Here is a 71,298-nt window from a genome sequence, read left to right as displayed (position 1 = left end):
TTCCCTTCTGTGACTCCTATGATATGAATAGTATTGTGCTTTATGAAATCGCTGAGGACTTTCGGGAGAAGATGGCGGAAGAGTAGGGTCCCCAAGTCACCTGTCCCCACCAAATTACCTAGATAACCTTCAAATCATCCTGAAAATCTACGAATTCGGCCTGAGATTTAAAGAGGGAACAGCTGGAATGCTACAGTGAGAAGAGTTCGCGCTTCTATCAAGGTAGGAAGACGGGGGGAAAAAAGAAATAAAGAAACAAAAGGCCTCCAAGGGGGAGGGGCCCACGAGGGGCCGGGCTAAGGCCGGGGCGAGTGTCCCCAGAACAGCAAAGCCCCAACCCGGAGAAGTAGGAGCTTCACGAATCTTCCCGGACAGAAAGGTGTTCACAGGGAGTTAGAGCAGGACCCCAGGAGGACGAGGATGCCTTCAGGCTCTCTGGGACACTAACAGACACCTGAGCCCCAGGGAGAGTGCGCCGAGCTCCCTAAGGGCTGCAGCGCGCACACAGCTGGACCTGGGAGCAGCTCGGAGGGGCTCGGGCGGTGGCTCCGGAGGGGGGGCTGCCCGGCCGGGAGCATGAATCCAACAGCACAGGCCCGGGACCACTGGGCGCCGGGGACACAGCCCAGGATCCGGGCTTCCCCCAGGACAGGCAGAGGCTAGGAGGGCCCAGGACAGCAAGGACACTTCTGCCAAAGCTGAGCAGATCAGCGGCCCCGCCCCAGAGCATCCAGGCCCCTGCAGACTGAGAGCTCTGTAGTTACTGCGGGAGCTGAATCCAGAGCTCCAGAGCTGGCCGCCGGCACTGGGGTTGGTCCTCCTGGGGGCTCACGGGGTAAACAACCCCCACTGAGCCCTGCACCAGGCAGGGGGCAGAGCAGCTCCCCCAAGTGCTAACACCTGAAAATCAGCACAACAGGCCCCTCCCCAAGAAGACCAGCTAGACGGAGAAGTTCCAGAGGAAGTCAAGGGTCTTAAAGTATACAGAATCAGAAGATACTCCCCCGTGTTTTGTTTTTGTTTTTGTTTTTTATTTTTGATTTCTGTAACTCCCACAGAATTACAAAATTTGGATTACAATTCAATGTCAGAAAACCAATTCAGAAGCATTATTATAAAGCTACTGGTGGCTCTAGGAAAAAGCATAAACAACTCAAGAGACTTCATGACTGCAGAATTTAGATCTAATCAGGCAGAAATTAAAAATCAATTGAATGAGACGCAATCCAAACTAGAAGTTCTAACAACAAGGGTTAACGAGGTGGAAGAACGAGTGAGTGATAGAGAAGACAAGTTGATCACAAAGAGGGAAACTAAGGAAAAAAGAGAAAAAAATTAAACGACCATGAGGATAGATTAAGGGAAAGAAATGCCAGCCTGAGGAAGAAAAACCTATGTTTAATTGGGGTTCCCGAGGGCGCCAAAAGGGCCAGAGGGCCAGAATATGTATTTGAACAAATCATAGCTGAAAACTTTCCTAATCTGGGAAAGGAAACAGGCTTTCAGATCCAGGAAATAGAGAGATCCCCCCTAAAATCAATAAAACCCGTTCAACACCACGACATTTAATAGTGAAGCTTGCAAATTCCAAAGATAAAGAGAAGATCCTTAGAGCAGCAAGAGACAAGAAATCCCTGACTTATATGGGGAGAAATATCAGATTAACAGCAGACCTCTCCACAGAGACCTGGCAGGCCAGAAAGGGCTGGCAGGATATATTCAGGGTCCTAAATGAAAAGAACATGCAACCAAGAATACTTTATCCAGCAAGGCTCTCATTCAAAATGGAAGGAGAGATAAAGAGCTTCCAAGACAGGCAGGAACTGAAAGAATATGTGACCTCCAAACCATCTCTGCAAGAAATTTTAAGGGGGACTCTTAAAATTCCCCTTTAAGAAGAAGTTCAGTGGAACAATCCACAAAAACAAGGACTGAATAGATATCATGGTGACACTAAACTCATATCTCTCAATAGTAACTCTGAACGTGAACGGGCTTAATGACCCCATCAAAAGGCGCAGGGTTTCAGACTGGATAAAAAAGCAGGACCCATCTATTTGCTGTCTACAAGAGACTCATTTTAGACAGAAGGACACCTACAACCTGAAAATAAAAGGTTGGAGAACCATTTACCATTCAAATGGTCCTCAAAAGAAAGCAGGGGTAGCCATCCTTATATCAGATAAACTAAAATTTACCCCGAAGACTGTAGTGACAGATGAAGAGGGACACTATATCATACTTAAAGGATCTATCCAACAAGAGGACTTAACAATCCTAAATATATATGCCCCGAATGTGGGAGCTGCCAAATATATAAATCAATTAACAACCAAACAGAAGAAATACTTAGATAATAATACACTTATACTTGGTGACTTCAATCTAGCTCTTTCTACCCTCGATAGGTCTTCTAAGCACAACATCTCCAAAGAAACGAGAGCTTTAAATGATACACTGGAGCAGATGGATTTCACAGATCTACAGAACTTTACATCCAAACGCAACTGAATACACATTCTTCTCAAGTGCACATGGAACTTTTTTCAGAATAGACCACATATTGGGTCACAAATCGGGTCTGAACCAATACCAAAAGATTGAGATCGTCCCCTGCGTATTCTCAGACCATAATGCCTTGAAATTAGAACTAAATCACAATAAGAAGTTTGGAGGGACTTCAAACACGTGGAGGTTAAGGACCATCCTGCTAAAAGATGAAAGAGTCAATCAGGAAATTAAGGAAGTATTAAAAAGATTCATGGAAACTAATGAGAATGAAGACAAAAATCAAAATCTTTGCGATGCAGCAAAAGCAGTCTTGCGGGGGCAGTACACCGCAATACAAGCATCCGTTCAAAAACTGGAAAGATCCCAAATATAAAAGCTAACCTTACACCTAAAGGAGCTAGAGAAAAACAACAGCAAATAGATCCTACGCCCAGCAGAAGAAGAGAGTTATTAAAGATTAAAGCAGAACTCAAGGAAATTGAGACGACAAGAACTGTGGAACAGATCAACAAAACCAGGAGTTGGTTCTCTGAAAGAATTAATAAGATAGATAAACCATTAGCCAGCTTATTGAAGAGAGAGAAGACTCAAATTAATAAAATCGTGAATGAGAGAGATCACTACCAAAAGGAAATACAAACGATTTTAAAAAATATTATGAACAGCTCTACACCAATAAATTAGGCAATCTAGAAGAAATGGACGTATTTCTGGAAAGCCACACACTACCAAAACTGGAACAGGAAGTAATAGAAAACCTGAACAGGCCAATAACCAGGGAGGAAATTGAAGTCATCAAAAACCTCCCAAGACACAAAAGTCCAGGGCCAGAAGGCTTCCCAGGCGAATTCTATCATGTGTTTAAAGAAGAAACCATACCTATTCCACTAGGGCTGTTTGGAAAGATAGAAAGAGATGGAGTACTCCCAAATTCGTACTATGAGGCCAGCATCACCTTAATTCCAAAACCAGACAAAGACTCCACCAAAAAGGAGAATTATAGACCAATATCCCTGATGAACATGGATGCAAAAATTCTCAACAAGATACTAGCCAATAGGATCCAACAGTACATTAAGAAAATTATTCACCATGACCAAGTAGGATTTATTCCTGGGACACAAGGCTGGTTCAACACTCGTAAAACAATCAATGTGATTCATCATATCAACAAGAGAAAAACCAAGAAACATATGATCCTCTCATTAGATGCAGAGAAAGCATTTGACAAAATACAGCATCCATTCCTGATCAAAACTCTTCAGAGTGTAGGGATAGAGGGAACATTCCTCAACATCTTAAAAGCCATCAATGAAAAGCCCACAGCAAATATAATTCTCAATGGGGAAGCACTGGGAGCCTTTCCCCTAAGATGAGGAACAAGACAGGGATTCCACTCTCACCACTGCTATTCAACATAGTAGTGGACGTCCTAGCCTCAGCAATCAGACAACAAAAAGACATTAAAGGCATTCAAATTGGCAATGAAGAAGTCAAACTCTCCTTCTTCGCCAATTACATGATACTCTACATAGAAAACCCAAAAGCCTCCACCCCAAGATTGTTAGAACTCATACAGCAATTTGGCAGCGTGGCAGGATATAAAATCAATGCCCAGAAGTCAGTGGTATTTCTATACACTAACAATGAGACTGAAGAAAGAGAAATTAAGGAGTCAATCCCATTTACAATTGCACACAAAAGCATAAGATACCGAGGAATAAACCTAACCAAAGAGGTAAAGGATCTATACCCTAAAAACTATAGAACACTTCTGAAAGAAATTGAAGAAGACACAAAGAGATGGAGAAATATTCCATGCTCATAGATTGGCAGAATTAAGATTGTGAAAATGTCAATGTTACCCAGGGCTATTTACACATTTAATGCAATCCCTATCAAAATACCATGGACTTTCTTCAGAGAGTTAGAACAAATTATTTTAAGATTTGTGTGGAATCAGATAAGACCCCGAATAGCCAGGGGAATTTTAAAAAAGAAAACCATAGCTGGGGGCATCACAATGCCAGATTTCAGGTTGTACTACAAAGCTGTGGTCATCAAGATGGTGTAGTACTAGCACAAAAACAGACACATAGATCAATGGAACAGAACAGAGAATCCAGAAGTGGACCCTGAACTTTATGGTCAACTAATATTCGATAAAGAAGGAAAGACTATCCACTGGAAGAAAGACAGTCTCTTCATAAATGGTGCTGGGAAAATTGGACATCCACATGCAGAAGAATGAAACTAGACCACTCTCTTGCACCATACACAAAGATAAACTCAAAATGGATGAAAGATCTAAATGTGACACAAGATTCCATCAAAATCCTAGAGGAGAACACAGGCAACACCCTTTTTGAACTTGGCCACAGTAACTTCTTGCAAGATACATCCACGAAGGCAAAAGAAACAAAAGCAAAAATGAACTATTGGGACTTCATCAAGATAAGAAGCTTTTGCACAGCAAAGGATACAGTCAACAAAACTAAAAGACAACCTACAGAATGGGAGAAGATATTTGCAAATGACATATCAGATAAAGGGCTAGTTTCCAAAATCTATAAAGAACTTATTAAACTCAACACCAAAGAAACAAACAATCCAATCATGAAATGGGCAAAAGACATGAAGAGAAATCTCACAGAGGAAGACATGGACATGGCCAACATGCACATGAGAAAATGCTCTGCATCACTTGCCATCAGGGAAATACAAATCAAAACCACAATGAGATACCACCTCACACCAGTGAGAATGGGGAAAATTAACAAGGCAGGAAACAACAAATGTTGGAGAGGATGCGGAGAAAAGGGAAGCATCTTGCACTGTTGGTGGGAATGTGAACTGGTGCAGCCACTCTGGAAAACTGTGTGGAGGTTCCTCAAAGAGTTAAAAATAGACCTGCCCTACGACCCAGCAATTGCACTGTTGGGGATTTACCCCAAAGATTCAGATGCAATGAAACGTCGGGACACCTGCACCCCGATGTTTCTATCAGCAATGGCCACAATAGCCAAACTGTGGAAGGAGCCTCGGTGTCCATCGAAAGATGAATGGATAAAGAAGATGTGGTTTATGTATACAATGGAATATTACTCAGCAATTAGAAACGACAAATACCCACCATTTGCTTCAACGTGGATGGAACTGGAGGGTATTATGCTGAGTGAAATAAGTAAAAAGGAGGAGGACAAACATTAAAGGTTCTAATTCATTTGGGGAATATAAATAATAGTGAGACGGAATAGAAGCTAAGGGAGAAGAAATGGGTAGGAAATATTAGAAAGGGAGACAGAACATAAAAACTTCTAACTCTGGAAAATGAACTAGGGGTGGTGGAAGGGGAGGAGAGTGGGGGTGGGGGTATATGGGTAACGGGCACTGAGGGGGGCACTTGACGGGATGAGCACTGGGTGTTATTCTGTATGTTGGCAAATTGAACACCAATAAAAAATAAATTTATTATTCAAAAAAAATCGCTGAGTTCCATAAGTCTACTTTCATGATCTAATAATTTGCTCTCTTCTCTCCAGCTTCATTCTTTTCCATAATTTATCTTGTATATCACCCATTTGTTCCTCTCCTTCTTTCACTCTCATTTTTATTACATCCAGTCAGTTTTGCGTATCAGTTATAGTATTTTTAGATTTCATCCTGACTAGTATTTAGGTCCTCTATCTCTGCAGCAAGGGTTTCCCTGGCGTCTTCTATGCTTCTTTCAAGCCCAGATAGTATTCTCATGACTGTTACTCTAAATTCTTCTTCAGTTATATTTCTTCTAACTGTTTTGAGAAAATCCCTGGTTGCGATTTCTTCTTGACCTTTCCTTTGGGGGAGAATTCCTCTGCCTTGTCATTTGGCATGTTTTATGTTCCTGTGAGTAATGCTATATTAAGAAGGTGTCATACACTGTTCAGCACTTCAGGAAGTGTTTCTGCTGTATGCTACGTGCACTCTGCTGTTACATATTGGCTCCTCTTTCCCACAGGTCAGTCCTCTGCAGAGTGCCACCTTGTTTGCAGTGGGGAGTATTTGTACATTAACTAGATGTGCTTTGATTTGTTTCTTATTTTTTTTAATTAATTTTTATTGGTGTTCAATTTACCAACATACAGAAAAACACCCAGTGCTCATCCCGTCAAGTGTCCACCTCAGTGCCCGTCACCCCTTCCCCTCCAACACCCGCCCTCCTCCCCTTCCACCACCCCTAGTTCGTTTCCCCGAGTTAGGAGTCTTTATGTTCTGTCTCCCTTCCTGATATTTCCCAACATTTCTTCTCCCTTCCTTTATATTCCCTTTCACCATTATTCATATTCCCCAAATGAATGAGAACATACACTGTTTGTCCCTCTCCGATTGACTTATTTCACTCAGCATAATACCCTCCAGTTCCATCCACGTTGAAGCAAATGGTGGGTATTTGTCATTTCTAATTGCTGAGTAATATTCCATTGTATACATAAACCACATCTTCTTTATCCATTCATCTTTCGATGGACACCGAGGCTCCTTCCACAGTTTGGCTATTGTGGACATTGCTGATAGAAACATCGGGGTGCAGGTGTCCCGACGTTTCATTGCATCTGAATCTTTGGGGTAAATCCCCAACAGTGCAATTGCTGGGTCGTAGGGCAGGTCAATTTTTAACTCTTTGAGGAACCTCCACACAGTTTTCCAGAGTGGCTGCACCGGTTCACATTCCCACCAACAGTGTAAGAGGGTTCCCTTTTCTCCGCATCCTCTCCAACATTTGTGGTTTCCTGCCTTGTTAATTTTCCCCATTCTCACTGGTGTGAGGTGGTATCTCATTGTGGTTTTGATTTGTATTTCCCTGATGGCAAGTGATGCAGAGCATTTTCTCATGTGCATGTTGGCCATGTCCATGTCTTCCTTTGTGAGATTTCTCTTCATGTCTTTTGCCCATTTCATGATTGGATTGTTTGTTTCTTTGGTGTTGAGTTTAATAAGTTCTTTATAGATTTTGGAAACTAGCCCTTTATCTGATATGTCATTTGCAAATATCTTCTCCGATTCTGTAGGTTGTCTTTTAGTTTTGTTGACTGTATCCTTTGCTGTGCAAAAGCTTCTTATCTTGATGAAGTCCCAATAGTTCATTTTTGCTTTTGTTTCTTTTGCCTTTGTGGATGTATCTTGCAAGAAGTTACTGTGGCCAAGTTCAAAAAGGGTGTTGCCTGTGTTCTCCTCTAGGATTTTGATGGAATCTTGTCTCACATTTAGATCTTTCATCCATTTTGAGTTTATCTTTGTGTATGGTGAAAGAGAGTGGTCCAGTTTCATTCTTCTGCATGTGGATGTCCAATTTTCCCAGCACCATTTATTGAAGAGACTGTCTTTCTTCCAATGGATAGTCTTTCCTCCTTTATCGAATATTAGATGACCGTACATTTCAGGGTCCACTTCTGGGTTCTCTATTCTGTTCCATTGATCTATGTGTCTGTTTTTGTGCCAGTACCACACTGTCTTGATGACCACAGCTTTGTAGTACAACCTGAAATCTGGCATTGTGATGCCCCCAGATATGGTTTTCTTTTTTAAAATTCCCCTGGCTATTCGGGGTCTTTTCTGATTCCACACAAATCTTAAAATAATTTGTTCTAACTCTCTGAAGAAAGTCCATGGTATTTTGATAGGGATTGCATTAAACGTATAAATTGCCCTGGGTAACATTGACATTTTCACAATATTAATTCTGCCAATCCATGAGCATGGAATATTTTTCCATCTCTTTGTGTCTTCCTCAATTTCTTTCAGAAGTGTTCTATAGTTTTTATGGTATAGATCTTTTACCTCTTTGGTTAGGTTTATTCCTAGGTATCTTATGCTTTTGGGTGCAATTGTAAATGGGATTGACTCCTTAATTTCTCTTTCTTCAGTCTCATTGTTAGTGTATAGAAATGCCATTGATTTCTGGGCATTGATTTTGTATCCTGCCACGCTACCAAATTGCTGTATGAGTTCTAGCAATCTTGGGGTGGAGGCTTTTGGGTTTTCTATGTAGAGTATCATGTCATCGGCGAAGAGGGAGAGTTTGACTTCTTCTTTGCCAATTTGAATGCCTTTAATGTCTTTTTGTTGTCTGATTGCTGAGGCGAGGACTTCCAGAACGATGTTGAACAGCAGTGGTGAGAGTGGACATCCCTGTCTTGTTCCTGATCTTAGGGGAAAGGCTCCCAGTGCTTCCCCATTGAGAATGATATTTGCTGTGGGCTTTTCGTAAATGGCTTTTAAGATGTCGAGGAAAGTTCCCTCTATCCCAACACTCTGAAGGGTTTTGATCAGGAATGGATGCTGTATTTTGTCAAATGCTTTCTCTGCATCTAATGAGAGTATCATATGGTTCTTGGTTTTTCTCTTGCTGATATGATGAATCACATTGATGGTTTTACGAGTGTTGAACCAGCCTTGTGTCCCAGGGATAAATCCTACTTGGTCATGGTGAATAATTTTCTTAATGTGTTGTTGGATCCTATTGGCTAGTATCTTGTTGAGAATTTTTGCATCCATGTTCATCAGGGATATTGGTCTGTAATTCTCCTTTTTGGTGGGGTCTTTGTCTGGTTTCGGAATTAAGGTGATGCTGGCCTCATAGAACGAATTTGGAAGTACTCCATCTCTTTCTATCTTTCCAAACAGCTTTAGTAGAATAGGTATGATTTCTTCTTTAAACGTTTGATAGAATTCCCCTGGGAAGCCATCTGGCCCTGGACTCTTGTGTCTTGGGAGGTTTTTGATGACTGCTTCAATTTCCTCCCTGGTTATTGGCCTGTTCAGGTTTTCTATTTCTTCCTGCTCCAGTTTTGGTAGTTTGTGGCTTTCCAGGAATGCGTCCATTTCTTCTAGATTGCCTAATTTATTGGCGTACAGCTGTTCATAATATGTTTTTAAAATCGTTTGTATTTCCTTGGTGTTGGTAGTGATCTCTCCTTTCTCATTCATGATTTTATTAATTTGAGTCTTCTCTCTCTTCTTTTTAATAAGGTTGGCTAATGGTTTATCTATCTTATTAATTCTTTCAAAGAACCAACTTCTGGTTCTGTTGATCTGTTCCACAGTTCTTTTGGTCTCGATATCATTGAGTTCTGCTCGAATTTTAATTAACTCTCTTCTTCTGCTGGGGGTGGGGTCTATTTGTTGCTTTTTCTCTAGTTCCTTTATGTGTAAGGTGAGCTTTTGAATTTGAGATCTTTCCAGTTTTTGAATGGATGCTTGTATTGCGATGTATTTCCCCCTCAGGACTGCTTTTGCTGCATCCCAAAGATTTTGAACGGTTGTATCTTCATTCTCATTAGTTTCCATGAATCTTTTTTTTTTTAATTTTTATTTATTTATGATAGTCACACAGAGAGAGAGAGAGGCAGAGACACAGGAAGAGGGAGAAGCAGGCTCCATGCACCGGGAGCCCGACGTGGGATTCGATCCCGGGTCTCCAGGATCGCGCCCTGGGCCAAAGGCAGGCGCCAAACCGCTGCGCCACCCAGGGATCCCTCCATGAATCTTTTTAATTCTTCCTTAATTTCCTGGTTGACCTTTTCATCTTTTAGCAGGATGGTCCTTAACCTCCATGTGTTTGTGGTCCTTCCATACTTCTTGTTGTGATTAAGTTCTAATTTCAAGGCATTGTGGTCTGAGAATATACAAGGGACTATCCCGATCTTTTGGTATCGGTTCAGACCCGATTTGTGACCCAGTATGTGGTCTATTCTGGAGAAAGTTCCATGTGCACTTGAGAAGAATGTGTATTCAGTTGAGTTTGGATGTAAAGTTCTGTAGATATCTGTGAAATCCATCTGGTCCAGTGTATCATTTAAAGCTCTCGTTTCTTTGGAGATGTTGTGCTTAGAAGACCTATCCAGGGTAGAAAGAGCTAGATTGAAGTCACCAAGTATAAGTGTATTATTATCAAGGTATTTCTTGAGTTTGGTTATTAATTGGTTTAAATATTTGGCAGCTCCCACATTCGGGGCATATATATTGAGGATTGTTAAGTCCTCTTGTTGGATAGATCCTTTGAGTATGAGATAGTGTCCCTCTTCATCTCTCACTATAGTCTTTGGGGTAAATTTTAATTTATCTGATATAAGGATGGCAACCCCTGCTTTCTTTTGAGGACCATTTGAATGGTAAATGGTTCTCCAACCTTTTATTTTCAGGTTGTAGGTGTCCTTCTGTCTAAAATGTCTAAAATTTGCTCTTGTAGACAGCAAATAGATGGGTCCTGCTTTTTTATCCAATCTGAAACCCTGCGCCTTTTGATGGGGTCATTAAGCCGGTTCACGTTCAGAGTTACTATTGAGAGATATGAGTTTAGTGTCATCATATCTATTCAGTCCTTGTTTTTGTGGATTGTTCCACTGAACTTCTTCTTAAAGGGGAATTTTAAGAGTCCCCCTTAAAATTTCTTGCAGAGCTGGTTTGGAGGTTACAAATTCTTTCAGTTCCTGCCTGTCTTGGAAGCTCTTTATCTCTCCTTCCATTTTGAATGAAAGCCTTGCTGGGTAAAGTATTCTTGGTTGCATGTTCTTTTCATTTAGGACCCTGAATATATCCTGCCAGCCCTTTCTGGCCTGCCAGGTCTCTGTGGAGAGGTCTGCTGTTACCCTAATATTCCTCCCCATAAACGTCAGGGACTTTTTTTCTCTTGCTGCTTTAAGGATCTTCTCCTTATCTTTGGAATTTGCAAGCTTCACTATTAAATGTCGAGGTGTCGAACGGTTTTTGTTGATTTTAGGGCGGGATCTCTCTATTTCCTGGATCTGAATGCCTGTTTCCCTTCCCAGATTAGGAAAGTTTTCAGCTAGGATTTGTTCAAATACATATTCTGGCCCTCTGTCCCTTTCGGCGCCCTCAGGAACCCCAATTAAACGTAGGTTTTTCTTCCTCAGGCTGTCATTTATTTCCCTTAATCTATCCTCATGATCTTTTAATTGCTTGTCTCTTTTTTCCTCAGTTTCCCTCTTTGCCATCAACTTGTCTTCTATGTCACTCACTCGTTCTTCCACCTCGTTAACCCTCGTCGTTAGGGCTTCTAGCTTGGATTGCATCTCATTTAATTGATTTTTAATTTCTGCCTGATTGGATCTAAATTCTGCAGTCATGAAGTCTCTTGAGTCCTTTATGGTTTTTTCTAGAGCCACCAGTAGCTGTATAATAGTGCTTCTGAATTGGCTTTCTGACATTGAATTGTAATCCAGATTTTGTAACTCTGTGGGAGAGTGGGCTGTTTCTGATTCTTTTTTTTGAGGTGAGGTTTTCCTTCTAGTCATTTTGCTCAGTGCAGAGTGGCCAAAAACAAGTTGTATTGGGAAAAGGAGAAAAAGAGAGAGAAGGAAAGAAAAGAGAAAAAGAAAAAAGAGAAAGAAGAAAAAAAGGGGGGGAAGAGAAGAAAAAGAAAGAAAGGAGAAAAAAGAAAAAAAAAGGGTGGGGTGGGGTGGGGGAAGCAATCAGAAATCAAGAAGAAAGAAAGAAAAAAAAGCACAAAAAAAAAAAAAAAACACGGGGGAGTATCTTCCGATTCTGTGTACTTTAAGTCCCTTGACTTCCCTTGGAACTGGTCCGTGTCGCTGGTCTTCTGGGGGAGGGGCCTGCTGTGCTGATTCTCAGGTGTTAGCACTTGGGGGAGCTGCTCTGCCCCTGCCTGGTGCAGGGCTCAGTGGGGTTGTTCACCCCGTGAGGCCCCGGGAGGAAGCCCCAGTTGCGGGGGCAGCTCTGGGACCCTCGAGTCAGCTCCCGCAGTAGCTCCGGGGCTCTCCGTCTGCAGGGCCTGGAGGCTCCGGGGCGGGGCCGCTGATCTGCTCAATTCCAGGCAGGAGCGTCCTTGCTGTCCTGGGCCCTCCCGGCCTCTGCCTGTCCCGGGGGAGGCCGGATCCTGGGCTGTGTCCCGGCGCCCTGTGCTCCGGGGCCTGCGCTGTTGGATTCGCGCTCCCGGCCGCAGCCCCCTCCGCGGAGCCGCCGCCCGAGCCCCTCCGAGCTGTTCCCGGAGCCGCGCCGCCCCCTCCGCGGAGCTTCTTCCTCCACCCGAGCCGCCGCCTCTGAGCTGTTCCCGGAACCCCGCAGCCCCCTCCGCGGAGCCGCCGCCCGAGCCCCTCCGAGCTGCTCCGGGTCCCGCCGAGCGCTGCAGCCCTTAGGGAGCTCCACGCATCTCCCAGGGCGCAGTTCCTCTGTTACTGTCCCCGGGAGCCCGAGGGCATCCCCGCCTTTCTGGGGATCCTGCTCCAATTCCCCGGGAGGCCTTTCCGCGGGGAAGGTCGGTGCAGCTCCTGCTCCTCCGGGACGGGGCTCTCCTGTCCTGGGGACACTCGCCCCGGCCTCAGCCCGGCTCCTCGGGGCCCCTCCCCCTTGGAGGCCTTTTGTTTCTTTATTTCTTTTTTCCCGTCTTCCTACCTTGATAGAAGCGCGAACTCTTCTCACTGGAGCGTTCCAGCTGGTCTCTCTTTAAATCTCAGGCCGAATTCGTAGATTTTCAGGATGATTGGATGGTTTTCTAGGTAATTTGTTGAGGACAGGTGACTTGGGGACCCTACTCTGCCGCCATCTTGCCTGTTTCTTCGATTTGTTTCTTAAAATAAGCCTGAAAAAAGAAACGGCAAAAAGCCTGATCCACAAAAAAAAAAAAAAAAAAGAGAGAGAGAGAGAGAGAGAGAGAAAGGAGAAAGAATGAAAACAAACAAAACACTGTAATCCCAATTCCAAAGGAAACTACAACAAAAAAGATGAAAGAAAAAGAAAAGAAAGAAAACCTGATCCTATTTACACCAGAACTGAAGTTGATACTTTGGAGCCCTCTATGGTCAGTAGACATGTCACTTGCAGGGGGCCTATGTTGGTCTTCTGAGGGAGAGGCCCACTGTGCAGGCTCACAGTCACCTGCCCTAGGTAACACCACCCTTCAAGGTCCAGGAGGCAGTGTTGGGCTCAAGCGCCTCTGCCTCCATTGGAGGCACGGTATTTCTCTCTGAAGTCTGACCACGTTGGTGGGATGGGGGGTGGGGAGTTGAGGTGGGGAGGAGGGCAATAGTGATGTCATCCCACTCTCTCAGTTGGAGGAGGTGATATTGCACTCACCGCTGTTCTAGAAGCCCTCACAGGAAGCAAATAATCTCCCCTCCTGTGTCCCAGGTCTATATCAGATCCTTGCCCTCACTCCATCTGTGCTCAGGCTGTGGACACACCTGGTGCCAGAGCTGTCCATTTTATGTCAGACCCATGGCCAGAATTCAAATTTCCACATCATGAATGACCTGAAACACCCTGGACCTACTCCCTTCCCAAAGAGGGGAGCCTCACCACCTTGAGAATTAAGATTTTTTTAAAAATCTGTTCTTAGGGTTAGTGTAGGAGAAAACATAGGGAGTTCCTTGCTCACTGTATAGAATATGATAACTGCTCACTAAATACCAGTTATGACCAGCATTATTTACTCATGGAGGAAAACATGGAGTGACACTCAGAATTGAAACTGAGAGGGTCCCACGTCCAACCTCTCTCCACAACTGCCCCCCCATGTGCTACATACAGAGCTGGTGCTGGGCCATGTAAGGGAAAGAGGATCCAGAGTCTCTGGTCTGAGGCCAGAGAGGGTGGGAAAGTATCCACGGAACTCAGAAAGTTGAGAGGCATAGGTAAAGTGCTTACGTGTCCTGGGGTTTGGAGAAGAGCCAAGGATTAAGGGGGAAAAGGGGAAGAAATCTGACCACACAGGTTGTGTAATGCATCTCCTGTTGCAAGGTCAGCCACAGGAGGAGGGCATAGGAATAATAAGGTAGATAGTGAGAAACAGAGCAGAAGAGGGAGGCCCCTCAAATGCTGCCTTCCAAAGAACTCCTCATGAAAACATCTTGGTCTCCATTTTGAATTATGAGCTTGGAGTGGGTTTGGAGGGAGAAAATCAGGAACAAAGTAAGGGTGAGAAATTAAATTGTTCTCCTCAAAAAAGAATTGTCCTCCTTAGATGCATATTCACATGATCTCCATGAGCTATAGCCCCCACCCATCTCCCAAGCACTCTTCACCTGGTGAACTCCTACTCACCCTTCAGGGTCCTATTCTTGTTTGTAGTTATCTCCTTCCCTGGATGGGCCCAGTCCACTATTCACTCTTTCAGTACAGGCCTTACCAAGTTTTCCTGTACTTCCTTAGTTTTCTACTTTACCTCCCATACTGTGAGCTCAGGAAACATTTGTTGAGTGCATCAGTGACTGACTGAATGAGCATTCCTGGGAGGAATTCCCAGGAATTCCTTGGCAAAGGAAACTTTACCCCCCTTATAGAAGGAGAATCTGAGGCACAGAGAGTGTGATTGCCTGGGTTCATATGTCCTGAGTGAGCCCTGAGGCTGGGCCTCCTGAGTGTGAGGCCAGTGTTCTGCCTGCCGGCACAGTCAGCCCAGGACACAAGTGAATGGTGGACTGGGACAAGTGTGGGGAACAGTGCAGAAGCAGCTTGGGCAGACAGTATGGAGGCCCCCTGATTCTAATCTCATTTGGCCTTTCAAAGGCGATTTTCCTCTGGCCACATCACTTTAGCTCCCTGTAAGTGTTCTTTTCTCAGAAATGGGATAATCATTAACCCAAGCACACCCCCTGAACATTTGGTAAACAAGGCTGTAAATTTTTTGCAGTCACGGTTCATGTCTGTTTTGCTGGCCTCTGTGGTCAGGCACGTAGCTCACTGCCAGGCACAAAATAGGTGCCCCTGAAATATTGATGAATAACGAGGAGAAGGGCAAGTAGGAAAGTACCTGGGCATTATCACTGTCTGCTGAGAAAGCTTTCTTCTTAATGATTCCTAAGATGGATCCTAAGATGGACTCAATGAACTCTGGAATCCCAGTCTAAGCTCTGCCCTCACCCTTTGCTCCCCCTCCAGGTGGGCAGGGCCATCCTCCCCTGATTGACTAGGCCAGGTGCTCAGGGGATTTCAGCAACACTCAGGGAGAGTCAGCAAACCACCGGCCCCTGAACCATGAGTGTCTCTGTACTGAGCCTCACCAGACACCTGGGTACTGTGTCTGGGTTCCTGCAAGTCGCCTCCCTGCTAGGCCTGGCTCTGTTGCTGCTCAAGGCAGCACAATTCTACTGGCACAGGCAGTGGCTGCTCAAAGCTATTCAGCAGTTCCCGTCCCCTCCTTCCCACTGGTTCTTCGGGCACAGGCAAGAGGTAGGAAGGGGCTGGACTGGGAGAGGGAGGGCAGGGCGGGCTGGGGCTCTTGGAGCTTCATCCCAGTCAGTAGATCCATCCCACAGAGTCTTTGTGGGAGACCTGCACAGGGTTCAGGGAAACATCCAGCTTATCTGCCAGTTCTTGGCTCCTCACCCCAATTCCAGGAGCTCCCCAAACTTAAGGTAGCCTGTGCTGGAGCATTCAAGTCCATCTGATCCTCCTTGTTTAGGGAGATGTGCAGGCTGTGGGGTAGCCCTGAGCCTTGAGAAGAGTAGCTGTTCCTTCCTGAGTCTTCCCCCTCCAGGCTGAGCAGCCCCAGCTCTTCTCTCAGACACACTTCCTGATGCTTCCCTGCCCTAGCCATTGCATCCCATCCTCTCGTCCTGGTCCTGGCTGGCCTGGGAATACACAGCACTGCGGTCATGGCCAAGGGAGAACATAGACAATAATCAGGTGTCAGGTCACAGGAAAATAGGCTCACCTACTTGACAGGGGGTGATGTCAGTCAGGTGCAGGGACCAACTGATTTGGTATGCCCGAGATTATGGGATGTTCCATACTAGTGACTTCAAGGCTAAAACCCCAACAAGTTGTTGGAACACATGAGAGGAAGTTTCCAGGTTGGGGCAGGGAAAGAGTACTGACAGTGAGTTGCACCAGTAACCGAAATGGTTTCCCTCCCAGTTCCTACCCCAAACCCTGGTACTGTGAACTCCTTGGACTGTAGATGACACCCTCTTCCAGTACCACAGTGACAACCACAGGGATGGGATCAGGCTGTGCTGTGAAGAGGAAGAAGCAGCTAGTGGCTGCATTGGAGACAGTGCCTACTCTCTACCTTTGTCAAAACTGGTCCCGCAGAGGGGGCACCAACAAGGGGGGGAGAGCACGTGAGGAGGGAGGCTGTCTAGTGGTGTGTTGGAATGAAGTAGCCAGAGGTGTTGCAGAGGAGGAGGCCAAACAATTACAAAAAAAGTGAAGCCAAAGACAGAAACTTCATGTCAGCCACAGGGAGACAGCCAAAGGCCACTTTCTTACCAAAAACTGTTGCTTGAATGATTTCCAGAGTCTATGCCCATTTTGAGAAATTGTGAACTTTTGTCACAACTCTGAGCTAGGATTCAATTGAATAACCACTAAAATTTCCTCCACTGAATGAGTTCCCATTCAGTGGATGGTATGGAGTCAGTAAGCAGACAAGTTCACTTAGGTAACTCATGTTACTCCGCTTCGGCCAACTGAACACATAGTGCAGCCAAATTTTCTTGCTCTTGCAAATCTGAGACTTTCTGTACCTCTGTTATTGGCTAAGCCAGGAGTAGATTGCCACATGTAGTAGGTTAAAGCTAATCTTTCAAGCCAGGTGACAAGTGATAAGTGGGACAGGGAAGCATGTGGGCTCAGAGCCAAGGTACTTAGATTCTATCCCAGCTCTGCTACTTACTTCAAATGAACTTGCTCTGTGCCTCTGTTTCCTCATCTGCAAAATGGGGATCATGATGAGGAGTGTAGCCTCATGGGAGTTTTACTAATCTCTGAATGTTGCCTGGCACAGATAAAGATCAGAGTTACACTGTAATTTATAAAACTTGAAGGTCATAGTAATGCTCATGAAGGACAAACATGTTCGTAGGTTAGCAAACTTGCTGCAGTAACTAGGGCTGAAATCGGTCAGAATTATGAAAGAGGAGCACTTCCTTCACAGTGTGCAAAATCCATGACCCAACAGTCCTTTCTGACCCCGGGTCGTCCCTTCTGCCTCAGGCACAGCCTACAGCACAGCCTACAGCCCCTGACGATGGAGTGCCTGTGCCGCCCCTTTATTTCTGTCCACTGTTTCTCCTGGTTTCTCATTGGGACATTTTTAGGGTGGCAACACATCCAGAAGGAGCCAGGTGAGAACAGTTATAATGGAACATTGCCTGCATGAGTGGCCACAGCCTGAATAAAGTCCAGTGGACACCGGGTATTTGCCTACAGGGCTACCATGGGCACGTTGTCTACCAGAGTCTCACCGGGCCCTGGCCAGCCCCGTTCAGGCAGAGATGGAAGTCCCAAGAGGTTTTCTTGAGGGCCGTCAGACAGTGGGGGTCAGAATGACCCAGAAAGAGGAAGAGCCAAGCAGAGCACTGTTTAGCTCCATTGGGACCCCAGAGGAACTATTGACACTCCCCAGGAGCAGGAGTTTCTGGAAGCTTGAAGAGTAAACAATCAGAAAGAAGGCAGGCAACTCTGCTGAAACAGGATCCCCCGGAGGCCTCTGCTAAACAGGCTTGAGGGGATCCTGGAGGATGAGGTAACATAACTTTGACATAAGAGGCTTCCACTAGGGGCACCTGCTTGGCTCAGTGGTTGAGAGTCTACCTTTGACTCAGGTCATGATCCCCGGGGTCCTGGGATTCAGGCCCGCATCAGGCTGCCTGTAGGGACTGTCTCTCTCTGCCTGTGTCTCTGCCTCTCTCTCTGTGTTTGCTCAGTAATAAATGACTCTTTATATATAGGCTCCCACTAGGGAGTCCCTGCACTGCATCCAAGGAGAAGGGTGGTCCCAGTGATGGAAATGACCTGGAAGCACAGAGTAGCCTCCTCAAGTGACTGGAGGACAGTACTCAGTGTATGGGCCAAGGACGTCCCCCACCTCCACTCCCACTAGAACATAGGTTCCGTGAATCTGGATCCTTATCAGAGCTAGCTCATCAAACAGTTCCAAACTCCTAATCACTGCCAAAATGCAGAACTATCTCCATAGGGCCATCCTGCCTTCCATCACCACTCCAAGCTTGGGACCTAATGAGGAACCAAGGTTGTATTGGTTTGTCTTTCCTTTGGTACAGTTCCAAACGGGTCAGGAGCTGCAAGTGCTTCAGAAATGGACAGAGAAATACCCTTGCGCCAGTCCTCGTTGGCTATGGGGAAGCAGAGTTAGCCTCGTAGTCTATGACCCAGACTACATGAAGATGATCCTGGGGCGATCAGGTGAGAGCTAAACTTCTCTTTTAGTTGGAGAGGCCTTTCCCTCTTAGATGCATTCCTGGTGCACTGTGACTTTCCAGGAGGGACCGCTGCCTCAGTCCATCAATATTTGAACCTCTACCTGTGATCCTTCCAGCCTAAGAGCCAGCAGCGGGCCAAATAGTCAATTGGAATGCTCAAACATCTGCGAGAATTACCATACTCTTTCTCTCTCTTTTCTTTCTGTCATTCTTTCTTTTGCTTCTCCCCCTTAATCCTTCTTACCGTTTTCTCTCCTATGCCTCTATCTTTATTCACCACAGTGGTGTGATCCTAGACTGAAGCCAAATTCTTATCCATGATGCCTGGGGTGGAACTGCACACCCGAGCCATTGCCTCAGCTGGGATATAGGAACTGAACCATCATTTTTTAAAAATCACCATAATACTACCATTCTATTTGCACCGAGGACAGAAGATAACTTTCTGACAGATTCAAATTTCTGCTCCACATGGCTTTGCAATGGGACACTTAGTCTTCCATCGTGTGCCCAAAATGACTATCAGGAAAGAAAAAGAGTCCAGGTTGAGAGGCAAGAGGGAAGTGGCTTGACACAAGCTGCCAGCTGACAATCATCAACAAGGAATGGAGGCCAAAGATCTAGACCACAGCTGCCTTTGGGGCCAGCCTGAATTCCTTGGTCACCACCAGTTTGCTGTCATGTCCTTCTTAATTTTCAGACCCAAAATCTGATGGCTCCTACAGACTCATGGCTCCCTGGATAGGTAAGTGCGTTTAACCAGGATAATGGTCCACCATGTGCGTAGAATTGCCACCCACTATCCATTTGGCCCAGACTAACAAGAGGAGACCAGCACCACAGTAACTCCACTCAACTCTGAATTGAGCCCCATTCTCTCCTTATAAAACCCTCACCCCCTCCAAATGGTGGTGGAGCCCTCTGTAGCTCAGCTTTTCCCAGGCTGAGAGAAAATCAGCCGGACCTCTGACTGAAGACCTTGTACGATCCATCTCCCTGCTCTGTTTCAACCTCCATGTCACAGCTGTCATAACCACTTCCTGGCCTCAGGCTTTGGGAAGTCCCCTTCCTGACATGCACAGGCCTTTCCTGCTTTGCCAAGGATGCCCTTCTTCTGACACCCTGGGTTCCTCCCAAATTGTCCCTGGATAACTCGGGCAACGTCCCTTCCCACTCACCCCCCAAACACACTGTGGTCCAGGGTATGGTTTGCTCCTGCTGAATGGAGAGATATGGTTCCAGCACCGGCGGTTGCTGACCCCAGCCTTCCACTATGACATCCTGAAGCCCTACGTGAGACTCATGGCTGACTCTGTCCAAGTGATGCTGGTAAGTTGAACCCTACCTCACCTACACATTCACACCCACAGCACAGTTCCCAAAGTCCATTCTCAGACAGCTGTGTCCTTCAGAAATCCATTAGCGTGGCCCCTGGAATCACACACTTACGCCCTGCAGTGAGACACAGCCCCCGGAGGGCAGATGGGACAGGAAAGCACCCTGGCACCCACTTTCATCCACTCTTTGCTCCCTGCCCACAGGAGAGAGAAACACGGTGGAGGCAGGGTCCCTTCTCCTCCCACTTGCATGTCTTTGGCTTGGATAGGAAGAGTATTCAGTACCTCCAGAGAATAGGACAAGCCGCCCCTGGCTGGCCTGGGCAGTAGCAGCTTCAGTGGCAGCAGGGACATCCCAAGATGTCACTCAGGTGGTCTCCTGGGTGAGATTGAAGGCTTTTTTTTTAAAGATTTATTTATTTATTCTTGAGATACACAGACTGAGAGAGAGAGAGGCCGAGGCATAGGCAGAGGGAGAAGCAGGCTCATCACAGGGAGCACGATGTAGGATTCGATCCTGGATCCCAGGATCACAACCTGAGCTGAAGGCAGATGCTCAACCGCTGAGCCGCCAAGGCGTACCCTGGACTGATGGATTCTACATGGATTTTAGCTACTCCCTGGAGGGAAATGCAGACCAGGTCTCAACCCCCAGGGCTGGGTCCTGCCAGAACATCACCTCTGAGCATGACCCTATTGCTCATTCACTGTACTCAGCTGACTTTTCCTGAACAAGAGGAATTGTCATCCTTGATACTCCTCTCTTAGGAACCTGTACTGGCCCCTTAACCTTTCTCTTGCCTTGACACTTGTTCCCTAAATTTGGACCTTATCCATTTTTCTGTGTAGGTCAGTCCCAGGGCAGAAAACTTTCCCCTTTATCTCCTGAGAGACAATGTTTACAGTCTGCTAAAAGTGGTTATTGCCATAACTTATACTGAAGTCAGCCTCAAGAGATCATTCTTAATAAAATAACAACAGTTTCTGAGAAAATACTCAACATATCACAAATATTAAGCTCTATGGTTCTAAATAGATGAAACACAACTGCTTTAGAAAGTGAGGACATGTCATAAGAATATGTGGAGAAGCAGAGAGAGAGCCTAGCCTCGTCAGCATGGGCCTTCTAGAGCTGTAGATAAGGATCAATATGTCCCTCTATACAGGACAAGTTGGAGGAACTTTACAGCCAGAACTCACATCTGGAGATCTTTGAACATGCCTCCTTAATGACCTTGGACACCATTATGAAGTGCGCCTTCAGCTAGCAGGGCAACCACCAGGCAGACAGGTCAGTGAAATGCTTAGCGGCAGCGTCCTATTTCCTACAAACTGGTGTGGACTCATCTGGAGGCAATACGGGTAGTTGGGATGTTTACCAACCCAAAAAACCACATTCTGCAGATAGCCCCAGTCTGACACAGTCAAATTCAGCCCACGCCAAACCTGCATTAGGCACAGACTCTGATCCCCACCTTAGGGAGAAGCTTGGCTCCCCTAGTCCCTCATAAATGCCTTGGTCTCTGGGGCATAAGACAGAAATATCAGATGCCTAGGGTCACCTGCACCAATGACTGAGGAAACCTCCACCCACAGCCCCACTCCACTCCAGTTCAGATGCCTCCCTCCACCTCGACTCTTCTGCCTCATCCCCCTTCAGGAACTCCCAGGCCTACATTCAGGCCATTCGAGATCTGAACAACCTGGTGTTTGCACGGGTGAGGAATGTTTTCTACCAGAAAGACATCTTCTACTGGCTGACCTCTGAAGGCCGCAGGAACCACAAGGCCTGCCAGCTTGCCCATGAACACACAGGTTGGACACTGACCTCTGGCCACCTCTCTTCCTTCATCAAGCACATCCAAAAGGGATGGGCCCTGACGCCTCAGGCAGAGGCCTGTCCCTCACTGCCCCTCCAGAACCTGGGACAAACCCATTCTGGATTCCCACCTAGTGTACCTGTTAGGGTGCCAGGTGCAATGCAGGAAGCAATTGCATCACAACATGGGTGAAGGTTGAATGAGCCCCCCTGCCAGCCACATACAAGCAGAGTCTCCTTGGGCTGTACTATTGAGGTGAGCAGTGACATGCAAATATCTGGTGCTAGAGCTCTCACCCTGGCATGCACACCCATTGCTACACTCTTCCTGACCTCCCTGGCACCCTGACTAGGGCACAAGGGGCCGGTGGGCTACATGGCTGGCTATGTCTGGGCACCCAGAGCTCTCAACTCCACCTGGGAACACTGGGCAGACTGAGTGATCAAGCTGAGAAGGCTCACCTACAGGAGGAGGGAAAGCTGGAGAAGATCAGGAACAAGAGGCACTTGGACTTCCTGGACATCCTCCTCTTTGCCAAAGTGAGGCAGTGGGGGGAGCACTGGAATGGGAGTGGCAGGGGAGGCCTGAGCATTTGCCCACAGGTGCAGGACAAGGGTGCCATCTCAAAATCTGCCCTCTCTCTGGGTCTTTCCAGGTGGAGAATGGAAGGGGCTTGTCTGAAAAGGACGTCCAATCAGAAGTGGACACGTTCATGTTTGAGGGGTATGACACCACAGCCAGTGGTATCTCCTGGATCCTCTATGCTCTGGCCCACACCCCGAGCATCAGCAGAGGTGCCGGGAGGAGATCCAGAGCCTTCTGGGGGATGGTGCCTCCATCACCTGGTGAGTGCTCATGAGATAAAAGGCCCTGCCCCCCCCAACTAGGGAATACACTGGGTGCCAGGGCCTTACCTGCCCCTCAAGATAGCTTGGTTTAGGGAGCACCTGGACCAGATGCCCTACACCACCATGTGCATCAAGGAGGCACTGCGACTGTATCCACCAGTTCCAGGTGTTGGCAGAGAGCTCAGCAAGCCCATCACCTTCCCTGATGGACGCTCCTTGCCCAGAGGTATGGCCTCATAACTCTCACTCCATAAGCACTCCTGGGAGACTCATGGGCTGTCTGAAATCCACATGTCCTGGGGCAGTTCTGAAGCTCTGTGGCCCCTTTATTTTCCGCAGTAAGTGGGGACAAGTTTATAGTTGGGATGAGGTTGTAGAATACTTGACACAGAGTCGGGCCACATTCAAAGTTATAAAAGAAATAGTGAAAGGGATTATAGAAGATGGAAGGAAAATGAGAGTGAAGAATTAGAGAGGGAGACAAAACATAAGAGACTCGTAACTCTGGGAATGAAACAAGGGGTAGTGGAAGGGGAGGTGGGCAGGGAGATGGGGTGACTGGGTGAAGTGTACTGAGGAGGGCACTTGACAGGAGGAGCACTGGGTGTCATACTATATGTTGGCAAATCGAACTTCAAAGAAAAAGAACTAAAAAAATAAAATAAGTGAGAGTTCCCCTTCATTCCTAGAGAGAATATTCTCTATCTCTTCATTCTCCAAATAACATGAAAAATGTGTCTCGATTCTTAGATGTCGAAGGTTAGAATCCTAACTTTCTATCCTTCTTCACACAAACATTCAAGCCCCGAGAGTTCCATCATTTTATGACACTATATTGCTCCCATCGATGGTTACTGATATTTTGTGAGTTTAACCTATATATATCCTATTCCTGACTCCAGGAATTCAACTCCTGAAGGATTTCTGTCTTCATTGATACCCCTTTTGGATATCATACAGATTTGATGTAATAATAGGATAACTCCCTGATGACAACTGCAAAAAACTATATACCTGGCAGTTAAAATAATGACTCAGAGGCCCTGAGTGGCTCAGATGTTGTGTGTATGTCTTGGCTTAGGTCATGATCCTGGGATCCTGGGATGGGGCTCCCTGCTGAATGCAAGTCAGCTTTTACTTCTGACACTCCCCTGGTCATGCTCTCTCTACTCTTCATGTAAATACAGAAAAATTTTGTATAAAAATAATGATGACTCAGTACATTGCACCTTCTCTACAAGGAGATGTTGGCTTCAGGAAGGGGCTTCAGAAATAGCATACAATTCTAATTCTCATGATTTGAGCACCAGAGAGGGAAAGCACTGGGGCAGGGAGAGTTCTTCTTCCACTCTTAAGGAGTTGAGTGCATTAAACATATGAGGACACCCACTCTCATTCTTCAGATGGCCCATTCCCAGGGAGCTCTCAGGTTGATGGAGAGAGCAGCTGGTGACCACATCTGAGGTCCCTGCCATAGTCTAGTCTACCTTTTAGCTCACCTCTGCTCTGAATCCCAGCCCTGCCACATCCCAGCTGGGTGGTCATAGGCAAGTTGCTCAGCCTCTCTGAGGCTTAGGTGCTCAGGTGAACAATGGGCATTGGGCCTTCCTTGGAGGGTTGTGGTGAGACAGATTAGTCAATGCATATTTCCCTAGGGCTCATGGATGGTACTTGGTAAATGTGAGTTGTCCCTTGAGCTGCTCTCTAACATATGCCTCCAGTTCTTTCTGCTTCTCACCCTGGTCTGGATATCTACTAATCTGGGCACATGTGCTGTGCCATGTCTGCCCCACCTCTCCTGCTACACTATCATTCCCACCAGAGTGATGAGAAGTGACTCTCATACCAGCTGCCAAGGTGTGTGGGCAAGCAGCTGGCCCCGCAGGCAGGTATGACCATTCTTCTCTCTTCTGCCCCACAGGATTCTTAGTCTTGCTCTCCTTTTATGCCCTTCACCACAATCCGAATGTGTGGCCAAACCCAGAGGTACGATGGCCTTGGGAGGATGGGATGCGGGATCTCTGCACACCAATCCTTCCTCCCATTCCATTTCTGGGTGTGTCCTGAGGTTGAGAGGAAGAAGGAGCTGGCCCCACCAATCCTGATCTGGGGTTGCTGTACAGGTGTTTGACCCTTCCCGCTTTGCACCAGATGCCTCTCGACACAGCCATGCTTTCCTGCCCTTCTCAGGAGGATCAAGGTGAGGCACTTGTACTGGGATGGGAGGAGAGGGCTGTTTACTAGGAACATTTCTGTTGTTTGTCACTTCCTACATTTCCATGGGTGTTGCAGATATGCTCTGACATGTTGGTGTGCTGGGAAAGAGGTGTGTCTCTACGTATGAAAGAAAGTTGGTAATCACTGCATGCTATGGAAACTTTGACCCATTGCCACAATTCAGTCAGTGGCTATTCAATGGCTAGATGCATTTTTGTGATTTCTTCACTTTATGAGGATGACTTTACTGAATTGGACATTCTCACATGCAGTTTTCAAGTTTTGTCAATGTCTAGTCAGGATGGAATCAAAGATTATTTTGCACACATTCTGAAACCAGACCTTCTCCCCACTCAACCCCTACACTGCACCATTGCCTAGGTGCATGTGTTTCCATCCTCAGTTGCCTGCATGTCTGAAATATTTAAGCCTACAGAGGAAAATATCCTGCAATCTCTTAAGGGCCTCAGAAGTATTCAACTTGTAACTACAGTATTTTTGCATCTATTCAACAGAATTTTGGACTACACAGAAATGATAATGAACACTTGACAGTTTTCTCAGTTCTGAAATAATTACATATGATCTGGGCTCTACATACCTGAATTTTACACTTTGAGTCCAAAAGATGGGTAGAGAGTCTCAGGAGAGGGGTAGACACCTCATATCCTAGCTTAGAACTAATGGAGATTTTGTTTATTCCTTTCTGCTTTCCTATTCAATTCAGTAAACATCATTCAATATCTAAGACTAATCATTAAGCCTGACTCTGTGCCAAGCCTATGCTATGAGATGCGATACTGCCCTTGCCTCAGGGAATGCTCAGTCAAAAAATGAATGACTCTACTCAAAAAGTCATCATCTATTGATTCTTTCTTTCCCTCACTCATTTACTAATTGACCGCACAGTAGGAAGTTCCTCTTCTGGCACTCTCCTGGTCTGGAAAATGACATGTCCTTGAGTAAAATACCGTGTGATTCAGGGTCCACGAGTGAAGAGGCATAGCACACAGGGGTGGATGTGTGTGGGGGTTCATGAGGACATACTGGCCTTATCTTAGACTTGAGAATACAGCAGGCAGAAGTGGACGGAGAGCATTCTCCTGGATCTCCTCAGCAGGAGCTGAGCTGGGAGACAGCTGGACAAGTGACAGGTGACTGTGTGACCAACCCTGAGAGGGCTTTGATGCCAGGCTGAACCTTGTGAACATGCCTACCTGTGATAGAAGACGTGGGAGGCTAAGAGTATGGGAGGGTGGGGCATCAGGAGAGGGATAAGAGGCAGGAGATAGAAAAGTCCAGGTGAGGCGGGAGCTGAAGGATTCACTTCTGGAGTAGAAGTGGTTGACTGAGGGGCCAATGGGAAGGTAAGAGTCTGGACCCAAACTGGAAGGCAAATGGCACAGCAGCTTGAGCATCCCTAGTCTCTGCCCCTGCAGGAAGCTTCCCTGTTGACTTCCTTACCCAACTCCATCTTGTCATTTCTATGAGGATCTGGGTCCCTGTGTGGCCCCGGAGTATGGTTAGGACCTGAAGTGTGGCCCAGCCCACCCCCTCTGGTGTCGGGCCTGGCCTCCACATTGTGAAACCAGATATGGCTGGTGCAGAGAGCAAAGAACCCAATGATTAACTGTTGTAGTGATCACTTGACTTGGCTCTGAGGCTTAAAGTGTTGACCTTCCTGTAACAGGGTTTCAGGCCTGCTGAGAGCAGAGGTAAGAGGAGGAGCTGATCCTGGAAGAGTGTAGGCTATTGTCAGAGATCAAGGGGAGAGCATTAACAAAGCAAGGCTTGGGGTAGAGATGTGCATGTGTCCAGGTAAGGGGATCAGGGCTGGGCCCATGCAGGCTGGCCCTGAACGGACTGTTCCTGGCAGAGGCTTTGAGGCCACTCCTCGTTTTCTTTTCCCTCCCTGACCAGGAACTGCATCGGGAAGCACTTTGCCATGAACGAGTTGAAGGTGGCGGTGGCCCTGACCCTGCTCCACTTTGAGCTGGCACCAGATCCCTTCAGGATCCCCGTTCCAACTCCAAGAATTGTGTTGATGCCCAAGAATGGGATCCACCTGCATCTCAGGAAGCTCCTCTAACCCTTGTGTGGACAAGGATGAGTCCTGAGGGCCTCCTGCCTGCCATTCTGTCTTCCCATCAGTCTCTCCTCTCTGCTAGTTTCTGCTCACTTCTGCCTTCCTGTCTGACCACCTGCCAGCCTTCCTGCTCTCCTGCTCTTGCACATGAGATTGTCTGCACTTCTCTATCTCACCCTTTTCCAAGATTCCTTCTGTTAGTCTGTGACCATACTCCGCCGAGCTGTCGCTCTGACTGTCCACGTAAATTGGCATTAGCTACCTGCCCCTCAGGCTGTGTGCCCTCTCCCGGTCATTGTTTCTTGTTGCCTGCTTGTCTGTCCCTATAATGTTTTCTCTTGCTGCTTTACCATATTGCACAAACTTAGTTCCTTCAAAGAACACAAATTGATAATCTTGTGTTTTAGGAGATCAGATATCGGAAATGAGTCTCACTGGGTCGCAACAAAGGCATGTAGATGCTCTAAGGCATAATCTCTTCTCCTGCATTTTCCATCTTCTCAGAATCTACTCTTAAGGCTATTCAATGAGGGGACGAAGCATCCTCATTTATCATGGAAATACACTTTTCTTCAACTCAACTGAGCCAGATGTTAACGATACCTATCAAATTTTTACTGCAACAACTAGACTTTTGTTTAATTGAACAGAGGTATGCCAGCCAATCTAAGTGCACCCATAAAGCTAGACATGTCAGTCCACCTTTGGTCCACTTGGCATTCACACATTCCCTTACATCATACTTCGTCCCTAACTAAGTAAAATAAAGTCACGATTCTACCAACTCAGCTCCCTATGAGTGAAACTGTGTAGTCCCTTTTCCCCAACAACAAAGCCCAAGTATTTGGAGAGTCTTCTCTCTTCTCCCCAAATTGCTGTAACATAAATGCTATGATGCAAAGTTAACTGTTAGTATTTGTGTTACATTTGACATGCAGGTTATAAGACAAGGAAGGAAAACTCTGACCCACATACCTACACATGCATAATCATACTCGTAACAAATAAGGGGAAAATGCTAGAAACCACTACACTCCTTATTCTATAACCTGTGACATAGCCATCGTTAGCATTAAACACCCTTATTCCGTTAACCATTTCAGAGTTTATTTGCCCTCTGAAAGCACCTCAGCCAGCTTTGGTTTTGTTTTGTTTTTGTTTTTTTACTTTGTACAATGACCCAAACCTTCACTCTTGAAGGTTCAGGGTCATTCCCAATATAACCTCAACAGCCCTGTGACATTTTCCCCTTTAATGACAGGACATGATAGTTCTAAAAGATGCTCTATGTACTTCCTCCACTCCAAGTAACTCTTTTGTTTTTCTTGCCTTTGTTGCTTAGGAAACTGCCAATTTCCCCATTCGTAATCAGGATCAGTCTAGCATAGTAACTCCTAAAATCAGACCCATGAGGAGCCCAATGTGGCCAGCAAGTGTATTCATGTAGTCATTCTTGTGCCTCCTGGTGGAAGCACTTCTGCCTTTGAAAGTAAGACCACTAGGGCCATGGAGCATATGGCTGGAGTGAAAATTCCCTCAAGTTTTGCTAATCCGATCGCTAGGCATAATCATGAGTGGTGCCATTCCAATTTCCTTCCCAGAATCCTCGATGAGTGAAACCTGGCTATGGAAGAAACAGCACCATATATTGTACATTGATTTAAAGCATATACAGCATCCTGGAGAGCCTTCCTTCAACCCTGTAAGTTATTGCCACCTCGCTGCTGCTGTATACCCAAACCTACTCTGAGGTTATTTATCTGGTTCTGGAATGCAGAACAATAATGGATATACCATCCCCAACTGGCTAAAAAGACTCGGTAGCATAGAGGGGTTTGATGGCACCGGCTCCATGGGGATCTTCCCATACGTCCCTATTCCAATGGTCAGTCTCCCATTTCTCAGTGTCCTCATTGTAAAGGATGACAGACTGTAACTTATGGAATTCACTTTCCTTTTACTTCATACACACGCAGGCTGATCCCCGGGTTTTGATTCATAAATCTGAGCCCTACCTAAAACCTGTGGCTACATGTCAGGATGATCTTCAATGCAGACATAGAAGCTTGGATCAATAATCTTCTATATTCAGAGAATTGCTTTTTTTTTTCAAGATTTCATTTATTCATGAGCGACTCACAAAAAGACAGGCAGGGACATAGGCAGAGGGAGAACCAGGTTCTATGCAGGGAACCCATTGTGGGACTGGATCTTGGACTCTGGGATCATGCCCTGGGCCGAAGCCAGATACTTGGCCACCAAGTGGCCCTCGGTCTGAGAATTTTAGTCCTCCACATTACTCTTTCCTTTCCCCACTCTCTCCAGTACAACATGAATATCCAGTCACTCTTCTTATGCTCCTTAGTTTGACTACAATGTTCAAGTCATCAAATATATACTGACCAAACCTTCCCTTTAACAAGTCTGTGATTAGCAGTATCACTGGTGATGTCCTGTGTATTGCAACATCAGACCCTAGGCGACGAGTGTCCTCTTTACCTTTGGCAGTTAGAGTCATCAGTGTCTTTCCAACTAATCCTCTTGAAGCACCAATTCAAGAAATCCAGAGTCAATTCAGAGAAATCATTAGGATTCTGTTTCTCGTAGAACCATTCCTGGTACCAAAATTTACCTTAGTCCGAGTTCTACCAGAAAAAGAAAACCATTAGAAAAGAAGCTTCCAAAAAAAAAGAAAAGAAAAGAAAGAAAAGAAAAGAAAAGAAAAGAAAAGAAAAGAAAAGAAAAGAAAAGAAGCTTCCCCAGGGTCAGGGAAAAAAAAAGAAAGGAATAACCCGACAGACCCAGAAGTACAATGTATCTGAGGTCCAATTTCTGACCACCCAGTAGCTTTCTTATGTTCTCCCTGTGTTCTTACTGAGCAGCTTAAGTAAGAAAGGGGAGTAGGGGATGAGACAGTGTTCATTCCAAGTTGATGGGATGCCTGACTGAGTGAGGACACAGCAGGAAAGAAAAGGGCAGGGAATGGTCATGTTCAGGCAGCACCAATGGTCTGGGAAGTGTCGGGCAAGGAAGGTTGGTGCCCACTCAGCAATCCTCGGGAGGAAGAAATTAAACACACGTGGGGTCATGGGATTTGTAGAGGAAAGATTATCAGGTCATGCACAGCCTGGGAGGTTCCCAGAGGAAGCTGGCAGATACATAGAACATGACGGACCTCAGCTCCCCAAGCTCGAGATGCAGGCCCCAGGACTCCTTTCCACATGGTGCTTGAGCTCTTTCTCTCAGGAAGTCGTACCCTCTCCTGGAATGTTGACACCCTCAGCTATACCAAAATTTAGAGAAGTCAGGCTTCCAGATGTACAGGAAGCCAAGGAACAGTCCAAACCAGAATGGGTGGCATAAGGGACCTGGCGACCCAGGACACAATTTTGTCCAGGTTCCCTGTCTACTGCCTCAGAAATGGGAGAGAATGCCAGGCCCCTCCAGAGTCCACTGTACCAGCCAGGCCCTACGTCCCTGGGCCTGGGAGAGAAGGGGCTACCCAGGCAGATCCTTGGAAAGTCCTCCTGTCCTCTTCCAGCCCACCTTAGACATTCATGGTCTTAGTCCCCTCTCCAGTCCCAGAGCTACCACTCTAAGCCCAAGCCACCTTCTTCTTGCACCTACGTGAGCTTTATAACCTGCTTATACAGGTTCCTGTCATAAATGCTCCATCTATCCTGCTCTCACAGACAGATGTCTTTCTATCCTGTAAAGCTGTTGTCCTGAGAGAGAGAGAGAGAGAGAGAGAGAGAGAACATCAGCTTGCCGTGCAATGTAGAAATATGCTCAGTTGGGCCTCTGTTAAGTCGTTGGACTCAGTTTTGAGGACCTACTATGAGGAGGACATGGTCCAGATGTCTCAGGGCATGAGACAGACCTGCTTCTACCCTTTATTCTATGGGGCAGACAGATGCAACTAAACAATGAAGGACATGAACACACAGAGCAGGAAGTTCTAGGCAGGAAGCAAACATGGCGTCAGGAGAGAGACTTCAGGGGAGGCTGATTAGAGAGGGAGATGGAGGATGCCTTCTGGTGGGAGAGGACATTTGAGGTGAAAGATGGAGGCTGACAAGGAGCTGGCAGTGCAAAGAGCAAGGGAGAGCCTTATGGGTAGAGCAAACAGCAAGCCAAATCCTGGGGCAAGAAAAAGTGTAGAACATCCAGGAGCTGCCACTTGGTGGGATGGTGGCCTGAGAAGATGCTGGAGAGGCAATCCAGAGGATGGTGTGTGCTCTAAGGTAAGGTGCTTCAAAAATGTAGGTAGACAATATACGAAAGCATGGGCATCCCCATGTCAACACAAGTAACCATTCTACACAATAAATGATAGTCAGGCATGAGGAAAACTGAAGTAGAAACTTGAGGTCCTGGTCCTACCTGTGGCATTTTTACATTCTTTGTGACCTTGGGAACTTCAGCTAACTCCCTGGGCCTTAGTTTTCTTGTCTAGCAATTAAGGTTAATAAATTGTACAGTAGATATGAGTGTTCCCTTGCCAATCTTGAGGAGACATTTTTGAGGCGATACCATGCAGGGTACTCGGTCAGGAACCTCACTTTCTCAGAATCACTTATATTTCATTCCAAGTAGAGAGTTGTGCTATACAATGTGTCCATCCAAAACAAACAGGGTAGTTCTGTGCCTTCACTTGGATGGGAAAAGCAACCAAATATTTAAGAATCAGAAGCTGTTGCCTGGGATGTGCAAGAGGTGTAAAAGTCAACAAGATGTGATGCATTGCATCAGCGTCCAAGGCAATGTTATCAGTCCCAGAAACAGGTATGCCTGGTGTTCTCTACCTGCAGGAGTCATCTCTTCAAGCTTCCACTTTCGGGACTGACCGTGCCCACTCCTCTGCCTTCTTGTGGCCTGTTAATGGAACCAAGAAGCATCCAGGAATAAAAATACTCATTTCCCTTTAAAATGTGGCAACTCTATGAAGTCATCAAGCTAAAAGGATATACCAACTGGGCTATTGGATTAAGTGTGGCTGATCTCATTGAATCCATTTGAAAAATCTCTCAAGGATTCATCCAGTGTCAACAATGGTGAAGGGCATGTATGGTATTGAGAACGTCTTCCTGAGTCTTCCATGTATCCTGAACACTCGGGGCTTAACCAGTGTGATCAATCAGAAGCTGAAGGATGATGAGGTTGTCCAGCTCAAGAAAAGTGCAGATACCTTGTGGGACATCCAGAAAGACCTAAAAGATCTGTGAGCTTCTAGGCTGTAGAAATTTAAAACCATGATGTGATTAACTGTGAGCCTTTAGTTTTTCATCCATATACGTGGATCACAGTTTGCTTTTATCTTCCTAAATATGTCAATCTGCGCTCTCAGAACCAAAGCCCATGCTTGGTTTAATGCTTGCAATATGAGCCTTGAACAAATTAACTATTGTAGTGTGAAAAAAATAAAATGTGGCAACTCAAACTGAATCTAGTCTCTTTGAGACTGTGACCAATGGGTCCAATGTGATCCTATTTTCCTCTGTTTATTCGTCAATCAGTAAGACTTCACTGGGCATCACCACCAGGCACAGCCCAGTGACCCATTCTTTAGAAGCATAAGGACACAGATCGCTCTGTTACAATCTTCAAAGGCTCCTTTGTTGGTCTGTCTGGCTACCAGATAAATGGGAAAGATATTGACTGGTGAATCAATGTTGACCATGCCAGCACAACTTACTAAGACTGAAGCTCAGACTCTTAAATTGTCCTCCTCAGATGCATATTCACAGGATCTCCATGAGCTGTAGCCCCCACCCATCTCCTGGGGACTCTCTATCTGGTGAACTCTTACTCACCCTTCTCACCCTTCAGGGTCCCATTTTTGTTTGTAGTTTTCTCCTTCCCTGGATGGGCCCAGCCCACTATTCACTCTTTCAGTTCAGGCCTTACCAAGTTTCCCTGTACTGCCTTAGTTTTCTGCCTTGACCTCCCAGAGCGTGAGCTCAGGAAGCATTTGCTGAGTGCATCAGTGACTGAATGAATGAGCATTCCTGGGAGGAACTTGGGAAAGGAATGTTTACCCCCCGTTACAGAAGGAGAATCTGAGGCACAGAGAGTGTGATTGCCTGGCTTCGTATGTCCTGAGCAAGCCCTGAGGCTGAGCCTCCTGAGTGTGAGGCCAGTGCTCTGCCTGCCGGCACAGTCAGCCCAGAACACAAGTGAATGGTGGACTGGGATAAGTGTGGGGAACAGTGCAGAAGCAGCTGGGGCAGACAGTATGGAGGCCCCCTGATTCTAATCTCATTTGACCCTCTCAAAGGCGACTTTCCTCTGGCCACATCACGTTAGCTCCCCATAAGTGTTCTTTTCTCAGAAATGGGATAACCATTAACCCAAGCACACCTCCTGGACATTTGGTAAACTAGGCTGTACATTTTTTGCAGTCACGGTTCGTGTCTGTTTTGCTGGCCACTGTGGCCTGGCACGTAGCTCACCCCCAGGCACAAAGTAGGTGCTCCTGAAATAATTGATGAATAACAGGGAGAAGAGCTAAGGGGAATGTGCCATGGTTTTAAATTATCACTGTCTGTTCAGAAGGTTTCCTTCCTACCGATTCCTAAGGTGGATCCTCTCAGTTAATGAACTCTGGAATCCCAGTCTAAGCTCTGCCCTGGTGCTTCGCTCCCCCTCCAGGTGGGCAGGGCCATCCTCCCCTGATTGACTAGGCCGGGTGGTTAGAGGATTTGTGATCCTCAGGGAGAGTCAGTGACCCAGCAGACCCTGAACATGAGTGTCTCTGTACTGAGCCTCACCAGATCCCTGGACACTGTGTCTGGGCTCCTGCAGGTGGCCTTCCTGCTAGGCCTGGCTCTGCTGCTGCTCAAGGTAGCACAGCTCTACCAGCGCAGGCAGTGGCTGCTCAAAGCTGTCTAGCAGTTCCCGTCCCCTCCTTCCCACTGGCTCTTCGGGCACAAGCAGGAGGTAGGAAGGGGCTGTACTGGGGAGAGGGAGGGCTGGGCGGGCTGGTGAAGGCAGCAACTACCTACCCAACGTCTGTTTTGTGCCAGCACTAGCTGTGTGGGAGAGGTGCCCAGGGCAAGGAGAAGCCCACGTATAGAGGGGCTCAGCAATGGTTTATGGATTCAACAAGTAGTCCGAGTCAACTGGGGAGTTGTAGTCAACTGACTCAAGGAACCCAAGGACATCTTGGTAAATGATGATTTGATGGATGAACAAAGCATGAGAAAGGGCTTCTAATGTCCAGTTTGGGGTTCCCAAATCTTCCGCAGAGACTTGGGCTTCCCTCCATCAGAGCATTAGTATCCTCTACTGTCAGGGCCTCTTAAATCTGTCAGTTAGCAAAATAATATATATAATTTAAATTTTAAAATGTCATCCAGGGAGGGGTAAGATGGCAGAAGAGTAGGGTCCCCAAGTCACCTGTCCCCACCAGATTACCTAGATAACCTTCAAATCATCCTGAAAGTCTATGAATTCTGCCTGAGATTTAAAGAGAGAACAGCTGGAACGCTACAGTAAGAAGAGTCCGCACTTCTATCAGGTAGGAAGACGGGGAAAAAGAAATAAAGAAACAAAAGGCATCACAGGGGAGGTGCCCTGCGAGGAGCCGGGCTGAGACCGGGGCGAGTGTCCCCAGGACAGGAGAGCCCTGTCCCGGAGGAGCAGGAGCTGCACCGACCTTCCTGGGCGGAAAGGGGCTCGCAGGGAGTTAGAGCAGGACCCAGGAGGGCGGGGATGCCCTCGGGCTCCCTGGGACACTAACAGACACCTGAGCCCCGGGGAGAGTGCGCCGAGCTCCCTAAGGGCTGCAGCGCGCACACAGCTGGACCTGGGAGCAGCTCGGAGGGGCTCGGGCGGTGGCTCCGGAGAGGGGGCTGCCCGGCCGGGAGCATGAATCCAACAGCACAGGCCCGGGACCACTGGGCGCCGGGGACACAGCCCAGGATCCGGGCTTCCCCCAGGACAGGCAGAGGCTAGGAGGGCCCAGGACAGCAAGGACACTTCTGCCAAAGCTGAGCAGATCAGCGGCCCCGCCCCAGAGCATCCAGGCCCCTGCAGACTGAGAGCTCTGTAGTTACTGCGGGAGCTGAATCCAGAGCTCCAGAGCTGGCCGCCGGCACTGGGGTTGGTCCTCCTGGGGCCTCACGGGGTAAACAACCCCCACTGAGCCCTGCACCAGGCAGGGGGCAGAGCAGCTCCCCCAAGTGCTAACACCTGAAAATCAGCACAACAGGCCCCTCCCCCAGAAGACCAGCTAGACGGAGAAGTTCCAGAGGAAGTCAAGGGTCTTAAAGTATACAGAATCAGAAGATACTCCCCCGTGTTTTGTTTTTGTTTTTGTTTTTTATTTTTGATTTCTGTAACTCCCACAGAATTACAAAATTTGGATTACAATTCAATGTCAGAAAACCAATTCAGAAGCATTATTATAAAGCTACTGGTGGCTCTAGGAAAAAGCATAAACAACTCAAGAGACTTCATGACTGCAGAATTTAGATCTAATCAGGCAGAAATTAAAAATCAATTGAATGAGACGCAATCCAAACTAGAAGTTCTAACAACAAGGGTTAACGAGGTGGAAGAACGAGTGAGTGATAGAGAAGACAAGTTGATCACAAAGAGGGAAACTAAGGAAAAAAGAGAAAAACAATTAAACGACCATGAGGATAGATTAAGGGAAAGAAATGCCAGCCTGAGGAAGAAAAACCTATGTTTAATTGGGGTTCCCGAGGGCGCCAAAAGGGACAGAGGGCCAGAATATGTATTTGAACAAATCATAGCTGAAAACTTTCCTAATCTGGGAAAGGAAACAGGCTTTCAGATCCAGGAAATAGAGAGATCCCCCCTAAAATCAATAAAACCCGTTCAACACCACGACATTTAATAGTAAAGCTTGCAAATTCCAAAGATAAAGAGAAGATCCTTAGAGCAGCAAGAGACAAGAAATCCCTGACTTATATGGGGAGAAATATCAGATTAACAGCAGACCCCTCAACAGAGACCTGGCAGGCCAGAAAGGGCTGGCAGGATATATTCAGGGTCCTAAATGAGAAGAACATGCAACCAAGAATACTTTATCCAGCAAGGCTCTCATTCAAAATGGAGGGAGAGAGAAAGAGCTTCCAAGACAGGCAGGAACTGAAAGAATATGTGACCTCCAAACCAGCTCTGCAAGAAATTTTAAGGGGGACTCTTAAAATTCCCCTTTAAGAAGAAGTCCAATGGGACAATCCACAAAAACAGGGACTGAATAGATATCACGATGACACTAAACTCATATCTGTCAATAGTAACTCTGAACGTGAATGGGCTTAATGACCCCATCAAAAGGCGCAGTGTGTCAGACTGGATAAAAAAGCAGGACCCATCTATTTGCTGTCTGAAAGAGACTCATTTTAGACAGAAGGACACCTACAGCCTTTAAATAAAAGGTTGGAGAACCATTTACCATTCAAATGGTCCTCAAAAGAAAGCAGGGGTAGCCATCCTTATATCAGATAAACTAAAATTTACCCCGAAGACTGTAGTGAGAGATGAAGAGGGACACTATATCATACTTAAAGGATCTATCCAACAAGAGGACTTAACAATCCTCAATATATATGCCCCGAATGTGGGAGCTGCCAAATATATCAATCAATTAATAACCAAAGTTAAGACATACTTAGATAATAATACACTTACACTTGGTGACTTCAATCTAGTGCTTTCTACACTCAATAGGTATTCTAAGCACAACATCCCCCAAAGAAACACGAGCTTTAAATGGTACACTGGACCAGATGGATTTCACAGATATCTACAGACCTTTACGTGCAAACACTACTGAATACACATTCTTCTCAAGTGCACATGGAGCTTTCTCCTGAATAGACCACATACTGGGTCACAAACCAGGTCTTAACCGATACCAAAAGATTGGGATCATCCCCTACGTATTCTCAGACCATAATGCCTTGAAATTAGAACTAAATCACAACAAGAAGTATAGACGGACTTCAAAAACGTGGAGGTTAAGACCCATCCTGCTAAAAGATGAAAGGGTCAACCAGGAAATTAAGGAAGAATTTAAAAGATTCATGGAAACTAATAAGAATGAAGATAGAACCGTTCAAAATCTTTGGGATACAGCAAAAGCAGTCCTGAGGGGGAAATACATCGCAATACAAGCATCCATCCAAAAACCGGAAAGAACTCAAATACAACAGCTAACCTTACACCTAAAGGAGCTAGAGAAAAATCAGCAAATAGATCCTACACCCGGCAGAAGAAGAGACTTAATAAAGATTCGAGCAGAACTCAACGAAACCGAGACCACAAGAACTGTGGAACAGATTAACAAAACCAGGAGCTGGTTCTTTGAAAGAATTAATAAGATAGAAAAAACATTAGCCAGCCTTATTAAAAAGAAGAGAGAGAAGACTCAAATTAATAAAATCATGAATGACAAAGGAGAGATGACTACCAACACCAAGGAAAAACAAACAATTTTAAAAACATATTATGAACAGCTATACGCCAATAAATTAGGCAATCTAGAAGAAATGGATGAATTTCTGGGAAGCCACAAACTTCCAAAACTGGAACAGGAAGAAATCGAAAACCTGAAGAGGTCAATAACCAGGGTGGAAATTGAAGCAGTCATCCAAAACCTCCCAACACACAAAAATCCAGGGCCAGATGGCTTCCCTGGGGAATTGTGCAAACGTTTATGAAGAAACCATACCTAGTCTACTAAAGCTGTTTAGAAAGATAGAAAGAGATTGAGTACTTCCAAATTCCTTCTATGAGGCCAGCATCACCTTAATTCCAAAACCAGACAAAGACCCCACCAAAAAGGAGAATTATAGACCAATATCCCTGATGAACATGGATGCAAAAATTCTCAGCAAGATACTAGCCAATAGGATCCAGGAGTACATTAAGAAGATTATTCACAATGACCAAGTGGGATTTCTCCCCGGGACACAAGGCTGGTTCAACACTCATAAAACAATCAATGTGATCCATAATATCAGCAAGAGAAAAAAACCAAGAAACATATGATCCTCTCATTAGATGCAGAGAAATCATTTGACAAAATACAGCATCCATTCCTGATCAAAACTCTTCAGAGTGTAGGGATAGAGGGAACATTCCTCAACATCTTAAAAGCCATCTACGAAAAGCCCACAGCAAATATCAAGCTCAATGGGGAAGCACTGGGAGCCTTTCCCCTAAGATCAGGAAGAAGACAGAGATGGACACTCTCACCACTGTATTCAACATACTACTGGAAGCCCTAGCCTCAGCAATCAGACAACAAAAAAGACATAAAAGGCATTCAAATTGTCAAGGAAGAAGTCAAACTCTCCCTCTTCGCCAATGACATGATACTCTACATAGAAAACCAAAAGACATCACCCCAAGAATGCTAGAACTCATACAGCAATTTGGCAGTGTTTCAGGATACAAAATTAATGCCCAGAAGTTAGTGGCATTTCTATACACTGAGACTGAAGAAAGAGAAATTAAGGAGTCAATCCCATTTACAATTGCATCCAAAAGCATAAGATACTGAGGAATAAACCTAACCAAAGAGGTAAAGGATCTATACCCTAAAAACTATAGAACACTTCTGAAAGAAATTGAGGGAGACACAAAGAGATGGAAAGATATTCCATGCTCATGGATTGGCAGAATTAATATTGTGAAAATGTCAATGTTACCCAGGGCAATTTACACGTTTAATGCAATCCCGATCAAAATACCATGGACTTTCTTCAGAGAGTTAGAACAAATTATTTTAAGATTTGTGTGGAATCAGTAAAGACCCCGAATAGCCAGGGGAATTTTAAAAAAGAAAATTATAGCTGGGGGCATCACAATGCCAGATTTCAGGTTGTACCACATAGCTGTGGTCATCAAGACAATTTGGTACTGGCACAAAAACAAACACATAGATCAATGGAACAGAATAGAGAATCCAGAAATGGACCCTAAACTTTATGGTCAACTAATATTCGACAAAGGAGGAAAGACTATCCATTGGAAGAAAGACAGTCTCTTCAATAAATGGTGCTGGGAAAATTGGACATCCACATGCAGAAGAATGAAACTAGACCACTGTCTTGCACCATACACAAAGATAAACTCAAAATGGATGAAAGGTCTAAATGTGAGACAAGATTCCATCAAAATCCTAGAGGAGAACAATGCAAAACCCTTTTTGAACTCGGCCACAGTAACTTCTTGCAAGATACATCCACGAAGGCAAAAAAAAACAAAAGCAAAAATGAACTATTGGGACTTCATCAAGATAAGAAGCTTTTGCACAGCAAAGGATATAGTCAACAAAGCTAAAACCTACAGAATGGGAGAAGATATTTGCAAATGACGTATCAGATAAAGGGCTGTTTTCCACGATGTATAAAGAACTTATTAAACTCAACACCAAAGAAACAAACAATCCAATCATGAAATGGGCAAAAGACATGAACAGAAATCTCACAGAGGAAGACATAGACATGGCCAACATACACATGAGGAAATGCTCTGCATCACTTGCCATCAGGGAAATACAAATCAAAACCACAATGAGATCCCACCTCACACCAGTGAGAATGGGGAAAATTAAAAAGGCAAGAAACTACAAATGTTGTAGAAGATGTGGAGAAAAGGGAACCCTCTTGCACTGTTGGTGGGAATGTGAACTCGTGCAGCCACTCTGGAAATCTGTGTGGAGGTTCCTCAAAGAGTTAAAAATAGACCTGCCCTACGACCCAGCAACTGCACTGCTGGGGATTTACCCCAAAGATACAGATGCAATGAAACGCCGGGACACCGGCACCCCGATGTTTCTACAGCAATGTCCATAATAGCCAAACTGTGGAAGAAGCCTCAATGTCCATCGAAAGATGAATGAATAAAGAAGATGTGCTTTATGTATACAATGGAATATTACTCAGGCATTAGAAACAAGAAATACCCACCATTTGCTTCGACATGGATGGGACTGGAGGTTATTATGCTGAGTGAAATAAGTCAATCGGAGAAGGACAAACATTGTATGATCTCATTCATTTGGGGAATATAAATAATAGTGAAAGGGGATAAAGGGGAAAGGAGAAAAACTAAGTGGGAAATATCAGAAAGGGAGACAGAACATGGAAGACTCCTAACCCTGGGAAACGAACTAGGGGTGGTGGAAGGGGAGGAGGGCGGGTTTGGGGGTGACTGGGGGGCAGGCACTGAAGTGGGCACTTAATGGGATGAGCACTGGGTGTTATTCGGTATGTTGACAAATTAGACACCAATAAAAAATAAATTTATATAAAAAAATAAATTATATGAATTAAATTGTAATCCATTTTATGCTACAAATAAGTAAAATTATATTGCAAATTTCTTACCGAGCGATAAAAGTTGTCATAAATTTTTTATGCAAATGTTGCACTAATGACTTCCTGAAGTTTTGTACACCATGGAGTCAATCCCTGATAAGTTTCTGTAGGCAGTTGATTGTGAAGGCTGCTAATTCTACTCAACAATGGGACAGAATCTGACCTCTGGACAAACCTTGGACAGCCCAGAAAGTCTGTATCAGAGGCAATGTCATAAGAAACAGTTCTGAATACTTAGTTCTTCTGGTAGATCAAGAACTCTCCCCCTATGCCCAACCTGCCCTTTCCCCTGGCACTAGTCCTGGAACCGGAAGGTTCTATTGATTTATCTTTCTTTTGGTGACAGTTGCAAAAAGAAGACGAGCTGCAGCTGCTACTGAAATGGATAGAGGACTTCCCATGTGCATTTTCTCGCTGGATATGGGGCACAGAGGCAGAGATCATGATCTATGATCCTGACTACATGAAACTGATCCTGGGGCGATCTGGTGAGAGGACACCCTCATACCTGTTGAAGCAGCTCTTCCCTCTTGGACACATGCCCAGGGGTCTGTGAAATTGCAGAAACCATGAGAGGCTCAGCCCTCAATACCTGACCCTCTATTAACCATCCCCCCCACCCTGTCCCAGAAGCCAGATGAAGGCCAGATAATTCTTTAACTGAATGCTGAAAGAGCTGTGTTGGGCTACTTTTTTCTTTTCCTTTCCTTTCCTTTCTTTTTTCCCTGGCTTTTCTCTTTTCTAATCTTTCCTGTTGTATTCTGCTCCTTTCTTTTCTGTAATTTTCTTCTTCCTTCCTTCCTGCCTGCCAGCCTTCTTTCCTTCCTTTCTTAACCAAACTGAGATGATTGCAGAACTGAAAGACAGTTTCTCATACAAGAGAGCTTGGATTTGGCACTTCTAACTATTGCCTGTGCTGGGTAATGGGATGCCTGAGACTCAACAACTCACAGAAAAGAACTCAGAAATTCTGTCTTTTCTTTGACACTAAAAGAAAGCCTTTGTCTCTGTCCAATCCACCTACCTGGTCCAGTGGGGCTCTGCTGTGGGACACTGAGTCTGCCTTCTTGAACCAACATTCACTATCAGGAAAGAAAAAGAGTACGGGTTCAGAGGCAAGTGGGAAGTGGCTTGACACAAAATGCCGGCTGACAAGCATCAGCAAGGGATGGGGGCCAAAGGTCTAGACCGCAGCTGCCTTTGGGACCAGCTGAATTCCTTGGTCACCACCAGTTTGCTGTCATGTCCTTCTTACTTTTCAGACCCAAAATCTGATGGCTCCTACAGACTCATGGCTCCCTGGATAGGTAAGTATGTTTAACCAGGACTATGGTCCACCGTCTGCTTAGGTTTGCCAGCAACAGTCCATTTGGCCCAGACTAACAAGATGAGACCAGCACCACAGTGACTCCACTAAACTCTGAATTGAGCCCCCTTCTGTCCTTCTGATAAAACCCTCACCCCCTCCGAATGGTGGTGGAGCCCTCCTGTAGCTCAGCTTCTCCCACATTGCTTCTCAGCCCTCACCAACGAACTCAGCCAACTTCTGACAGAAGTCCTTGTACAACCCATCCCCTGCTCTGTTTCAACCTCCATGTCACAACTGTCATAACCACTTGCTGCCCTCAGGCTTTGGGAAGTCCCCTTCTTAACATGCACTGGCCTTTCCTGCTTTGCCAAGGATGCCCTTCTTCTGACACCCTGCATTCCTCCCATATTGTCTCTGGATAACGCGGGGAAGGTCCCTTCCCACCCACCCCCCAAACACACTGTGGTCCAGGGTATGGTTTGCTCCTGCTGAATGGAGAGACATGGTCCCAGCACCGGCGGATGCTGACCCCGGCCTTCCACTATGACATCCTGAAGCCTTACGTGAGACTCATGGCTGACTCTGTCCAAGTGATGCTGGTAAGTTAAACCCTACCTCACCTGCACACTCACACCCACAGCACAGTTCACAAAGTCCATTCTCAGACAGCTGTGCCCTTCAGAAATCCATTAGTGTGGCCCCTGGAATCACACACTTACACCCTGCAATGAGACACAGCCCCCGGAAGGTGGATGGGATGGGAAAGCACCTGGCACCCACTTTCATCCACTCTTTGCTCCCTGCCCACAGGAGAGAGAAACATGGTGGAGACAGGGTCCATTCTCCTCCCACTTGCATGTCTTTGGCTTGGATAGGAAGAGTAGTCAATACCCTTGGAGAATAGGACAAGCTGCCTCTGGCTGGCCTGGGAAATAGCAGCTTCAGTGGCAGCAGGGACATCCCAGATGTCACTCAGGTGGGCTCTGGGGTGGGATTGAAGGCGTCTGCATGGATCTTAGCCACTCCATGGAGGGAAATGTAAACCAGGTCTCAACCCCCAGGGCTGGGTCCTGCCAGTACATCATCTCTGAGCACGACCCTATTGCTCACTCACTGTACTCAGCTGACATTTGCTGAACAAGAGGAATTGACATCCCAAATACTCCTTTCTTAGGGACCCCTAAACTGGCCCCTTGACCTTTCTCTTGCCTTGACACTTGTTCCCTAAACTGGGACTTCATCTATTGCTCTGTGTAGGTCAGTCCCAGGGCAGAAAGGATTCCCCCTTTATCTCCTGAGTAATGATGTTTCCAGTCTACTAATAGGTGATTATCGCCATAACGTATCCCTAAGTCAGCCTCAAGAGATCATTCTTAATAAAAAAAAAAAACAACAGTTTCTGAGAAAATACTAGACATATTTCCAAATATTCGGCTCTATGGTCCTAAATCGATGAAACACAACTGCTTTAGAAAGTGAGGACATGTTATCAGAATATGTGGAGCAGCAGAGAGAGCCTAGCCTCGTCAGCATGGGCCTTCCAGAGGAGTAGAGAAGGATCAATGTGTCCCCTCTACACAGGACAAGTGGGAGGAACTCCTCACCCAGAACTCACATCTGGAGATCTTTGAACATGTCTCCTTGATGACCTTGGACACCATTATGAAGTGTGCCTTCAGCTACCAGGGCAACCACCAGGCAGACAGGTCAGTGAAATGCATAGCGGCAGCGTCCTATTTCCTGCCAACTGGTGTGGGCTCATCTGGAGGTAGTTAGAGCAACCCAAAGAGCCACATTCTGCAGAGAGGCCCAGTCTGACATAGTTAAATTCAGCCCACGCCAAACCTGCATTAAGCATTGACCCTGTTCCCCGCCTCAGGGAGAAGCCTGGCTGCCCAAGTCCCTCATAAATGCCTTGGTCTCCAGGGCATAAGACAGATGTGTCAGATGTCTAAGGTCAACTGCACCAATGACTGAGGAAACCTCCACCCACAGCCCCACTCCACTCCAGTTCAGATGCCTCCCTCCACCTAGTCCCTTGGGCTTCATCCCCCTTCAGGAACTCCCAGGCCTACATTCAGGCCATTCAAGATATGAACAACCTGGTGTTTGCCCGGGTGAGGAATGTTTTCTACCAGAAAGACATCTTCTACTGGCTGACCTCTGAAGGCCGCAGGAACCACAAAGCCTGCCAGCTTGCCCATCAACACACAGGTTGGACTCTGCCCTCTGGGCACCTCCCCTCCTTCATTAGGCCCTACCCCAAGGGATGGGCTCTGACCCCTCAGGCAGAGGCCTGCCCCTCAGTGCCCCTCCATAAACTGGGACAAACCCACTTGGATTTTCCCCCGGTGCACCTGTTAGGGCCCACAGTGTTTGCAGGAAGTTACATGTGTCACAACATGGGTGAAGGTTAAATGAGCCCCCCCCCCCCGCCGCCAGCCACATACAAGCAGAGTCTCTTTGGGCTGTGCTGTTGAGGGGAGGGCTTACATGCAAATACCTGGTGCTAGAGCTCTCACTCTGGCATGCCACCTATTGCCAGACTCCTCCTGAAACCCCTCGCACCATGAATTGGGCAAAGGGGGCAGGAGGGCTACCTGGCTATGTCTGGGCACCCAGAACTCTCAACTCCGCCTGGAACACTGTTTGGGCAGACCGAGTGATCAAGCGGAGGAAGGCTCAGCTACAGGAGGAGGGAGAGCTGGAGAAGATCAGGAACAAGAGGCACTTGGACTTCCTGGACATCCTCCTCTTAGCCAAAGTGAGCGTGGCAGGGGAGGCCTGAGCATTTGCCCACAGGTGGGGAACAAGGGTGCAAACTCAAAGTCTGCCCTCTCTCTGGGTCTTCCATCCTAGGTGGAGAATGGGAGGGGCTTGTCTGACAAGGACCTCCGTGCAGAAGTGGACACATTCATGTTTGAGGGGCATGACACCACAGCCAGTGGCATCTCCTGGATCCTCTATGCTCTGGCCACACACCGCGAGCATCAGCAGAGATGCCGGGAGGAGATCCAGAGCCTTCTGGGGGATGGTGCCTCCATCACCTGGTGAGTCTCATGAGATGGGAGGGCTTTGGGAGGGTCCTGCCCCCTCAGCTAGAGAATAACCTGGTTGGCAGGGCCTTGCCCGCCTTTCAAGATAGCTTTGTTTTAGGGAGCACCTGGACCAGATGCCCTACACCACCATGTGCATCAAAGAGGCACTGCGACTGTATCCACCAGTTCCAGGTGTTGGCAGAGAGCTCAGCAAGCCCATCACCTTCCCTGATGGACGCTCTTTGCCCAAAGGTATGGCCTTCACCACTCTCACTCCACAAGCACTCCTGGGGGACGCGTGGGAGATCTGAAATCCACATGTCCTGGGGCGGTTTTTGAATGTCTTTAAGACTCATTTCTGGGCAACCCGGGTGGCTCAGCAGTTTAGCGCCGCCTTCAGCCCAGGGCATGATCCTGGAATCCAGGGATCGAGTCCCATGTTAAGCTACCTGCATGGAACTTGCTTCTCTCTCTGCCTATCTCTCTCTCTCTCTCTCTCTCTCTCTCTCTCTCTCTCTCTCATGTCTCTCATGAATAAATAAATAAAATCTTTTTTAAAAATAAGACTCTTTTCCCCCTCAAGTAAATCAATATTTACTTTGTTGTTTGGGTGAGGTATATAATACGCTTTGCACAGAGCTTAAATCCAGCTAAAGCTCAATAAATAAAGACATGAGGGCCTCTCAATGTAGCTTTCAGTTTGCTCTAATATTCTAATTCCCTGAGATATGAGTGCTTAGAGACAATCAGAATGAGCAAGGGGAGATGTGGTTTTTCCTTATAGTGTCTAAGCTAATGAGAGAGATTAGAGAATTTTCTGTCATGGCTCAGATGGTGCAGTCTCTGGAGAGCCCTCAGGTTGATGGAGAGAGCAGCTGGTGACCACATCTGAGGTCCCTGCCATGGTCTAGTCTACCTTTTAGCTCACCTCTGCTCTGAATCCCAGCCCTGCCACATCCCAGCTGGGTGGTCATAGGCAAGTTGCTCAGCCTCTCTGAGGCTTAGGTGCTCAGGCGAACAATGGGCATTGGGCCTTCCTTGGAGGGTTGTTGTGAGATGGATTAGTCAATGCATATTCCCCTAGGGCTCATGGATGGTACTTGGTAAATGTGAGTTGTCCCTTGAGCTGCTCTCTAACATATGCCTCCAGTTCTTTCTGCTTCTCAACCTTGTCTGGATATCTACTAATCCGGGCACATGTGCTGTGCCATGTCTGCCCCACCTCTCCTGCTACACTATCATTCCCCTCAGAGTGATGAGAAGCGACTCTCTTAGCAGCTGCCAAGCTGTGTGGGCAAGCACCTGGCCCCGCAGGCAGGTATGACCATTCTTCTCTCTTCTGCCCCACAGGATTCTTAGTCTTGCTCTCCTTTTATGCCCTTCACCACAATCCGAATGTGTGGCCAAACCCAGAGGTACGATGGCCTTGGGAGGATGGGATGGGGGAATCTCTGCAAACCAATCCCTCCTCCTGTTTCATTTCTGGGTGTGTCCTGAGGTTGGGAGGAAGGAGGAGCTAGACCACACCTATCCTGGCCCTGGGGCTTTTCTGCAGGTGTTTGACCCTTCCCGGTTTGCACCAGGTGTCTCTCCACACAGCCATGCTTTCCTGCCCTTCTCAGGAGGATCAAGGTGAGGCAATTTTCCTTGGGTGGGTGGGTGGGGTGTCACTGGATGCATATCTGATGTTTGCAATGTCCTGTGTTCATCTGTGGTGTCTGCAGTTATTAGCCTTGTGTGATTATGTGCTGAGAAAGAGGTGTGTGTCTCTGTGTTCAAAAGGAAGGTGGCAATCACAACCTGCCATGGAAACTTTGACCCATTGCTCTCCCCTATGGTTGACAATGGTCAACCATAAGTCAGTGTCATGGTGCTCCAAAGTTCAGTGTATTCTAGTATTTTCCTCAATTTAGGAGGATGACTTCTCAGAATTTCAGTATTTTAGATGTTTGCTCTTCTTAATACCAGTAATGCCAAAAGATGTTTTCTCTCTTCCCATATTGTCAATCCAGTTCACTGCCTTTTGTACCTTATTCACTGATCTGTCATTCATGATATCAGTGATGTTTGCTTGTGTTTGGATTTCCTATGGATTCTTGTAAGCATTCCAGTCGTGTATAAGAATGGTTTGAGCAAAGTCCCACACCAATGCCTTTCTTCTCTATTTTTGCAATCTGATACAACAAAATGTTTACTGCTCATTAGTATTCTCATAACCATGACAAATTTTCCAGTTGGCAAAATTCTTTACATGAATGGGATTTACCTATCATAGTCCCAGAGTCTACATACTGTACATTGGCAAGAAGCATAAAATTGAGGACAATCAACTGCTTTTGAGAGAAAAACCCACTATTTTATATATGAAAAACTTGAGAAGTCTTCTGATGTATAAAATATAAAGCACACTTGATGTGTTTCAATTGAATGACTATTCACCAGAGCAGTTACTGTGAAATCTTCCCGTGCTGCTGAGTGTCCTATAAATGGTAACTGCAGTGAACCTTGTAAGTAGTTACTAGAAACAACTTTTTTTCTGAATACATCAATCTGTGAGTTCTTCAAATAGTGAATCCACTCTTACAGAATAGGCTTTAGACAAACTCTTCTTCCAGATACTGGCTCCAGGATTTGGATTCTCCCTGGGATTGACTCCTTCCTGCTAGACATTGGTGCAAGTCATGTGGCTGCCAGTAGAGACAGGAGAAAGGTAGACAGCTCAATTCCTAGCTCAGAACTAGTGGCGGCTTTTGTTTATTCCTTTCTGGACTTGTTGTTGTTCAATAAACATCATTATAAGATTGTTTATTAAGCCCGACTCTGTGCCAAGCCTATGCTATGAGATGGGAAACTGCCCTGGCCTCCAGGAGTTCTCAGCCAAGAAATAAATGCCTCTACTCAAAAGAGACATCATCCATTCATTCTTTCTTGCCCTCACTCATTTACTAATTGACCCCACAGTAGGAAGTTCCATGTTTCTGGCACTGTCCTATACTGGAAAGTGACGTGTCCTTGAGTAAAATACTTTGTGATTCAGGATACAGGAATGAAGAGGCACAGCCAATGGGAGGTAGGTGTGAGGCTGAGGGCAGATTGGCATTGCCCTTAGCCTTGGGCATTTGGCAGGCGGAGGTGGAGGGAGGGCATTCTCTGGGATCTCCTCAGCAGGAGCTGAGCTGGGAGACAGAGGTAGATAGGTGACAGGTGAGTGTGCCAACAACGCAGAGAGGGCTTTGATGCCAGCTGAGCCATATGGAGATGTTTACCTGTGATTGAGGACATGGGAGGCTCTGAGTATAGGAGGGTGGGGCATCAGGAGAGGGACCAGAGGTAGGAGACAGAAAAGTCCAGGTGAGGCGGCAGCTAAGGAATGATAGGCAGGGACATTTCTGCTGTAGAATTGGAAGGCAACAGCAGCTGGTTGAATGAGGGACTGAGGAAGAGGTAGGCGTCTGGACCCAAACTGGAAGGCAGATGGCACAGCAGCTTGAGCATCCCTAAGGCTCTGCCCCTGCAGGGAGCTTCCCTGTTGACATCCTGACTTCCTTACCCAACTCCATCTTGTCATTTCTATGAGGATCTGGAGCCCTGTGTGCCTCCTGGATATGGTTAGAACCTGAAATATGGCCCAGCCCACCCCCTCTGGTGCCCTGGCCTGGCCTCCACATTGTGAAACCAGACATGGCTGGTGCAGAGAGCAAAGAACCTAATGATTAACTGTTGTAGTGATCACTTGACTTGGCTCTGAAGCTCAAAGTGTTGACCCTCCTGTAACAGGGTTTCAGGCCTGCTGAGAGCAGAGGTAAGAGGAGGAGCTGATCCTGGAAGACTGTAGGCTTTTGTCAGAGGTCAAGGGGAGAGTGTTAACAAAGCAAGGCTTGGAGTAGAGATGTGCATTTGTCCTGAGGGAAGGGGATCAGGGCTGGGCCCATGCAGGCTGGCCCTGAAGGGACTGTTCCTGGCAGGGACTTCGAGGCCACTCCTCATTTCCTTTTCCTTCCCTGACCCAGGAACTGCATCGGGCAGCACTTTGCCATGAACGAGTTGAAGGTGGCGGTGGCCCTGACCCTGCTCCGCTTTGAGCTGGCACCAGATCCCTTCAGAATCCCTGTCCCTACTCCAAAAATTGTGTTGATGTCCAAGAATGGGATCCACCTCCATCTCAGGAAGCTCCTCTAACCCTTGTGGGGACAAGGATGAGCACCGAGGGCCTCCTGCCTGCCATTCTGTCTTCCTGTCAGTCTCTCCTGTCTGCTGGCTTCTGCTCACTTCCTGCTTCCCCTCTGCCCACCTGCCAGCCTTCCTGCTCTCCTGCTCTCCTGCTCCTGCACATCAGACTGTCTGTGCTTCTGTCTCACACTTTTCCAAGATTCCTTCTTGTTTGCTTATTACAATCTCCTATCCAGCTGTCCCTCTGACTGCCCACTTGATGCTGTCTGTTCCCCAACCTGCCTGTCCTCTGCATGTCTTTCCCCTTTTGCGCCTATTTGGTTGTCCCTATATTATTTTCCTCTGTCTGCTATGCCAACTTACTCCAGCCTCAGTGACTTAGAACAACACAAACTTGTTCTCTTACATTCTGGAGCTCAAAGTCTAAAATGGACTTTGTTGGACCACAGCCAAGATATTGGCCTGGTCCCACTACCTCTAGGCCCTAAGGGAGAATCCCTCTCTGCCTTGTCCAGCATCAAGCAGCATTCTTTCCAATCTTTAGCTCCTGGAGCATCCTCTTTTCAAATGCAACAGCATCTTTCAATGTCTTTCTGCTTCTGTCTTCAGATCCCCTTGTCTTCCATAAGGAGTTTTGTGATTAGACAGGTACGCTCAGAGAGAACAGACATACTTCAGCTTCGAGACATATCCCTCCTGCTATTCATGCTTTCCCTATTAGAAGTCCACAGACCTGGAAGGTTGGCTCCTTGGGGAGCCAAGTTTCAGCCTGCTTAGTCCTTTTGTGACTCCTATTGGTCCTTGCTTCTAGCTTTCTCCTGTGTGTTACCTGTGTACCCATTTGATATTCACATACCCTCTTCTTTCCTCCTCCCACAAATAAAGTTTTAATGTTATATGGAGTGTGTGTTTTCCCTTTGATGTAGATAAATGGAAGAGAAGAGAGAGAAAGGGAGCAAAGACAAAAGAGACAAAGAAAGGAGGTAGTATCTGCTCTGTGATGCCGGGACCCCAGGAACGCCAGATATGTCCCATTGCCTCAGGCCATGGAGTGGGCTTTCCAGGACACACTAGGGGGAGCCCATGCAGGCAAATGGATTGGCCAGTGGAAAAGGATGTCAGACTCCAATCAGCAAACTACTGGTGGCACCTCTCCCACAGGAAAGCCCCTTGGCAGTCCTTTGAGTCTCTGGCCAGCCACCTTGAGTGGGAAGGGGCTTCTTCAACCCTGCCCCATTATGTGACTGCCTGGGTGCTAGTCCTCCTGGCCCTGGGCCCTGTTCCCAGGTCTTTGTTGCCCTCCTCCATCAGCCCCTCTCAACCCAGCCACTATTCTGTGGGTTCTAAATACAGATCTTCCTTCTGTCCTACTCGCTGCCATTCCTACCTAGCCCAGACCCTGGATATCATAAACAGACCTCCTCCCTACCTGCAGCCTTTTGCCTGTGGTGTAATGCCACATTCTGCCTCCCTGAAGGGGCTTCTCTGGGGCTTGCATCCAGGACCTCCCTTTCAGTCCCATGGCTTCCTGGGTCACTGGGCTAGTTCAGCCCTGCTTTAAGAAAGGGCAGGGTGGATGCTTACTGTTTGACTAGGGATTGGGGCAAAAAAGTAAGCTGGGAAAGTGCTAGACATGAAGATGGACAGATTCCCTGGCATCTGGTGGTATAGAAGGGCAGAAGCTAGCCAGACTCAGAGAGTTCAAGACAATAGGAACTTGGAATTCTGGGTGGCCAGCCATGGACACGTGCTCTAACCATAGGATTATGTTGAAGGTAAAGAATCTGACCAAGAAGTGACCATGCTAGCTCGAGGCAAAGGAAAAAATCCTGGGGTGAGTTCACATTCATATGCACAACCCCTAAGACACATATTTGCATAACCACACTTGTGTGTACCCCCTCACACCCTCTACACTCTACCATACACAGGTGCACAAAAATGCCTGGGGTCCTAGGAGGCAATGGGGTATGTTTGGAGGGCTGGAAGGATTAAGTGGAATTCATCTTTGGCGCCCTCTAGTCTGTAGCCGTGGTCCTCCCCTCCCACATGGAGCCTCCCTCTTCTGTCAGGTTCTGGTGTTCTCAGCTCCACTTCCCACCAACACGAGCTTTCAGAGAGACAGTTAATAAGCCTGTGAAGTCTTGGTCAAAAGAGGCCAAAGTCAGAAGGCTTTAGTTCAAGCTGTTTTCTTTTTTTTTTTTTTTTCCCACGCTGTTTTCTGATGAGCATCTTGGCAGTTTCCTTCCTCTGACATTGAAGTAGGGTAAATCCTGCCTCATAAGCCTCCTGATAATCCAGAGGTAACGAAAGTAGGTAAGTCCTAGACTTGAGTACCACCCATTGGCCACAGTTGGTTATGACCTCTGGGTTCTGCTCGCAGGTGATAACTACTGCCACATTCCTCTGCTGGCATGGAGAAAGATCTGTCCAGGGGCAGGACAGAGAGGGAAGTTGGTGGCATGGGTGACACCCTGGCTGAGGTCTCTGTATCCCAGCCTCAGGTGGGCAAGAAGGTCTGGGTCCTGACTGGGCTTTGCAGGTGTGAGCAGGTGGCCCATAGCCAACCTTCCAAGACTGTGGCCTTCTCCTAAAAGGGAAAGCATGAATAGCAGGAAGGATGTGTCTCCAGATGGTACATCCCCAGGGCAACAGAGATATCCCCAAGTCCCAGAGCTAGAATTCCTCTCTCTGATCCTTCCCCTTAGTCTCCAGTGTCCTCCCTTCCACTGTTGTCTAATTCTTGGATTAGAACCCACTAGTGGCCTTAGACCTTGAACTCTAGAGGTACATGTGACCCCAGTCATCAACCATGCTGCAGGGACTACAGTGAAGAATCTCTAATCTGTCATGTGGCCCCAGCCCAAAGCCCTCCCCTAAAGTCATTCTTGGCACCTTTATACCTCAAGGTTTGATTCAAGCACTATCTCTTCCAGGAAACCCCCCTTGAATGCCACTCTGCCACCTTCCTCAACAAAAGCCTGAGCGCTCAGATCACTGAGTGAGTGTGGCATGGATGCTGATGGCAGTAGGAGAGCTACAGAGACCTGTCTCAGGAGGGGTAGAAGATTCACCTGGAAAAACATATTCCAAATTCCTTGATTTTACTGGTGGTTACCTGGGAATTTACTTTAGAAATTCATTGTCCTGTACATTTTTGTTTGTTTGTTTAAATGTTTTATTTATTTGACAGAGAGAGAGAACAAGCAGGAGGAGCAGCAGAGGGAGAGGGAGAAGCAGGCTCCCCACTGAGCAGGGAGCCTGATACAGGGCTCCATCCCAGGGCCCTGGGATCAGGACCTGAGCCAAAGGCTTAGCCAACGGAGCCACCCAGGTGCCCCTGTACCATTTTGTTTACCCAATTTGTCCTTACATCTGTTATATTACACACATGCACAAACACAGTTAAGCAGAGACATATATCTCAGTGAAGGGGAAAGCCCAAAAGCCATCCCTCCTTCATAGGGAGTACATGAGGGACTGATCATAATCATGAAGCCCAAGACACAGCTTCCATTGTATTCATTGTGTCACCACAACTGGCATATAAGTTTCTGCTACATTCTAGAAATATTGCCAATTATAGGAGATAAAGGAAGATTCCAGAAACAAGTAGGTGTTCACCATATGTTTGCTGAATGAATGAATGAGCTCTAGAATACATATATACTAAGCATTTCTGGACACATATGCCGGCATGGCACTGCCCTCCTGAAGATTGTTTATGTGGGTGCCTGCTTCCCTTCTAAACTACAAGCCTCCCAAGACAGAGAGCCACAGCTATTCTACAGTCCAGCCTGAGGAGGGTAGTGTCCAGGGAGAGCCACAGTCTGGGCTGCCTGGGACCCTGCTCTCCGCAGAGCTACTTCCCAGAGCCCAGGCGTAGCGACTTCAGGCGGAGGTGGATGCCATTCTTGGAGCGCAGGATCAGCTGGGGCATCTTGACAGGAAGCTGCAGGGGGTCCAGGGTGAACTCAAAGCGGAGCAAGCAGAGAGCTGTGACCACCTTCATCTCATTCATGGCAAACTGCTGCCCAATGCAGTTCCTGTTGTAAGCAGCACAAGGTGGCATCAGGTTATGGGGTGTCCAGAGTGAGCAAATTCAGGGCTCTTAGTGGCCAAAAAAAAAAAAAAAACAATAACTATTTGTGGATGAATAATTGGCTGATTGGTTGATTGACTTGGGCTTAGGAAACAGATCTTGGGAGCACAGTGAGGGTCCCCAACTGAGTAGATTCACATTGGGAATTCTGGTTGGAGGACCTTTCTTGGAATGACTCAGCCAGCCCACCAACTGCCAGGGACATGAATATGCTAATGGCAAGAAGAGGGTCCCTGGAACTTACCCTACCTTAGGATCATCAAAAACCCAGAGACGACTCCCTTATCACAGAGTTCCCAAAATGATGCTTTCCCCACAACATCCTCCATTCTTCCCTCCCCAGTCCTGGGGGCCTGGGGATATTGGTCCTCTCCTTACCTGGGCCCAGCAGAGAAGGGCATGAAGGCAAAGGGGTGGCGTCTGGCCACATTCTCAGAGGAAAAACGCAGAGGGTCAAAGACCTGAGGGGACAAGACTTGCTTAAATACCTACCAGGTCCTGGGGAGAGTGACCACCATAACCTCCCACCCCATCTGACCTCCAGGTCCAGGGGTGTGGTACCTCAGGGTCAGGCCACACTGCACTGTTCCTATGGAGGGCATAGATGTGCAGAGAGATCAGGCTGCCTGTGGGCAGAGCAGAGGCCTGGTAGTTAGGTGGTCCTGGGATAGCCACACCACGTCTTCACAGTGTCAGAATCTCCTAGTGTCCTTCTAACTGGGCACCAGCTCCTCCCTGACCCCTGCCAGTTATGGAGGATTCATGACCACCATCAAGACATCAAAGTGCTGTCGATCATCATCATATCTACGCCCTCTAGCCCCAGCTCTGGACACAGCACCTAACACAGACATTTATAGAATGGGGAGAGAAAAAGAAGGACTGGAGGTAGGAAAAACAAGGCCTATTACACTTTCTGTTTTCAAATAATTGGAGGAAAGTTACTATTCATGACATCATTCTATCAGTAGCAACATCAACCATTCATTGGGTGCATGTTGTGCGCCAGATAGAGTTTAACACTCCTTACAAAGCTACCACATACAGTTGTATAGCTTGGGCACTGTACATCACCATAGTCTATGTGAATGGTGCCTTCTGAAGTTGCTCAGGGCACAACCTACATGGTGGTATAAGACAGCCCTGGCGAATATTGTCTCTTTCATCCTGACAACAACACTGTCAGGTAAATACTCTTATTGCTCCCATTTTATACAAGAGGAAACAGAGGCTTGAGGTAGAGGGATTTACACTCTACCATACATTGTAGAACCGGGATTTGGACCCAGGCCTACCACAAAGCCTGAGCTCTTCCCCACTTGTGCAAAGATTCACCAAAGGCACAGAGAGTGTCAGATAAGCATCCACAAGGACTCCAGTTCCACCCTCAGATCCACTCCAACTCACCTGCAGGTAGGGATCGGCCATCCACAAAGTTGACAGGCTTGCTGAGCTGGCGGTATACCTGGGGCACGGGTGGGTAGAGGCGGAAGCTTTCCTTGATGCACATGGTCAAGTAGGTCATCTTCACCAGATCATCCCTGCCAGCAATACAACCAGACCTTTCTGGGCATGGGAAGCAAGGGAATTCCACAGGAAGACAGGGTCCAACTCCATCTTTTCCCCTTAACCACCATGGCACATCCAATGGTGAGACGGACATAGGTGTTCCAAGTGCACAGACCAGATTGGATATGGGGTAGCCACTCTGACCCAAGGGATCTGGCTCCAATTTTCCTTTTTCCCTCCTGTTCTTCTTTTTCTCTGGCTCCTTTTTTTCTCCACCTCTCCATCTTCACTGCTAGGAAGGGAAGACACAGGACCCTAGAGCTGTATGTGTACCCAGCAATCAAGACAATGCCACTCCTGAGTCTCTTAAGGCCCCCACAGAAGCCCCACAAGGGGAAATTCTTTAGGTTCCACCTGGTTTCCCATGTGGAACAAGATGGAAAAAAACAGGGGCTGATATATATTGGTTGAATGCAGTAACAAGCTCAGGTAAAAAACAAAACTTATGTTTCCCCTTTGCCACTAGGAAGCTCAGTCCCAAATGTGGTTCAATCATGACTATTGCACAGCACTTTATTACAGAGCCCCAAGCCCTAGGGCTTTTCCACTCAGTCCTCAATTTTTTTTTTTTTTTTAAGATATACTTGACTTTATTAAAACAGGGAACTTATATTCATCCAAAGACACCTTAGGGGAGATGAAATGGCAGTTTACAAACTAGGAGAAGAGATTTTTCAACTAGAATTCACAAAGTATTATATACTGGTACTCATTTTCCCTTTGTGCTTTTTTTATAGTATTGAATAAGGGTTCTTAAAGTTGCTTCAAGTTCTAGATGAAGTGAAAATAAGTATTTTTACTCTCTGCCTCTAGGTGGCGTTCGTGTTGTTACCAACCAGGAAGGCCTATTTGTCTCTTCCTTTGCTTATCTGAGTTTCACCTCTCCTTGGAAAGCCAACTCAAGCGCCACCCCTTCTGATTCTTCTGCTCTCAACGTGAGGCCTCTCAGCCTTACTCCATTTGGTGGTTTTGTCTAGATTTTTGGTTGAGTTTGTTTTTCTAAAAAAATCCAGGGATCCCCGGGTGGCTCAGCGGTTTAGCTGAGCCCTGCCTTTGGCCAGGGCGTGATCCTGGAGTCCCGGGATCCGGTCCCACGTCAGGCTCCCGGCATGGAGCCTGCTTCTCCCTCCTCCTGTGTCTCTGCCTTTCTCTCTCTGTCTATCATAAATAAATAATAAATAAATAAATAAATAAATAAATAAATAAATAAATAAATAAATCTTTAAAAAAATAATAAAAATATCCAAAGGGCAGCAACTTGGCTCCTTCTCCTCCTCTCCCCACCTGGTACTCCCAGGAAGCACTGGCATGTGGCTGGACACCCTGGGAGGTTTCCAACACCTGCCAATAAAAGTGGATGGTGGAGACACCAAATCTCAGATCCTGAAACTATAGGTCAGTCTCCCTCAGGTGAATCTAAAGTCTCTCCCATGGACTGAGCATTTTCTGTTGCGTACCTAACTCCACGCTGGAGGTAGCACAGGTGAGAGCATTTTCTGTGCTGTGTTGTGTACCTAACTCCACGCTGGAGGTAGCACAGGTGAGAGCATTTTCTGTGCTGTGTTGTGTACCTAACTCCATGCTGGAGGTAGCACAGGTGACATATGTGACAGGAGGCCAAGCATATGGCCATCCATAGGCAGGTGTGCAGGAGGAGGATGGGTGGCAGGTCAGCTCCCCAGCTATCCCAGCTGTATTCATCCCCAACTCCCTCCTCTGTTTCTCTCTCCCTCTCTTTCTCTTTCTCTCTCTCTTTCTTTCTCCCAGTGCCCCATTGTTCCATCTAGCAATCCAGAAGGGCAGTCAGGTTCTGCCCACAGGAGTAAGCGCACAAAAAAGTCACCGGTCACTTGGGCAGAGGGATCAGGGAAGGTTTCCTGGTGTAGGAGGCATCCAAGCTGTGCCTGGGAGGACAGATAGGAATCTGGGAGACCTTCTCAACTGTCAATTGTCAGCAGTCCTGTTTAAAAGGGTCCACTATGAGAGAATGAGCTCAGGGGTGTATCCTCAGAGCTCCCCCACAGAAGCCACAGCTGGTGAGAACAGGAAACTGCCACCATCCTCCCCTGGTTTCCAGGATGGCCATGCATCACCTGAAGATGAACCCAGGTAGCATAAGCCCAGCACAACCCCGGGACAGAGACACAGGACAGCCTGGGATCACCCACAGCCTCACTCACCACTGGAAGGAATCCCGGTCCCCAAGGATTTCACAGACCTCCTCCCGACAACGATGCTGGTGCTGGGGGTAGAGAGCCATGCAGTAGAGAAACCAGGAAATGCCACTGGTGGTGGTGTCATGGCCTTCAAACATGAATGTGTCTACCTCAGCCCGGAGGTCTGCGTCTGACAACTTGATCCCATTTTCATCCTGGGTTAGGGAAGGCATAATGGGACAGCCCAAGACATTTGAGATAGGTACCAACAGGACCTCATAACAGTTCTCAAGTGAAGGTCTGAGGGAGGGGAGGAAAGCTCCTTTTCAGACTGAGGGTTGAGACCTTCTCCCAGATTCCTCATCCTCCCAGGCACGGGAGCTTGGATGCCTCCTACTCCAGGAAACCTTCCCCGATCCCTCTGCCCAAGTGATCTGTGACCTTACCCAGCCCTAACTGTCAATTCTGCTCAGAATGCCACCTGGCAGAAGAGAGATCTTTGTCAACATCTACCTCCTATCTCCTGAACTAGACTGTAAATGTCTGGGGGACAAGGCCAGGTCTTTCTCATCTTCTACATGGGAACTAACCCAAAGTAGGGGTTAATGAGTTTGGAGAGTGGATGAATAAAGGGATGAATGAATAAATGATGAATGAATGAATGAATGAATGAATGAATGAATGAATGGCATCCAAGATTCTAAGATTCTTCGGTCTTAGAAGTCTAGAATTGGTGGGCACTTGGATGGTTCAGTCAGTTGAGCATCCAATTCTTGATTTCGGCTCAGGTCATGATCTCAGGGTGGTGAGATCAAGCCATGCATCTGGTTCCATGCTAGGCTTGGAACCTGCTTAGGATTCTCTCTCTCCCTCTGCCCCTCCCTGCCCCACCCCTCCACCCTTCTCTCTCCCTTCTCTCTCTCTCTAAGAAAAAAAAGAAAGAAGTCTAGAATTGGTCTTTAGGGCTCTAGCATGTGACCCATCTCCCTGCTACTTATGTCTCTCCCCAATGCCACAGCCAGCCACATCCTGCACCTTGCCATCTCTGAGCCTTTGCTGATGTGTTCATAAGACAAGGAGCAGGCCATATTTGCTGGAGGAAAAGGAGGAAAATGCTTAACAGCCTCAGCCACTGCCCAGCAAACCCTGTCCCAGAAAAATGGCCTCAAGACCGCTCTGAGAGAAGTTCTCAGTGGGGGTGGCCAACTGTGCACTCACTCACCCGAGCCCCCAGGAGAATGTCCAAGAAGTCCAGGTGCCTCCGGTTCTGGATTTTCTCCTGCTCTTTCTCATCCTGCAGGGCTGCCTTTCGTTCCCTGATGACCTGGTCTGGGCCAGGAGCACAGAGAGTCATTGCCAGGGGACCCATCCTCTACCCATAGGGGGACAGAGATCCTGTAATGGCAAGGGTCCCAGAGGGGCCTGAAGGAGCTAGACTGGACCCTTCCTGTGGGGTGGGCTCTGTGGGAAAGGCCCACCTGTGTGGTCGTGGGCTGCCTGGCAGGCCCGCAGGAAGCGGCGGCCATGTGGGGTGAGCCAGTAGATGAAGTCGTTATGGTACTGGAAGGACTCGATGCGCTGCTGCATCAGCAGAGTGAGATCGCGGACAGCCGAGTAGTAGCTACTGTCCCTACACAGGAGAAGAGCAGGGAGGAGCTTTCAGACCCTGACCCCCAGTGGAACCTGGGGCGTTGCACTCCAGCATCTGGGCCCAACCACAGGGCTCCCTGCCCTCCTCTCTCTGCCGTGAAGCTTCCCCGCTAAAGGCAGAATCTGTCTCCCCACCATGGGCAAGGCCCCCCTACCCCCGCCCAAGCTAGGACTCCCCTAGGGCAGGACCCCATGTCCTCTCAGACCAGGGCCCCAGGGGTCCTGCTGACTCCCATCTGAGCTGGCCTGGGTAGAGACTGTGGTGAGCCCCCGAGTATCCCCTGACCTGTGGCCCAGACTGCTGTCTCCTTTGCCAAAGGTGCACTTCATGAGGGAGTCCAGTGCCATGTAGCCCACATCACAGAAGATGTCAAAGCTCTTATCCTCACGAGCCTTTTCCTCCCACTTGTCCTGGAGCCCAGAGATGGAGGGTAATGTCAGGGGGTCAGCTGGGCACCCAGCCTCTTCCCTCAAGGACCCACACACTCCTATCCTCTCCCCCATGCACCAAGTCCCTTGCCTGGCCTCCAGCCTACTGGAATGCAGAGATAAGGGCTTCAGGCTAGGGTGGCACCACGAGGCAGGCCTGAGCAGCACAACCAGACACTGAGCCAGGCAGCTCACATAAGGGAAGAGGAAGGCTGAGAGGTGGGGATCTCCCCAGCACAGCCTGTGTACAATCAGGCCTGCCATGATGCTGGGGAGGAGTTTTCTGCACGGGGAAAGACTAGCCTGGGTAACTTCTGGGGAATATTCAGCCCTGAGGCTCAGAGCCTGACCCCTGACCTTGGGCATCCCTTTCAGAGATGAGTTGCTAATGATATTATTTTAGGCAATTGTGGTAGGCAGAGAATGAGGAGGAGGCACTTTCCAGATGTGAAAGACCTTTCTAGCATTATCAAATATAGGCATCCATCTAGTCTGCTACAAGAGGACTTACCTGGGCCTCATAGAGGCCTTTGGCCTCTATTGAAGAAGGGGGCCTGGCTCTCCCAGTGGACATAAGGGCCACGGCTGCCCAGCCACTCAGAGCCTCAGCACCTGGTCAACACCCAGTATGCAGTAGGTGTCAGGAACAACACAGCTTGGCACTGCTACTGCCGGCAGACTGAGGTCTCAGGGACTTGGTGAATCTCCTCATCGCCCTCCCCCAGGGAAAACTGGAGCTGGAGAGAGGCTGGCCCAGCAGCCGCAGCCTCCAGGAGCCTGGCACTGGGAGCTCACCAGCATAGCATGCGTGGAGTTGGTGAACACAGCCACGTATGATTTCAGCACATCATAGTGGAAGCCAGGTGTGAGCAGCTTGCGGTGCTGATACCACTTGGGCCCCTGGAGGACCAGGAGGCCTTTCCCTGAGGAAGGGATGACAGAGGGAAAGCTGATCAGTCCACACAATCCTGCCCCATCCGTGGCAGCCCGGGGGTGCCACCCCAGTCCTTCTTGCCCAGCCGCATGTCCCAGCCCAGCTCCACCTTCCAGCCACCCAGCCTTGCAGCCGCTCCTCTCCTCGGGCTTTTGTCTGGCCAACACCACCCACAAAATCTCCTGGGATCATGCTCCAGTGCCACCTCCTCCAGGAAGCTGTTCCTCATACTCGCATGTTTTCCAGAGCCCTTGCTCTGCCTTTCCAAGGAAGAGGACGTGCCCAGGAGGAGAAGGTACCTGAGCCCCACTTTCCCCAGCCAGCTGGGAGTTCTCTTGTCTCTTTCCCTGTCTCCCCATTGAGCAGCTAATCTTAGGAGGGGCATTTGGGGGCCAGGTGGTCCCATGTGAGATAACAGACTCAGTGGGCATGGGCAGAGAGGGATGGGACTGGGAAGGATCCTGGTAACCCAGCATCAAGGGCGGGGAAGGCAGGCGCCCACTCACCAATCCACTGCAGAAAGAAGTCATACACATCTGCAGCCTTCGGATCTGCAGGAGAAAGAGAAGACGGGTCATGCAGAAACTAGCAGGTACCCAGAGGAGGCTTACTGATCAATGGGACCTTAGCTGCCCAGACTTAAGATGCAGAGCCCAGGACTCCTCCCCACTTGGAGCCCTGAGCCCTTTGCTCTCAGGAAGCCACCTCCTCTCCTGGGAGTCCTCACCCCCTCGGCTGTACACAGCTTTGGCATAGTCCGGCTCATAGATGTTCAGGAAGCCAAGGAACGGTCCAATCCAGAGTGGGTGGGCATAATCATACTGGTGGGCCCAGGTCACCACCTTGTCCAGGCTCCCCGTTTGCTGGATCTGAAATAGTGACAGAAGGCTGGGATACTCAGGAACCCACTGTCAGCAGCCAGGCCCTAAGTCTTTGGGGAAGGAGGAGGAGAGGCTGCCCAGACAGACACTGGGAACATCCTTGCCTCCCCCTGCACTCCTCTCCCAGCTAGTCACAGTCTTAATTTCCCTGGGTTCAGTCCCTTCTCCAGCCCAGGAGCCACCACTCTAAGCCCAAGCCACCCTCTTCCTGTACCTGGGTGAGGTCAACAACCCCAAAGTGACCAACCTGCCTCTATCTGGTTCCTGTCATCAACCCCTCCATCTATCCTACTCTCACAGAGAGATTTCTTTCTCTGTTGTTAACTGTTTTCATGAGAGAGAGAGAGAGAGAGAGAACACCAGCTTGCAGTGAAATGCAGAAATATGCTCAATTCCAACACTTATGTTATTGGGCTCATTTTTTGAGGACCTACTATGTGCAGGGCACTGTCTAGACATCTCAGGGCATGGGACAGACCTGCTCCTACCCTTTATTCTATGGGGCAGACCGATGCAACTAAACAATGAAGGAACGTGAACACACAGAGCGGGAAGTGCTAGGCAGGGAGCAAGCATGGCGTCAAGAGAGAAACTTCAGGGGAAGCTGCTTAGGGAGACGGAGGCTGGCTTCTGGTGGGAGAGGACATTTGAGGTGAAAGCTGGAGGATGACAAGGAGCTGGCAGTGCAAAGAGCAAGGAGAGCCTTCCAGGAAGAGCAAACAGCAAGCACAAATGCTCTGGCACAGGACAAAGTGGGGTGTCTTCCAGGAGCTGCTACTTGGTGGGATGGTGGCCTGAGGCTGGAGAGGCCATCCAGAGGATGGTGTGTGCTCTTTGGGGGGTTTTCTAGCCACATTTACTCACCCAGAGGTGTTTTCTGTAAATGGAGTATATAATAAGCACTTTTCAGAAACCCGCTTTTTTCATTTACTGTGTCTTGTCCTTCTTTTCAAACTAGTGTATTTAACTGTCCTTCAAAATGTTTAACTCTTTTCATTGCATGGTGTTCCATTATAGGGATGTACCCTAATCAGAGGGAGTCTTTCGGAGATCTGCTTAAAACTCGTCCGTCCCCTGCCCATGGGCCTCAGAATGAAGTCTGAGCTCTGGAATTTGTGAGGAGGAGGGGTAATGGCTGATCAGGGAGCTGGGATGTGAACCCAGGAAAGTTGACTTCACAGCCTGCAATCTTTGGACCTTGAGAGGTCTACATTTGAATATTGATTTCCCCTATTTTTTAGATGAGTGAACTTGGGCAAGATCTTTAGGCTCTCTGCATCTTACTCTCCTCATCTATAAAATGGGGATGATAACTTACTTTATAGGATTATTTTGACATTAATTAAATCATGCAGGCCCTGTGTTATTAGTTGGGGTCACAGGGCATTTAAAGCCCTTCACTGATATATTGTGGGAAGAGCTTAGCACTGGATCCTGCACAAGGTAAGCCCTCGTCTTGTACTTCCCTCCCCTTCAAGTCTACCTTTCCCCAACATCTGCCTCCTACCTGCATCTCCTGCTACAACCTACTCCCGAATGCCCCCAAACCATGCTAAAGAATTCACTCTGCACATGCTCTAAGATTCTTCCACTCATGGACAAAGGATTCACCTAACCTTGTCTCAGGTCACGTGGGAAGCTGAGCTGGGTTACCCCCTCCACCTCCATTCCCTTGGAAACCTGGTTACTGCATGTGGTCTTCTCTGTTAGTGTCCATCTGCTTTTTGGGACCACCCAGGCTCCCACAGACCAGGGAAGTACTGGGATTCCCCAGATCTGCTCTCCTCCACGATGGACATCCTTAGGTGCCTGTGGGTGCTCTAGTCTCAGTCCTCCCTCACCCCACCTTGAGGACACTGCCCATCCCCACAAGACGGGGCTGCACTCAGCGTGTGCATCAGCCCCAACCAGTGTCAAAGACAGTAAAGTTGTGTATTCAAAGCTAAACAGTTAGGAGCAACTACCAAGAAGGACCAACAACAATTGAGATGAGGCAGCATGTCTGAAATAACCATGAAAAAATGGACTCAGTTTACACAAACTCTATGGAGTTAAGTAGAGAGCCATTGGGAGCCTATAGGGAGGGGATCTAATGTGTACTGCTCCCATGGGTAGACAAGTCATCTCCCCCCAACACTGGCGACAAATAGGCAACTTCATTCTCCATCCTCCCTTTCAGATACAAGTGTACTACTACAAATGTACATGTGAACAGGTGTGAACATAACTCAGAAGAGACCCCTGGATCAAGAGAAAGAGAAGAGGAACTTTGAGTGAGACTGACATGGGTCACCATGTCTCTCCTAGACACCACATGTTGGCTAAGAAGTGATGGTGGGCCGTGCCCAAAGTCACACAACTCTCAAGTCCAGGTCTTTCCATCCCAAAGCCTATGCTATGCCCCCAACACCTTTCTGACTTCAGCACCGAGGATGAGCTCCAGCCCCAAGAATGACTAGATTGGCGGTGGGGGGAGCACAGGGAAGCATCCAGACACCTAAGAAGGCAGGAGGGCATGGGCCCAAGAAGTGCCCAAGTCCATGGGGATGCAGACATTAGTCCTCACCTCATATGAGTGGTTTTGCTGCCCTGAGTTGGATCCCCCAGGGATTCATTCATGCATTCAGCAAGTGGGCATGGAGTACCCACTCTCAGTGCCAGACATGATGCTGGCTCCTGGGGGAAGAGTAATGAGCCAGACAAAGCCCTGCCCTCCCCAAGCTCACATTCCAGGTGGGGGAAAGGAAATAAACAGATAACAAAATACATCAGCAATACAATTTCAGGTAGTAATAACTCTAGGAAGAAAAATAAAGAAAGGTAAGGGGCAGGGCTGCTACTGTAGACAGGGAGTTGGGAGGGTTGGGGAAGGCCTCTTTTAGGGAACATTTGAGCAGAGATCAGCAGAAATACCTTCTAGAAAGTCCCGTAGCATTGACCATTGTCTGCTTCTCAAAAGCTGTTCTTTCCCCAACTGTCCCCTCTACCCCTCTATTCCTTGCTCCCAGCAAATTAACCTTGCTCTACTTCACGGACAAAACAGAAGCCATCAGATAAGAGGTCCCTAAAAGTCAACTGCCAGACTTGAAGAACTACTTGCCCTGCACCTAGCCTCCCCACTTTCCTTCCTGTTCCAGTAGAGGAAGTGCCCAGGGTCTGTCCAGTCCCTTTGGATTCCAACCCCTCCCCTCAGGCACTTCACCCAGCAGTCAGCCCCTTTCTCTCCCACATCACAGACCCATCCTCATTATTGGCTCCTTCCCATCTGCATTTAAAACAGGCTCGAGTCTCTCTTACTTACTAAACAACAACAAAAAAAAACCTCCCTTGGTTTTGTCTCCTCCTCCCCATTTCCTTCTCCTTTCATAACTTCTCAAAAGAATTGTCTCACTGTTTCGCTTCCTCCCTCCTCAGCCCCCAGCTCTCAAAATTGGTCTTGCTATTGTAACCAATGCCCTCGGCCGTGGGGGAGGGGGGGCAGAGGCTTTGCAGCTGCTGTGACACAGTCGAGTCCCCTCTCTTTCTTTTTTTTTTTTTAATTTTATTTATTTATTTATTTTTAAATTTTATTTATTTATTCATGAGAGACACAGAGAGAGAGGCAGAGACACAGGCAGAGGGAGAAGCAGGCTCCATGCAGGGAGCCCGACGTGGGACTCGATCCCGGGACCCAGGGATCATGCCCTGAGCCGAAGGCAGATGCTCAAGCGCTGAGCCACTCAGGTGTCCCACCCCCTCTCTTTCTTGAACTCTGTCCTAGATGTCTTCCCACCTCTCTTGATACAGCAGCTCTATACCCATTATTTGTAAATCAAAGACTGAGGCTCCCCCAGTTTCAGACTTGGGCTTCTTCTTAGGTTGCACCTTATCCCTGGAGGCTCTCACCTACTCCCATGGCTTCCTTTGCCATCTACCTGAGACTATTTCCAAAATTGACAGCACGTCCCAGTTTATCTTTCTCCTGAGCTCCTGAAACAGGACACAGCCATCCTCTGGACATCTCTGAATGACATCCTCCAGGCTCCTCAGACCCAGCATTTTCAAACATGAACACAGTACGTCTTCCTCCCAATTCTACGCCTCCTCACATACCTAAGAATGGAATTGCCATCCACTCTGACACCAGCCAGAAACATGGAATGGGGCTTTCTTCATTATTTATAGCAGCACCAGAGGGGATGTCCTACAGAGGCTGTCTCTCTCCTCTGCAAGTCCATCAAACTCTAAAATCAACTAACCAGAACTAAGAGAGCCAGATGTAGCAGTTCCTGGGAAACCCTTCAAATCCAGAATCCAACGGTCCTGTGCCTAGACACACAAGTGCTGCCAGCCCTGAGCCTTCTTGGGTCTCAGATCCCCACATTTTTACACTTAGACCTAGAAATTCATTCCTCCTCGTTACCATCCAGTCTTGTGGCTCGACAAGTCCTTTTCTCACTTTTGGTGACTTTCCCACATTCAGTTCTGATCCATCTATGTTGATACCACAGTTTAACAAAGCTCCCAGGGCTCTCCTACCCCCCTCCCCATTCATAGTGCATGTGGGGGACCTCATTGACACCCTTACATCTGGCTATGGTAAAGGGCTTACCCTCTCCCACACCCATGATACCAGGACAGCCTGCCTTACCTTCTGTTCCTCCCCATTTCACTATTCACTCTACTAACATCTGCTTGGATGGCCTCCTCAGCCCTGTCCTACTCCTATTTGGCCTCTGCTTGCCTCCTATTTGGCCTCTGTCAATCTATCCACCATCCCAACCAAGGTGATCTTTCTACCACACAGTTCTAAGCTCATCACTCCCCTGGCTTGAATCTTTTCAAGGTTCCCTGTTGCACTCAGAATAAAGCCTTTCAACATGGCCTACAAGGTCCAATGTGATCTGCCCCACCTTCTTCCAGCTTCGTCCTCTCCATCATGTTCTCCCTCTCACCACTCCAGAAGTATAGAAAAATGAGCACAGGCACATAATAGACCTTGAGAAACAAATATTTGTTGAACATATTAAGTTCCTATACAGTCGATACTCTTTCCAGCCTCTGTAGCTCTGCACAGGTAGTGTCCTTCACCCTTACATCCTTCCTTCCCTCCATGGACTGCTACATTCAGATATTTCCGGGCTCACCCCAGCATACCTTGCCTGCACCCATCGATCTGGAACACCATGTTGTGTTATCCATCTCTCATACAAACTGGGTCACTCTAGGGCCAGCTTTAGTCTTATTACTTTATCCTCTGTCCTCAGCAGAGGTCCAGACCCAGAGTTCTTAATCATCTAGTTGTTTGAGAAAAGACAAACCGATAATGGCTCCCAAAGACTGGGTTAGTTTTAGAGGAAGGAAGAGGATGAAGGAAGCAAATACCTCACAGTGTTTTGCAGCAAGAATCCCTCTACAAGGATTTAACACTAGATATCTCTCCAGGAATTTGCAAAGTACCTATCTATACATTATCTTTTTTGATTCTCTTCTAACCCAACAAGGTAAAAATGTTTATCTCCATATTGTTGACAAGGGAAGGGAAGCACAGAGCAGAAACATAGTGAAGATCCATCAATGTCTACTGAATAGAAATGAGCCAGAGCCCCAGACCCTCAGACTCTACAGCACAAGATCAAGGGAACTGTCTCAGTAATAAGCAGGGTCAGGGAAGAGGCCTATGCAGTCTCAGGGGATCACCTTTCCTGAGCTCAGAGCTGGCATTCTCTCCTCCTCTCCTGACAACGGTCCAGATTCTTGGGCCTCTCCCAACCTCACGCCAACAACATGGCTAGACACCTCTATGTGCAAAGTCCTCTCTGGGCCCCAGAGTAGGAGAAGGGGGACCCTGGAAGAATATGACCCCACCTCAAAGGGACACAATCTGAGAATTGAGAAGGATGTTGCTTCCAGGGCCTGTAAACTGCAACCAGAGATAAGAAAGAAGTTAATCCTGATGGACAGCTCTGACCCACCCACCTTCTTTTCCTACTCTCACCATCACTAGGCTAGGAATCAAACTTGCAGTTACTTTGTACAGACAGATCATGTCTGCATGAAAAGCCACAAGTCTTACACCCAGCCTTGACTCAATTCCTGAACTACTATATATGGACATAAGTGAGTATCTTGCCTTTTCTGAACCTCATCTTTGTTCTGAAAAACAACCCCTACTCCTATCTCCGCATTTCTCAGTCTCAGATGTGGATCTGACCCAGCAGAAGTAACAAAGCCTGGAGGAAGGCAAAAGTGTCAGGCCTGCCATGGTTCCCCAGGAAACCTTTGTCGCCGAAGAGCAAACTCCCGTCTTACCTTTGCCTATTCTTCCTGGTAATGAGTCTCTCCAAATTCTTGTGTTAGAGCCAAGAAGCCAGAGCCAGTCTGTTCCAGGCCCTCTATACACTCTCAAGGTGAGGAGCCGGGGGAGTATTTGGGGGAGGAGGGCAGCCAGCTCTGACATGGGGTAGGGGAGCAAGGTCCCTGTCCTAGGGAAGCTCGTGGGCTGAGGGCAAGCCTAGCTTTGGTGGAGGCAAGTAGTAATGGAGGGATGTAAGAGGCAAGGAATCAAAGGTCTCCCTAAATGCCCCTCACATCCCCATAGGGTCAGACCTCAACCTTCCCACACCCCTTTCCGTGCTTAGCAAACCTCTCCTGAACCCCACCTGATCTCTCCACTTGTCTTCTTCATCACTGCCTCCTCTATCAAGGCCCCTCCCCACTCCCCAATGCTCTCTGTTTGTTCATTCAGTGATGCCCACTCTGTGCCAGGCTTGGTGCTAAACCCTGAGGGTACAGGGATGAATCAGAATGGATCTCCATCTTCCAGAGGTCATGGTCTAGTGGGCAGGATGAATAAGTAAACAGAAGATGACAATCCAACGAGGTAAATACTGAGATACAGAACATGTGGCTGTTGTAAAATCTTGGTTAGGCATCTCACTCAACCTGGAGCAAGAAAGGCCTTGGTGTCTGTTTTTCCTCTAGACAGTAGGCTTCTTGAGAGCACCACCTGAGTCTGATTCAGCTCCCTAACTCATCTTTTCCTTTCCTGGGTTTCTCCAGGATGCAGCTAGGTTATTAAGCCATCCTGAGAAGGTGATTATTTGTAAAAGCAAGATTAAGCCTGAGCAGTCCTCTCCTGGAGGTCAAGCTCATTCTCAGCATCAGTCATGGAGGAGAGATAATCCCCTAGACAGTGAAAGGAGAAAAGTATTTGGGAATGCCTTAGTCTCTGGCGTTTATACCTGGGTTTCCAAACCTAGATGCACAGCAAAATGCTTGAAGAGGTTTTTATTTTTTTTTAAGATTTTATTTATTTATTCATGAGAGACACAGAGAGAGAGAGGCAGAGACACAGGTAGAGAGAGAAGCAGGCTCCATGCAGGGAGCCCGATGCAGGACTCAATCTCAGGACCCCAGGATCACGGCGCCCTGGGCCGAAGGCAGATGCTCAACCTCAACTGCTGAGCCACCCAAGCTTCCTTTGGAGAGGTTTTTAAATGCAGATTCCTATCCTAATTATATAAAGAACCCCTACAACTCAACAACAACAGTAACAAAAACCAAGCAAACAGAAAACAATCCAATTTTCAAATGGGCAGAGGACCTGAACAGACATTTTCCCAAAGACATACAGAAAGCCAACAGGCACATAAAAAGATGCTCAACATCACTCACTCATCATCGGGGAAATACAAATCAAAATCACAATAAGAAATCATCTCACACCTGTCAGGATGGTTATTACTAAAAGAGAGGAAATAATTTGTCATGGTGAGGATATACAGAAAAGGAAATCCTCATGCACTGTTGGTGGGAATGTATGTTAGTACAGACACTATGGAAAACAGTATAGAGTTTTCTCAAAAAATGAAAAATAGGAGTACTGTACAATTTAGTAATACCACTTCTGAATATTTATCCAGGGAAAATGAAGACACTAGTTCAAAAAGATATATGAGGGCAGCCTGGGTGGCTCAGTGGTTTAGTGCTGCCTTCAGTCCAGAGTGTGATCCTGGAGACCCGGGATCTAGTCCCACATCGGGTTCCCTGCATGGAGCCTGCTTCTCCCTCTGCCTGTGTCTCTGCCTCTCTCTGTGTGTCTCTCATGAATAAATAAATAAAATCTTTAAAAAAAAAAAGATATATGACCCCAATGTTTATTGCAGCATTATTTACAATAACTAAGATATAGAGGTAACCCAAGCATCCATCAATAGATGAATGGATAAAGAAGATGTGGCATATATACAGTGGAATCTTACTGAGCCTTAAAAAAGAATGAAATACTGCCCCTTGTGACAACATGGATGGACCTAGAGGATACTATACTAAATGAAATGGGAGAGAAAAATACCATGATTTCACCATGACTTCATCATATAGAATCTAAAAAATAAAACAAACAACAACAACAAAAGAGAAACTGACTCATAGAGAACAAACTAGTGGTTTCCAGAGGGGAAATGGAGTGGAGAGATGGGCAAAAGAGGCAAGGGGAATTAAGAAGTACAAACTTCCAGTTACAAAATAAATCCGTCATGGGGATGCAAAGTTACAGCACAGGGAATATACTCAGTAATATTGTAATAACTTTGTATGGTGACAGATGGTAGCTATGTTTAGTTTTTTTATTTATTTAATAAAAGAAATTCTGCCAATGAAAATAACATGGATAAACCTGGAGGAAAAAAATGTTTCACTAAAACAAATACATTCAGATCACTAGTTCCAATATGTTAATTAGAGTCTCCTGGGACTGGGGGCCAAGGAATCTGCTTCTCCCAGTTGATTCCAATGCAGATGCCCCTTGGTCTGTGCTCAGGAAACTCTTGTCTAGATCTCATAGAGGCAGGGAGCTAGAGGTGCTCCTGACAACAGGTGCTAAGGTGATCCCAGCACCCTGAGATAATGAGAGGATAAGCCAGGATCTGAATCCAGGAAGATGCCATGGTTTTGAGCCAGCCCAGAGTCATGGCAGAGAGAACCTCGCCTTTGGGGGTACCAACCACTTAGATGCTCCAGGAGGGCTCTCAGGTAACAGCACTCATCTCTGCTTTGACTTTTATTTTCTTAAAATGGAAAACTTTACACCCACAGAATGAAGAGGATGGTGCCTAAGCTCTAAACAAGATAGTCATGTTCTACTGGACTGTCTGGGGGTTTTCTCCCATACTATCACTGAGCTTTGTATAAATGCTGAGCCCGAGAAGGAGGAGAAGGAGTCGAAGGAGTCTCGAGTTGGTCTACTTGGGCTCCAACTTTGACGTGCTCCCACTCCCAGGGCCAGGTCAGAAGGCAGGAGTGAGGGGTAGACCTGCTGGGAAAGCTGAATGGAAACTGTGGTTCTGAGGCCACCATCCCCCTACCTAAGCATAGGGACCCCCTCCACGGCCCCTGGGGAATTAGGCTAGATTCTCTGCAGTAAAGGAAGCTGTTTTCTTTCTTCAACCCCTTCTCCCCACATACCTCCTGGGCATGTCCGAAGAGCCAGTGGGTGGGGGGCCCTGGGAAACTGTCCATAGCCCTGGCCAGCATCTGTCTCTGCAACAGCAGACGGATGAGCTTGAGGAAGCCTAAGACCAAGATCAATCCAGTAGCCCACAGGACCAGATGGGAGACACTCAAGGAGAACAAGGTAGAAACCATGGTTGGAGTTGCAGCCACCAAGGCTCTGGCCTGCTTCCTCCCATCCTGGGTTCCCTTATACTGCAGACCCTGGAACCCTGCCAGCCCCCACCTCCAGCCACACCCTGTACCCAGCAGCAACTCAGGCTGGGCTGAGCTCCAAAGTGTAGAGACAGCAGCCCCAAAGTCACAAGACAACAGAGAGACAGCCTAGCTGACTCCTCCCAGAACTCGGCTGAAGAGAAACCCAATAGTGCGCTTCAAAGAAACCAGGCAATGGGTCTGCCTCCTTGGTTCTTTGATGGAGAAAACAAAAGGCAATTCTGGGTATAATCATTAGTGTAATAATATCTGCCTTTCCACACAAGCACTTGATATGTCTTAGGAATTTCCTATCCACTATCTTGTTTAACCCAAACAGGGAGGTCATAGCTACTCACTTTTTATACCCATTTTCCACATAATGAAACTGAGCCTCAGCTTGCTTATGCTTTCTTACAAGAAAGCTTCCCCTGTCCTCTTCAGTATAGACCTCTGGGAGGGCTTGCATTTGGGCCAGGCTCATAATGCTTTAAGTCTTTATTTGGGAAGCATCTTCAGGGACAAGGTTCTAGCCCCAGAAGAGAGATCTTAGATCAGAAAAAGGTCAATTCCATCCCCCAGATCTTAGTACAAACTTGACACTTAGGAACACAGAATGTTACTTTCAGGGCAATGAGGAGACAGCGTCAAATCTAATCACTCCTAGGTGAATGGAGCAAACCACTTGGGACCAGAGAGGGGCAGGGAATTGTCCAAGATCTCATGGTAAGGAATGGCAGCTCTCAATTCCCCAGGCCTGAGTTCTGTTGAAGAACAAGCTTGGGGACGCCTGGGTGGCTCAGCAGTTGAGCATGTCTTTGGCTCTGGGCATGATCCTGGGATTCCGAGATTCTGGGATCAGCTCCTGCATCAGGCTCCTGCTTCTCCCTCCACCTATGTCTCTGCCTCTCTCTGTCTCTCACGAATGAATCAATAAAATCTTGAAGAAGAAAGAAGAAGAAGAAGAAGAAGAAGAAGAAGAAGAAGAAGAAGAAGAAGAAGAAGAAGCTTG

At 47.3% G+C, this 71,298-nt stretch overlaps 2 protein-coding genes and 1 pseudogene across 2 annotated transcripts; 2 read left to right on the top strand and 1 right to left on the bottom strand.

Moving 5' to 3' along the window:
- Positions 1-15,385: 15,385 nt before the first annotated feature.
- On the top strand, positions 15,386-27,167 carry LOC121481041 (annotated as a pseudogene).
- Positions 27,168-33,705: 6,538 nt separating this feature from the next.
- LOC121481291 (cytochrome P450 4A11-like) lies at positions 33,706-49,774 on the top strand. The gene is given in 13 exon segments (XM_041738569.1): positions 33,706-33,939; positions 40,708-40,849; positions 41,624-41,668; positions 42,142-42,269; positions 43,252-43,376; positions 43,730-43,884; positions 44,328-44,434; positions 44,530-44,720; positions 44,827-44,960; positions 46,059-46,123; positions 46,264-46,340; positions 48,719-48,881; positions 48,883-49,774. Coding segments are annotated over 13 exon segments (1,905 nt in total). The 5' UTR covers positions 33,706-33,744; the 3' UTR covers positions 49,261-49,774.
- A 2,309-nt stretch (positions 49,775-52,083) lies between these two features.
- Positions 52,084-70,272, bottom strand: LOC121480896 (cytochrome P450 4B1). Its single transcript, XM_041737791.1, has 12 exons — positions 70,047-70,272; positions 60,446-60,587; positions 60,225-60,269; positions 59,580-59,707; positions 58,642-58,766; positions 58,184-58,335; positions 57,928-58,034; positions 56,730-56,920; positions 54,388-54,521; positions 53,542-53,606; positions 53,359-53,441; positions 52,084-52,924 (listed from the first exon to the last, which is right to left on the bottom strand). Exons 1-12 carry the CDS (start codon positions 70,224-70,226, stop codon positions 52,741-52,743), a joined length of 1,536 nt encoding a protein of 511 aa, XP_041593725.1. The 5' UTR covers positions 70,227-70,272; the 3' UTR covers positions 52,084-52,740.
- Positions 70,273-71,298: the final 1,026 nt, after the last annotated feature.

The sequence above is a fragment of the Vulpes lagopus genome, chromosome 23, assembly GCF_018345385.1.
Source record: "Vulpes lagopus strain Blue_001 chromosome 23, ASM1834538v1, whole genome shotgun sequence".
In the NCBI taxonomy this organism is placed as follows: domain Eukaryota; kingdom Metazoa; phylum Chordata; class Mammalia; order Carnivora; family Canidae; genus Vulpes; species Vulpes lagopus.
This window is presented reverse-complemented; position numbering and strand designations above follow the sequence as displayed.

What these genes read in the sequence shown, in the direction of transcription:
- LOC121480896 (XM_041737791.1), bottom strand. Translation starts at nt 70,226, where the DNA reads ATGGTTTCTACCTTGTTCTCCTTGAGTGTCTCCCATCTGGTCCTGTGG. An exon ending in AGCTGTGTACAGCCGAGGGG is followed by an intron (nt 60,270 to 60,445) that starts GTGAGGACTCCC and finishes TTTCTCCTGCAG; the next exon opens with ATCCGAAGGCTGCAGATGTG. An exon ending in TGGCCGATCCCTACCTGCAG is followed by an intron (nt 53,607 to 54,387) that starts GTGAGTTGGAGT and finishes CTCTGCCCACAG; the next exon opens with GCAGCCTGATCTCTCTGCAC.